Source organism: Ctenocephalides felis, unplaced genomic scaffold (assembly GCF_003426905.1).
Source record: "Ctenocephalides felis isolate EL2017-DRISC unplaced genomic scaffold, ASM342690v1 CF-g0.4_SCAFFOLD_01170, whole genome shotgun sequence".
Taxonomy (NCBI): domain Eukaryota; kingdom Metazoa; phylum Arthropoda; class Insecta; order Siphonaptera; family Pulicidae; genus Ctenocephalides; species Ctenocephalides felis.
The window spans coordinates 84,992,467-85,064,555 of NW_020537324.1; the positions used below are offsets into that span (position 1 = coordinate 84,992,467).

Consider the following 72,089-nt stretch of genomic DNA (forward strand, 5'->3'; position numbering starts at 1 on the left):
TCGAAATTATTCATCGTTGATGAAATATTTTAATTTTCATTCATCCTTGAACCACTCCAGTCCAGTGGTTTCCAAGGTAAGAGTCGCAAAATGATAGAGAGTATTACATGAATTATTATTTGAAATTCATGTACTGATGATGAGACGAGCAATATATTTGAAAAGTTGTAATATTAATTGTAGTAATCATGGTTTGTAAAATATGTTAATTTACATTCATCCTTGTTTAATAGTCCACTGGTTCTCAAAGTGGGAGTCGCAAAATATTCAATATTCAAGAACAATAAGCAAATCAAATTTTTGGCAATAACATTTATTTGCTTTTGGGGAAGTTAAAAATCAAATTATATATAAAAAAGAATATATTCAAGATATACTTTGTAGAAATTATTCTTGTTTATCTATGTAATATATATGGAGTTAAGTTAAGTAATTTAAAATATATCAAAATCATTGAATTAATTAAAATAATGAGATTATCAAATGATAAATAAAATCAATCAATCAAATTATTGATTAAATAGGTTATAAATTAAAAAAATGAATTAAAAAGAATACATTCAACAAATAAGGATCCTTATTTATATTATATTTCGAAATGGTAGAAATTAAATGAATCAAATCAGAATGACAAAATCATAATATGTGAAAATCAAAATCGAATAATTTATTTAAAAATGAAATAATCAAGTAAATAAATCGAATCAAGCAATCAAATTAATAAAATCGGTTAATTAAATTAAAAATAAAAAAATAAAAATTATAATAGATAATAAAATAATGGATTAAATAAATAATGGCAAAAAAAATAATAAAATAAAGATATATTAAATAAATACGACAAGTCGATGGATAAAATCTCTAAAATCAAGAAATTAATTAACTAATTCAAATCCTTTGAATAAATCAGTGATTGAGACAATATTGCATCATGCATCAATTTGAACAAAAAATACAAATATATTTAAAAAAAAATCCTTATGACAAATAATAAATTTGCTAAAATGGCAGCCACCATTTTGCACATGTCTTTCGCCCTTTCAAGAAATGATTTATTATCATCCATATGACTATTACTAGACACGACCTCATGTCCTTACATTATTTTATAGTTAAATTTATTAATAATACGAAAGCGATATTATTAAAACATCATTTCAATACTACGGTATTTGCAATACCATATGTTTAATCTAGTATTATATGACACTAGACAAGACATCAAAAATGGGCCCTCATAATATAAGTTAAAATGCATATTACTACAGAGACTGACCTTGCAGGATTGATTAAACAGCTTAAACACGTGGAAACCATTGTTTTTGTTTAATTGCACTTATTAACACCCTTTATTAGATTACAATTAGTCTTGTTCTAAGAAAACGTGGTTTAAAGTAAAGTAAAGCAAGTAAGGTTAGAACTAGAACACTTTGTACAATATGGCATCCTTATGCAAGGAACACATGTCACGTGACAGAAAGTACAAAATTAATTAATGCCGATAATTTAGCAAATTTACAGTTTGATTAAACACAATTAATTAACGGTAATTAGTTTAAATTAACGATTATAAATTAAAAAGAGTTTAAAACAAAACCGTGACACCGTGCTGTCACTAGTTGCCGTAGAAACTCATTGTGTGTTTTGTGAAGTAGGTTTCAATTGACAACTAGGAAGGCTGGCCAATCGTAGAATACAATTTTACATCTGATTAGAATCTTATTATTTGATAAAAATATATGATAAAGTGATAATTAGTTTATACATTTAATACTAAAGCGATTGTATAATGAAGATTTGTGGCAAATAAAGGTTTTTATGATTAAAAACGCTTTGTAAAATGTACACTCATTTACTTCTTATGTTGGTTAACTTGTCTGCGCAATTTAGTTTGACAGTTCGGTGTTTGGCAGATAGTCAATAAACAAAACATATAAAAATGAATAATTAATTAAATACATATATACAGAATAGTTTTAGACAACTGCCGATATAAATATATAGCATTTACAGATATGCCGGAAAAAACAAACGTGAAACAAAGAAAAAAAGAACCCAAAAAAGATGATAATGTTACTTCTGAAGAAGATGAATCAAAATTGAACAAAAGAAATTTGTAGGTAAATCGAAATACAATTACCTTATATCACTAAATTTTATATCCTTTACCCCTTGCAGAAAATTCGGTCCTTTACCCTCATTTCGCAACCAAAGAACATGGACGAGAATAGTCTTATTCATTGGTTTATTCACAGTTCTACATTTTTACAAAGGCTCAAACAATGAAAAACCACTAGCCAAACAAAACGAGTTCTTTCACAAACGTGGAAACACTGTTGAATGTTCAGAATCATATTCCAAAGAAGCAAATAAATTTAAAACTTGCACTCCGTTCAAATGTGGCCGCTTTGTAACTGACAGTTTAATCACATTAACAGAAGCAGGATTGTTGAACGAGTTAGCTAAAAAAGGTTTGGCTGCTGGAGGCTCAAATGGGGGAGCTTCTGTAGTTGATTTCCACAGCGGTGTCTTATCAGTTGGAGATAAATTTGTTAATTTGTACAGAACTGGTGTTGTGAAAGTTACAAAACATGACATGGATTTTCTACAGGTAATAATGGATTGTTGTTTGTTTGTTTCATAGGTTTTAAATGTAAATTTTATATTAATAGATGATTGAAAGTAAGTTGAAACATGCTGTAGCAGAAACATTCCAAATAGAATCTGATGCTTTATATTTAACATATCCTACGTTATTTTCTGAACTTACAAACAAGGAACCTGCTACAATACATGATGAATATTGGCATCCACATATCGACATGGTAAAGTCTAAATATTTGTTTATTACTCAGAACATGTACAAATATTTTTATTCCTATTTCAGGTGACTTATGATAGTTTCTTTTATACCACCTTGCTCTATTTAACAGACTTTGATCAAGATTTTAAAGGTGGTAGATTTGTATTCATGGACAAAAAGGCTAATTACACGGTCGAGCCCCGCAAAGGAAGAGTTCTTATGTTTACATCAGGCTCAGAGAATGAGCATTTTGTTGAAAAGGTTACTGAAGGCAAACGATATGCCTTAACGGTTGCATTTACTTGTGATCCTAGTAAAAAAATTAAAAATAGAGAAATTAAAGGACCAGTTAATGTAGGAAAATAATAATAATATATTGGTCAAGTGTGGAATTAAAAAAAAGCATTACATAAAGTATTAGAGAGGATGGTTATGGGTCTTTTTTATCCTGACACATTCCACATACTAAATAAAAAACATTTATAATTTATATTTGATTTTTTAATTAAATAACTACGTCACTAGATAACAAAATATGGATGCAGTGGTAAACCATATAATGCGATGTATACAATGTAGATATTAATATATTTAAATGTACACATAACTCTTTATACCAGATCTAACAAATTCATATCATTGTAAAACAGAAGTGTATAAAAATAAAAAAATAATATCAAAAACTAAATTTCTGTGAGTAATTTCTCTAAGGTCCCAAAAATTATATATTTACAAAAGATTAAATGCATACGGAATGCAAATAGTATAACTAAATAATATTTGGTGATTACTTTTCAAAGATTTCAGCTTTTTTTTTGTTATGTTTAAACGTATGCTAATAATCTTGATAAAATATAATTATTTAGAAATACTTACTTAGATTTATAACATTAGTGTTTTCTTAGTGTTCATTAGGTGCCTTGTAGATATATTTACAAAAAATAAGTTTGTGCTATATAGACTCTTATATAAAATGTACTTCTACACAGCTTGTACTATATTCGCAATTTTATCGACAGATTCTCCAGAAAGGATTGTTCTATGATCACCTGTAGCTGTGTGTATTGACACTGTGCTCTTACATAACTGAAATAAAACATCATAATAAAAAAATGCCACATCACTTCAATATAAAATTCAATATATCACTTACCGATTGCAATCCGTAATCATCACTAATCTTTGCATAGTTCTCACTGGCTCTAACTAACGTGACACTGCCTTCAACTTTGCATTGTGTTTTATAAGCATCGGCAGCCCTCAACTTCTTATAGAATGAAGTGGCTGCTTGAGCTAATTGTTTTTCAGCAAATCCAGTGCGACTGGCCAACAGACTTGTACATCTTGCTAAACGTTCCTCCCAACTAGGAAGGGTTTCTAATTCTTGAGCAGTCTGAGATAAAAGAAAAAGGAAAATTATAATCTTTGAATATTAAATTGTACTAAAATAATTTGATGTTGGTACGTACTTTAACGTAATCCAAATTGCTAAAGACTAGAGAGAAGTATGCTAAGGCGTGAGCTTCATCACTGGCGGCTCCTGTGGGTCCTTGTCTGGCTTTATAGGCACCAGTGTATGAACTTACGTAAGTGGGTGATCCATCCAATAAAACTAGGGATACTTTTTGTTTCTCCTATAAAAAGCGAAAGAATTAAATAAAATATCATACAATAATACAATAATATTGTCATGGGCGTTAAATATTTAAACAACGTTTTTTATTACCTTTTCAAGTTGTAGGGCCATTTCGAAAGCCACGCAGGCACCAAATGAGTATCCACACAAAGCGTAAGGTCCATCTTTTTGTACTTCTTTCAGTTTGGTTACATAAAATTTAGCTAAATCTTGGATAGAATCTAAAGGAGCTTCTTGTGTACATTGAAGACCGTACACAGGCCTGTTCAATCTGGAAGCTAAGGGTTCTAAGGGTGCTACAACTCCTTCAATCGCATGAACCTGATAAATAAACACATGATATAGTAATGGGTAATTCGTAATTCCGTAACTTTCATAATTTTTATAATTTACTTACTAAGAACAAAGGTTTCTTATCACTCTTGTCATCCTTTGATGTCAACCTCAACAATACTTTTTCTGGCATGAGTTCGTTACTGGCAAAGCTGACTTGTTTGTCTTCGCTGGTGACTGCACCATTGGTCGTTGCAGAAGTATCGCCACCACCTGCACCTAATTCTTTCAGTTTACCAAAGGTGAGTGATCTGATTTCTTGGGCATTCAGTACTAAGTCGTAATTTCTTTCTAAAGTTTGTTTAATTTCAGCTCCCATCAGCGAGTCCATACCAAGATCAGAGAGGGTAGCAGAGGCCTGTGTATTTTTGGTGTCCTTAAGACCTGGGGTAAAAGAATCAAACCATTACAACACTATCATTAATATAAATTTGCAGAAAACGTTACCTAATATATTTGCAACTGCATCAACTAAACTAACACCTCCTGCACCAGCACCAGCGTCTGCTTTCCTCTTATCAGCTAATACCATGGAGGCCAAGACAGGGTGAGGTTGTTGCAAAAGAACATCCAGGGCTTCCAAACAGGACCTCATTCTTTGTGGCAAGGTACCTCCTACATTGGTTTCGTTACCACCTCCCATTGATTCTATGACTAGACCGGCGTCACCGATAGCGCCCCATTGAATTGCAGTACCTAAATAAAAATTAAAACACATATTATAACAATCAGTACCCAGAGTATAGCTATAATTGCTTTATAACTATTATTACCTGGTAAACCGGCTGCTTGTCTGGCTTCACAGATCCTTTCCATTGCAGAGTTTGCTAAACCGTAGTTGACCTGACCAACATTACCTCTTCCACAACTGACACTGGAGAACACGACAAAGTGGTCCAACAGTGGACACAATGCTCTGGTTGCTTTATCTAAATTCTTGGTACCGGTAACCTTAGGTTTGCAAACAGCCTTAAAGTCAGCCTCTGATTGATTGTCCATAGTCTGATCTCTCAATACTGCTGCTAAATTATAAACTGCACCAACTGGTCCTAGACTGTTTGCTTCAGTCATCAATTTTTCAGCACCTAATTGGAAAAGACAAGATGTAATTGATAAAGGTCTAATGCAAGTTAAATCATCAAAGAATTGAATAATAATTTTTACCATTGGGTTCGGTGACATCAGTAGTGGACACCAGAACTTTAACACCCTTGTCCATCCACCTTCTGACAGCCAATTCTTGGTATCCAGAACGGATTCCACTTCTAGATGTTAATACTAAACGTTTGGCACCACGAGTTACAAGCCAATGGGCCAATTCTAAACCAAAACCTCCAAGACCACCTTTGTTGTAAATAACAGGATTAGAAAAGTAAAACAAGACATATTAGGGTAGTAATTAGGAATTATTTTGGACGTACCGACTAAAACATAGGTTTTGTCTGGGTGCATGTATGTTCTTGGTATAGCGTTTATGAGTTTCATGGGTGGTTTGCTGACTTTTGCTTTTTCTTCGTCTCTGATCTTCAATACAACTTTACCAATGTGTTTTCCAGAAGCCATAAACCTAAAATTAACAAAAATATAATAAATATACACTATTCAATCATTTTATTCATTAAATAATTTAAAAAATAACTTTTGTATTACAATATTTTATTTTTATGACTATTATTACCTGAAGGCTTGTTCAGCTTGTGTCTCTGAGAACACACTTGTCGGCAAAGGTCTGACTGCACCACTCTTGATACCTTCTGTGACCAATCTGGTAACTTCTTGGCATGTCTCCAAATCACCTTCCATAATAGAATCGAGCAAAATACCATGGAAAGTAACATTGCGCAAGAACACAGACATACCCTGGAGAAATTGGTTTTAATAAAAGTTGCAATTGACTGGCTAGTTTGTGGATGTAAGTGATACTTACTAATGGGTTATTGTTGGACAAATCGTATTTTCCAATTTCCAAAAACCTTCCATTGATAGCTAAACATCTCACTGATGCTTGCAATTTTTCTTCAGCCAATGAGTTCAATACAATATCCACACCTGAAACATTAAACACAACAAATTGTTACCACATTTTAACACAACCAGAATGAAAGCACCTTTTTATTTAATAATATTACCTTTTCCTTGTGTTTGTTTCATGACCATTTGTTCAAAACTGGTGTCTCTGGAGTTGCCGATGTGGTCATCCCTCAATCCAGGGAATCTCTTCAGCAAGAACTGGCGTTTCTCGGGTGATCCAACAGTTGTGAAGACTTCACAACCAGCGTGTAGGGCTACTGAGATTGCAGATTGGCCAACACCACCGGATCCGGCGTGAACTAGAACTTTGTCACCAGATTTCATGCGTCCACGCATCACCAGGGCGTAATAAACCTAAATATAAAGGATACAGGAATTTAAAATCCAAAGCATTAGCAAGAAATTAAGGTATTTTGAGTTATCTTACTGTTGAGTATACGCAGGGGATTGTGGAGGCTTCTTCCATGGTCCAGTTATCAGGAATGTCCCACATAAGAGCCTTTTGTGCTAAACAGGTAGTTGCCAAACTTTTAGCAGGCACCATAGCCATAACACGGTTGCCTCGTGAGTCTCTTCCGGAGAACTCAAGACCCAAGACACATTCCTACAAAAAATCAATGACACAAGTTATACCAAATATTTTTTCTTGTTGCTTCATAAAATTACCTGTCCAGCCAAGTCTCCTGGAAGCGCATCTGGGGGCAACTTGCCACTGCACAACATAACATCACGGAAATTGATTGGAGCATAGTATACAGTACACAAATCCAAACCGGACTGAGTATCATGCCTAGACAAAAAAACAAACAAATCCGTTAATGCATCAGTTGTATAAAACATTTTAAATATATATTCAACTCATACTTGTAGTAAGAAAGTGGTCCTTCTATCCATCTCAAACTGGCCAAATCTCCCTTCGTAACAGCATTGATATAAGCATGTTCCACTTGCAAAGATGCTTCGTCTGGTCTTGAGTCCAATTTCAAATGTCTCATGCAACCCCATTGCTTGGTCTTGTAAACATTCATTACTAAATCTTTACGAAGTTGATTCTTGTAAGCGTTTGAAGTCACTGAGAACTTTTCCAATGATGGGTCTTGTATGAAGTAACATCTTACATTTTTGCCACCTGAGAAAAAGATTCATTAAATAATATAGAATATTATATTGTAATTTTAGTAAATATATGTGTCCATTTCCCCTACCGGCTTCTTGTCTAATACAATTCATCATTCCAACCATTCCAGTGGTTTCTTCACCGTGGCATACAACGTACACAGTCAAACCTTCAGCCTCGCTCTTAGCCAAAGCTTCCTTCAAGGGCTCGACATAATCAAAATGATTTTCAGACACGTTGATGACTACAAAGTTCTTTGGCAATTCAAGCAAAGGTTTCCTCAATAGAGCGTAAACTCTATTGGTGGTCCTTTGGACAGAAACCAGTTCTAAACCTAAACTTTCATAAACTTGTCTGCATTCTGGTTTTTCGAAATTGACAGCTGTTTCTTCAAGAAGGACGAATCCTTCAGGTTTCAAGGAGTCGTAGAGGTTGCGAAGAACATTTTTGGCGGACGAATGGGTAAGTACGCCACTGCCAAGAGCTAGATGGGCATTTTCTCCAAGCTGGGGTAAAAGACTCATTAATATATATCTGTATCTGTTACTAATTATCTTTCTATATTATTATCTACTCACTGTGCCTGTTGTAGCATCCTTTTCGACAGTCTTAACACCCAAGGGTTCCAAAACACTGGTAAATGCTTCAACGTTCTGTTTAACAGCCACGATAGCTTCAACAGTCAACAATGGTTCTGATTCCAAAATATTCTGCACATCCTGTGTCAATAATCCTTCGACAGATTTGTCCAAAGCTGCTTCAACCAATTTCAACTTAATGGCATTCTTGCTGTTCTCCAATACGAGTTGGGAATTTACAGTGAGCGCTTGCAATCTGGACTTGTCTTCATTTTCAGCTAGAGAACTCTTGTTTTCGTAAGGAACAAATAAGTATCTTTCTAGTTTTGGTGGATTTTGAGCTTGCTGTCTGCGAGGGGCCAAAGAGGCTTTTAAACCGCGCATCTCGACACCGCCGCTCTTGAGGATATTTTCTTCGTTGTACATGTATACTGGGATACCTGAGAAACAGAAACAATACATACATATACTTCAATCCCAAAGCAACTCCTTCTAGTACAATTCATAACAGTCTACTTACCATTCTCTCCATATTTCTCGACAAATTCCAAATGTTTCTTGGGATCGATAACAGCTCTTTGTAATCTTGTGGGCAAGTACAATTCCCTGACATCCTTGCCCAAAATACTGAACTGGAGCATAGTGTCCATGAAACTGACCCAGTTATCGGACCATTCCAAAAGACCAGATTTGGCTTTACCATCGGCACTCTTAATACCTGGGAAACAAAAGAAATGAGTGATAAACCTGATCACAAGGTATGCACAAGGAGATGTCCATAGATCGTTTATCCTTACCTCTGAATAGGCCATCGTAATCATATCCACGAAGTCTAAGTTCCTTATAAACGTCTTGAGTAGTTAAATCTCTGACACCAGTTGGCTTTTCTGGTTCCTTCAACCAGTTCACTTGTTCCTTTTCCACATTTTCAGGTGCTCTGATTTTTCCAGAGACTGCCAAAGAACCTCCTTCACTAATTTCGAATTCGCCGGAGGCTTCAAAAATGTTCACCAAGAATTTAATGGAACCTTCTTTTGGCACAATGGTGGCTCTGTGAAATTGGACCTCTTCTAGGATGACTGGACATTGTTCCAAGGACTCGTTGCGGAGTTTGGCAAAAGTCTTCCATACTAGAGTCTAAAAGGAAAGGAAAAATTATTAGTCAGAAATCACATTGCTTATACATTTGATAAAACAGTTTCTTTTTTTAAATACTTGCCATATAACCAGTGGCTGGGAATAAAACTCTTCCATCAATATTATGTCCAAAGATGTACTGGTCTTCTTCTTTGCTCAGGTTGACATCGATAACATTTTCACCTGATTGTCCTCCTGAAAAAAAAACAAATAAATATCAATAAACTGAACTGATTGAATTATGACTAACTGAATATGAATAATTTTGTACCTTTTCCACCAAAATAGGGCACTGTCCATTCAGTACTGTGATCCCATTTTACTTTCGAAGCTAGCATAGGAGTACCTTGACTGACTGGATATTTAACTTTGGGGTAAAGATTAGCCAATAAAGGCTGTCCACCAGCTGCATATAATCTAAAAACCAGTATGCATTAGAAAAGATATCAAGCAGTAATAAAATCAATCATCTATTACTCACTTTCCCAAGCTCTGTAAAACATGCGAGCAATTATCTTGATGTCCTCTCTTCATCATGCCAACATTTGTGACTGATTTGGCTAAAGATCTCTTCAAAATAGCTTGCAATAAGGCATGAGGAGCAATTTCTATAACAATAGCATTCTCTGGTACGTGAGAGACTGCTTCATGGAACAACACAGGCGACAGAAGGTTGTTGACATGATAGTCAGCAGAACTCATCTTAGCTGTAAAAAATAGCATCGATTAATACGCAAGTTGGTTGCAAAATAATGTTACAAAGTTATTATCTCTGACCTAATGGTGTGTTCCATCGTTCCTCAGGAATACTGGAACTCAACCAGCGTGAACTTCTGGGTTTAGGGTCAGTCAAAATTTTGTCTAAGCTTTGTTTAAGCATGGGACCTGCTGCTTGGATGTATTTGGAATGGAAAGCTACACCAGAACTTTTAACACCTTTAGCGAATACACCTTCGTCTGTTAGTTGTTGGACGAATTTGGCAATAGAATCAACTGGTCCAGAAATCTAAAACACCAAAAGCATATAAATCAGATCATGTGCAGTAATATCATGATAAAAAGTGAAATTGTTACTGACTGTCACGGAGTCTTCAGCATTATGGCAAGCAGGTACAATGTCCTGAGGACATTTCTTGCGACACTCTTCCCAGGTCAAGCCAACGGCAGCCATGGCTCCAGGGGGTAACTTGGACTCTAAAATAGCACGACCACGCCAGTAGGCCGCCAAAACAGTTTGTTCACGTGTAAATGTACCATCAGCATAAGCACAACCTATAAAAGAATATAGTTATTAATACGCGCAAGTATAAACATTGGGTGCATTACTACAACCTACCTAATTCTCCTACAGAGTGTCCTACGATACCATCAGGTTCAACTCCAACAGTTTTCAAGACATCAACAAGAGCCACTTGTACAGCAGCAATTGACACAAATGAGTTGAGAACGTTTTCAAATCTATAAACAATAAAATGTTTAGAAATCAAAAACATCATGCATTATTTATTTTCACTTACTTGCTTTCATCGGTAGTGGTGATAACATCAAGCAAATCAACTCCGTAAGGTTTGAGTGCATCTGCACACTTTTGAATTCCATTTCTGAATGGTTCCAATTTCATTAAAGCAGCTGCCATTCCTGGCCATTGAGAACCCATACCGGAGAAAACGTACCAAATTGGACGCTTTTCGTTACTTTCTAATTCCTGGATTTCAATGAATGGTTCAGCTCCTTGTTCGGTTGGAAGCACTACAAATCCTCTATGAGCGTGTCCAGGGATATTTGTAGAATGCACTTCGTGTAACAGTGCTGACAGTTCCAAATCTTCAGGATGAGTTTGTACTTCGTGTAAAAGGGTTTCAACTGCTTCACGGGTTCTTCCAGATACAGCAACAAGTCTAAAAAAATAGACATAAAATTAAGTAAAATATTAAACTAGCTGTAAGTGGAATTCTGTCTTAAGGCAATTAGGGCATCGTGCCTTAAGGCAAATTGCTGGAACTTCCCGTACCAAAAACTATTATTTTTTTTAAAAACGATTAACATTTTTGAAAAAATTTTACTTCGAAAAAAAATAGATTTTTGAGAAACTATAAAATTGACAAAAAATTACTTTTTTTAGAAAAAACATTTTTTTTATTTGAAAAAAAAAAAATTTTTTGGAAAAATTTTTTTTTTGAAAACAAAAAAATTTTTTTAAAAAAAAATGTTTTCTTCATTTTGACATATTTTGGAAATTTTGAACTTTTTTTCAAAGCAATCGCACTGCTTGAACTGCATAGAGACGAAATATCGAAGCGCGCAAGTGCCGCGCCGCCGTCTAACGCATAAGCATTGGTACGAAACCCATAGAAATGTAAAAAAAAATTATACTTATTGTTAAAATTTCTATAAAATATCTGATAATTTGATGTGCATATGTCTAATGTTCATTTTTGACCGCCAAATGGCTCATTTTTTTACTTTTTCCTCCATATCTCCAAAGTCGTTGGACCTGCCTTTCCAAAAATTTAAACAGTTGTTCATTTAGTCAATACAAATAAAATGTTTTTTGAATTATTCAAATCGGACGCTCCGTTCTCTTTAAAACTGAGTTACCGTTTTCGGCACTTTTTGCCCCGTATCTTCGGAACGGCTAGACCTGCCTTCGCCAAAAACTAATCAGCACGTCTCCTTATCAATACGAATCGAATGTTTTTTGAATTATTCAAATCGGTTGATCCGTGTTCCCGAAAACGTCGACGAAAATTTGTATCCGCACATACATACACACACGTACATACACACACACACACACACACACACACATACATCCATTTTTTCTAAGGTATGCCAAAATGTTCAGAAACCTCTGAAACGTAAAGATATATAAAAATTTTCATTTTCGATTTTTTTGCGATTACTATAACTTACCCTACGGGAAGTTAAATATAACAAAATAACAATAATAGAAATAGTGAGATAATAATAATAATAATAATAATGTTAGCGTTTACAAATTTATAAGATCATTGGGAATTTTTCGTTTTAGTCTTGTTAGGCGCGCTTCTGAGAATACTTTGTGTGCCAAGTAATTTGGGTGTTCGTCTATTCTTCTAATAATAATAATAAATATGATTCATACCTGGGTACTTCAGTTTTAGCAGCTTGACTCAAAGCCATTTGTTTGGTTTTTGGATTTGATTTGAGAATAACATGAGCGTTTGCTCCTCCAAAACCAAATGAGTTGACACCTACATATCCACCAGTCCATGGAGTATTTTTATCTACAACCTTTAAACATAACAATCAATAACCAATGGCTTTTAATACACCAACAATCTCATGCATCAATTCAATACCTTTAATCGACCATCAAACAATCCAGGCAGATCAGGATTGGGTTCATTGAAATGCAAATTTGCAGGAATTACTCCAGCTTCCATGGCAATGAGGACTTTGGCAATAGAACAGAGACCAGAAGCAGGTTCACTGTGTCCCATGTTGGATTTTACGGATCCAATTAAAAGTGGAGTCTTTCTTTCGGCAGGGCAGAAGAAATCAGCAATAGAGTTGACTTCTTGTGGGTCACCAGCCTAAAGGATAATAAACATTATTAACCACAACAGTCGTACACACAACACATTTATGTAATCAAATCTTGTGTACCTTAGTTCCTGTACCATGGGCTTCTACATATACAACATCACTAGCACGTACACCACATTCTTTGTAAGTCTCTCTGATTAATCTATTTTGCATGGCTCCTGAAGGGAATGTGATACCGGTGTCTTTGAAACCATCAGTGTTAGTCCTGGCGTTGACCAGAGTAGCATAGGATCTTTTAGCAACTGAAGCTTTTTGCAAGTAAATCACTACAGCAGCTTCACTACGGACATAACCACTACCAGTGGCATCAAAGGCTTTGCATTTACCTGTATAAAAGAAACAATTTCTATAATAAAAGACTGTAGGTGCAACCCGATGGATTAATTATCTCGAATCCTGACCTTCTGCACTCAACATGCTAAGTCTCAAGAACTGTAAAGACAACGATGGCTTAAGATTCAAGTTGACTCCACAAACTACTGCAGCATCACAGTCACCTCTTCGCATAGACACCAAAGCCTGGTGCAAAGCGAATAAAGAACTCGAGCAAGCAGTGTCTACTGCATAACTAGGTCCTGAAAGTAAATAAACCAAATAAATAGAATCACTTAATTGTAAGATACTAAATAAATGAACCACAAATATTTTACCTCTGAAGTCAAATGTGTAAGAAATACGATTAGGGAACATAGCCTTGGCGCAACCAGTCAGACCATAACCATTTATAAGATCAGGATCTTGTGACCAATATTGTTCAGCTTCTGATGAAGACATTCCAACAAAAACTCCTGTACGTGATCCACGTACTGTGGCTGGATTTACTCCTAAGAAAAAAATAATAATCTTTCTTATATATAAAAATGAATCGCAAAATGTGTTGGTAAGCGCATAACTCAACAACGCCTGAACCAATTTGGCCAATTATTTTTTTAAAATGTTCGCTGAAGTCCAAGGATGGTTCTTACGGCGAGAAAAAATCGAATAATTGCCGGAAAAACCCTAAAATCAGCCCTTTTCTTTTTTACATTCAAACGTTTTCTAACTAAAACGTAAAATCAATTTGAGCTTTATTGCAATTATATAAAGTTCATATTAAATTACAAGCACTCACTGTATACTCTTCCTAAACGATTATTCGGATTTTGATAAATCTTTCTGAAATTTGTTAAAGAAATTTCTAGGATGTATGTGATTATAAAGTACTGGGATGTATGTGCAATATTGTAGAAATAAATGGAAAAAATAGCAAAAAACGACATGCTATTGTTTGCATTGAAAACAAATGAAAACTATCATCTGCCAAAAATTTCAATTTACTTATGAACCTAGACAATATTAGAATATGTATAATAAATTTATGATTATGAATAAGAAAAATGAAATGTCTACATTATTATTGCTAAAAAGCAGCTGAGATGTGCCAGAAATTAAAATATTATGAAATTAAGTATTAATCAGAGCCGGTCCTACCTTTAATGCGTTGCATGTGAAAAATACGAGCGCACGCCTTAGGGGGCGCCAACACAAGATTCGGATATTAAATTTTCAATATAGTTTTTTTCAATATATAATTTCTTTGCATCTTTTACTAATCTTTCCACGACATTTTTAAAATTCGTAAAAATTTCACTTTATTTATTTCACAAATGGGAAAATAAAGATGAATACATACAATTCGGCCCTCACGATATCGATTAGGAAAAGTTTAAATTACAATTTTAGATATCTTAAATAATAAAAAATAATCCAACATGAAGTACCAGTGTTATGTTATGATTATGGTTATGTTACACCGTTTAAAAGACTTCAATTTCCAAAATAGTGTGGGAATTGAGACTCATAATTTTATTTAAAGCAGTTCTACATTTAACATCGCTCATATTATATATGTATATGCATTTTGGTGTGAAGAGTAATTTAAAAAACAATAATTATTATTTTTAGGTAAACGACAAATATTAGTATATTATATTAAAAATTGTAGACATGGGTACAGGACAACGTCTGTCGGGTCATCTAGTTTTGTAATAAAATTCAATCCAAAATATCAGAAGGTGAAGATAAAAATTTTACCTGCATCGACAATTGCTTCGTGGGTCAATTCTAATAACATTCTCATTTGAGGATCCATACAATCAGCTTGTTTAGCATGGACACCGAAGAATGAACAATCGAACTTGGACATATCACCTAATTTACCCATACGTGCTGGTAGACCATACAATCCTAGGAAAAAAACAATTGTTACTCCGAGCTCATTTTAGGAATTTAAGTAACCTATTACCTTTGGGCCATCTCCTTTCATCATCTGTAACCAAATCAACTCCATCGAACAAAGCTTGACGGAATTCTTCAACACTGTCACATTCTGGGAATTTACCAGACAACCCTGTGATTACAACTTCTTCGTCCAATCCATCGTGGTGATACCCGTTTGTGTGATGACCATTTGTACTGCAAGGATAAAACCAATGTAAAATCTCTGTCCAAAATTGTACAAATATTTATTAACTTCCCGAAGGAGAAGTTTATGTTTTCATCAAAAAATCCGGTTCGCTAATTTTATGTTTTCTCGACGTTTCAAGCCATTCTGAATCGAATGAAACCAAATTTGGACAAAGTATGTGTTTCTGTGTGTGTGTGTGTGTGTGTGTGCGTGTGCACCAACAGATTTTTTGCCGTAAATCGCTGTTTTCTCAAAAACGGCTGAACCGATTTTAGAAATTTAAAAGCCATTCGATGTATTTCGGTGAGGACTATCGTTTGTCAGTTTTGTGTGACGATCTGCCAAGCCGTTTCTTTGCAATTTGAAAAAAAGTGTTAAACATTTCGTCCACATTTAAGCTCATCCTACCGTACCGATTCTAAAAAATCAAAAACTGTTCGAAAGATATTAGTTGGGAATTGTACTGATTAATTTTAGGTGAAAATCTACGGAGCCGTTTTCTTGTAATTAACTGTTGAAAAAAAATTTAAGACAATTTTCATGGAACTTTTTCTGGCGATATACAACATGGTGTTATAGAACTTACTGTAATATTACGGCCTTACGACAAATAGTTTAATTTTAAAAATTCGTCAAACTTTGCTAAAATTATTATCGTTTTTTTAAAGTAGGATTGGTGAAGTATATTATTTACACTTTTTTTTTGATTAAGTCGATTATTTACACATATCGGGAAGTTCATGTAACTTGCCTCAAGGCTAAATACCAAACCAACTAGTTTATTTATTAATTCATTTATTTAATATCTATCCTACTTACCCATTATGTTCGGTGTGATGTCCATTGACAACTCCTCCAGTGGCAGAAGGCATTTTGTGACAAGTCGACGTCAGCTTCTCTTCGCAACCAGTTTTGAATTTGAATTGGGCGCCGTTCTGTCGGCGTCCGTCAACTGTTAAATTAAATTCTCCACCGGAATCAAATTGTCCAGATTTGTCAACGATTTGGTCAGACTGATCTGTCGTCGTTTGTTCAGTTTCTGGTTTAAATCTGTCTTTGTTGAATTTTTGGGAACGTCTCCTCTTGCGCGGCGTTTTGGCTGCTGGCTGGACGACTTTTTAAATCTGACCCTGGTGGAATGTACTAATCTGGGGAAAAGGAAAAGATAATAGAAATAATAGAACTCTAAGAACAATTCCTATAAAATGTTAAGGATGTCAGAAATCTTCAAAATGTCGAGAAATGCAAAAATTTTCATTTTTGATTTTCGGCCCATTACTATAACTAAATATTCTGGAAAAATAGTGTTTTTCCAGAAATGTTGGTAAAGAAAATTGATTGGTTTTTAACTAAATTATCTGATACAAGGGAAAATTTTTCTGATATTATATGGGTATTAATATATGACCTGATATTTTTATTTTATTACTAATATTACTTATTACTATACATATCAAAGGGCGGATTCATTAATCACTTGAGGTGTTTATGGAGAGGGAGGGTTTGACAAAAAATCACGAAATATTACGTGGGGGAGGAGGGGTATAGTAAGATACCAGTTGCATTTGTTTTTTACCCAATTTTTTTTTTAAAAAAATCCTAACATTTTTAAAAAAATTTAAAAAGATACAATTTTTCCTTGCAACTAAAACGGACAGTGCATTCAAATTGTTTTTTTATTATAAAATATAAATGTTGTAGCATTTAAATCAATTTCACAAATCAAATAAAAATACCAAAAAGACAACAAAATTTTAAACATAATAAGTAAACTTATTTTTATTGGTATTTTTATTCCTTTCTAAAATTATAATTATATATTATTAATGCTTTGGCATTAATTATTCAGGAATTATTAAAGAATTCTTTGGGACTTTCTAAAAGTTTTGGGCAATAAATGATTAAATAAAAATGTAGCTTACAAATAAGACTAAGGTTTATAAAAAAATTTAAATCACTTATAATTATTGTTTTGAACTAAAGTATTTTATTTTAGAGTTCGATTTAGAATTTTTGCATTTTTTCTAGAGACATTGTTCCACATAACAATTTTAGTTTCTATATTGTTATTTTGCATTATAAGAATTTTATTTATAGCACTTATTTTAAAATAAATATTTAAACTTATTTGTATTTTTTCTTAAGAATTAATAGATATAATATAATAAAAGTAAACCCATTACTAAAAACAATATTTTTATCCTCACAAAACTCTAAAATTATTCTATGGAAATCATTTCTAAGTTTGGGTGGAGATTGCTCTGTAAATAATTATTTATATTATAATTCTTCGTTATTAAAATAAACTGGGGGTTAGTTATTAAAATTAAAAAAAAATCATGTATATACACTTTAATAATAATTATTAATTTTTATTCTCAATTGTGTGGATGTACTCTAACAAAATCTCATTAGATTTTATTTATCTATTATTCGATTATTTAAAATGTATTACAAAATTGTAGATCTATGTTTGTTTATCAGTTTTGTGCAAAAATCTAATGAAATTTTTGATCTCAGCTATTTATTTATTTAATCTTTAAATTATATTAGTCGTATGATGACATTCGCGTGTATCTCAAATCAAAAACAAGATTACGCAAATCAAATTTAATCGTAATGAGATGAAATTTGCTTATTTTCTGCAATTTATAAATATTATATATATAATATAAATGCATATATACAAAATATTGCTAAACTATTTATAATATGCATCATTAGAGTTTTGGAAGTAAATAAATTAACTAAGGAGAAAGTTGGTTTCTTGAGAGAAACTAATTTTGCAAATTTTTATTTAAAATTTAAATTTAATAATATTAATTTTTTTAAAAATATTCATCAAAATCTTGCTCAAAACAAAATGTATTTGTCTCACCATTATTATTATTTTAGATTAAATTTGCCATGTCAACAAATTAAATACTGAAATAATAACCATATAAATTCTTACATTAATCGTAAATTTTCTTCTTTATGTAATCAATATTAATAATATTTTAATTATTATATCATGTATAATATATCATAATCTATGTGAAATATTTTGAATTATTAATTCAATGTTAATTACTTAATTTGTAATCAAAAATAAAATTTGGTTTATGTGAAAATCTTCTAAAATACTAAACAAACAATAATAAATAATAGTAATAAAAATACTTATTATACTTTTTAGCGACATTTTTACAAATGTTTTAAAAAAAATTGATAATACTAAATATTTAGTAATGAAATACTTACTAAGTAGATAAAGAAATGTTCTTATTTTTTAATGGCAATGAAATTTATTTAACAGCAACTCAAATGTAAAGTAAATATTTATTATTAAAAATATTTAATTAACAACAAATTTATTACCGTTCTTTATTTTTGTGTAAGTCTAACTCCAAAATGTATTATGTAATTTTTCTCATTTGTGATTCAGTTCGCGTTTTATTCGTTTTTTGGTGGCATTGACATTGCCATTCAGATATTATGAATAATATTACAAACACACATTATAATTGGATATATATGTATATATATATATATATATATATATATATAAATGTATATAATTTCTATTCATATCATTCGCAATTTAGAAAAAAACAGAACTTATAATTAAATAATAATATAGCACCATGCCTTTGATGTATAAATATCCTGAATATTTCAAATAACTTTTTTGTCCATTTATAATTATATTTATGGCACATCTATTTTCAAAATGTTGTAATACAAAAATTATGAACTAAAAGTTTTCATCATTAAAAATACAATTCCAATCTGCTTGATTTTTTTAAATATATTAAAATTATTAACTAAATTAGTAAAAATTGTTAGAGTATTTTTCTATTATGTTTGTTCTCAGTTTCATTAAGGAAAAATTAAAAATATAAACTTGAAATTATTTATTTGATAATAAATTTTTTTTTTCTGTAACGAATTTTTGTGTAATATTATATAATAATGTTTTATATACATAAAGTTTTTGTGATATTAATAAATTTTGTCATTAATAATTGCACAAAAATTATCTGTGTACGAATGGAAGATATAAAATGTTTTGATTATATTTATTTAATTTTAATACAAATAATTTCAAGTTCATATTTTTAATTTTTTCATGATAAAAGTGAGATCAAATGTAAATTTATAAAAAAATACTCTGAAAAAATAAAACGACAGAAGATTTATTCTAAAAATCTAACAGAATTAAGTAGTATTTTCAATGATAAAAATGTTAAATATTTACTATTTTTGTTGTAATTTTTAATTATTATTAACTTCCTGTAGGGTAGTTATAATAATGGACCGAAAATCGAAAATGAAAATTTTTGCATTTCTCGACGTTTTCAAGGTTTCTGAACATTTTGGCATACTTCAGAAAAAATGGAGCATTTTCCACTTTTGTGAAAACTATTGAAAAATGTGAAAATGCCGTCGAGCTAAGCACAGTATAAGTGAAAATGTCGCACAGAATTATTTGCAAATGCGTTTAGACCGTGACTATGCGGGAGCACTTTTTCAATTTTGTGTAAATTAATTAATTAGCAACTATTTTTTTTTTAAATTGAATTCGAAATGAAATGACGATTGTTAATGTTCTGGAGATAAATTGATTTGCTCATTGTCAGATATAACAAGATAGCAAAAATAATGAAAGTTACAGTATTTGTAATAATATATTTAAAAACGTTTAAAATTTCTCGATGACATACACCACTAGTTAAAAATTTTTCTCCTTATTCTAAATAGCGTATGTCAAACATATATATCTTACATGGCTCAAGTAGAACTTCTTATTGTCAGACACATACGACTGACATGGCGATTAATGTGTTAAAACATAATTTGCTTAGAAAATATAATTTCTAAATATCAATGGTCCAAAAAAATCTATCTATATATATATATATATGATATTCAGTTTTCGGGGCAATACATCAATTAAAAAATTTGTATGACTTTAAAATAATTTTATTTTTTCCATACGTTTCGACACATAGTTTTGTGTCATCTTCAGTGGACTATGTAATTGTAATAATCCTAATTATTTCATTAATTATTAATAATCATATTAATTATTTCATTTAGATGTATTTTACAAATTCATAAAATAACTCATTCAAAAAATTTATTAACTTCCCGTAGGGTAAGTTATAGTAATCGCAAAAAAATCGAAAATGAAAATTTTTATATATCTTTACGTTTCAGAGGTTTCTGAACATTTTGGCATACCTTAGAAAAAATGGATGTATGTGTGTGTGTGTGTGTGTGTGTGTGTGTGTGTGTGTGTGTGTGTGTGTGCGTGTGTGTATGTATGTGCGGATACAAATTTTCGTCGACGATTTCGGGAACACGGATCAACCGATTTGAATAATTCAAAAAACATTCGATTTGTATTGATAAGGAGACGTGCTGATTAGTTTTTGGCGAAGGCAGGTCTAGCCGTTTCGGAGATACGGGGCAAAAAGGGACGGAAACGGTAACTCAGTTTTTAAGAGAACGGAGCGTCCGATTTTAATAATTCAAAAAACATTTTACTTGTATTGACAAGATAAAGAATTGATCAAATTTTCATAAAGGCAGGTCTAGCGGTTTCGGAGATCTAACAAAAAAAGTAAAAAAAAATGCCATTTGGCGGTCAAAAATGATCATTAGACATATGCACATCAAATTTTCAGATATTTTATAGAGATTTTAACAATAAGTATAAATTTTGTTTATTTTCCGATGGGTTCCGTATCAATGTTTACCCGTTAGACAGCGACGCCGCTCTTACGCGCTTTATATTTTGTCTCTATGCAGTTAAAGCAGTGCGATTGCTTTGAAAAACAAGTTCAGATCTTCCAAATTATGTCAAAATAAAGAAAACATTTTTTTTTTCAAAAAAAAAAATTTTTTAAAAAATTTTTTTTTAAAAAAAATTTAAAAAAAATTTTTTTTTTCAAAAAAAGTAATTTTTTGTCCAATTTATAGTTTGTCAAAAATCTTATTTTTTCGATGTAAATTTTTTTCAAAAATGTTAATCGTTTTTAAAAAAAATAATTTTTGGTACGGGAAGTTCCAGCAATTTGCCTTAAGGCACGATGCCCTAATTGCCTTAAGACAGAATTCCACTTACAGCTAGTTATTGTTACATTTAAAGTGACAAGAATTGGTTTCATTGTGCATTGTGAACAATTATAATTAGGAAATAATTAGGATTATTACAATTACATAGTCCACTGAAGATGACACAAAACTATGTGTCGAAACGTATGGAAAAAATAAAATTATTTTAAAGTCATACAAATTTTTTAATTGATGTATTGCCCTGAAAACTGAATATCACATATTTCAACAGCAAAATTATATAAAAAATGTAATATATATATATATATATATATATATATATATATATAATTATCTGAATTTCCATAAATTATCATACATTACATAAAATGAATGGTATCGATAAAAAATGTCGGTGGCGGTAACCAAGTCAGAATCGATATATAATTTTATCTCAGAGAGATATATTTCGAATTTTTTGGTAGAAAAAAATGTAAAAAATTCATCGTTGTGTATGTCGAAAGATTTGCCAGTTGCCGAGGTCAAGAACAAAACTCTTTCGCGATAAACAGATAAGAAAATATATAAGGAGATAGTTACAACAAATTACAAACATGTGCTAATAAACCAACCAGATGAGATAACGTCCAGTTGTCAATTGAATTATATATTTTATATATATATATATATATATATATATATACAAATATAAATATATAATTCTACTGCGTGTTATGATACTAACTAAGGTGACTTTTAGTTAGGTACGCATTTGCATCATAAATACGTCAATTTATCATATATAACAGGATTTTTTTTTAATTCAATTTGTTTATACAAGATCAATTTTATACAACATTGAACAATGTCATACATGATCAGTTTAGATAAATTATTATCAGTATTTAAGTTTCTAATAATAAAAATGCATCAAATATAGATAGGTCAACCATTGGGTTGCCTTCTAAAAAGTGACGTTGTTAAGAAGTTTTATAAAAACTGCTCGAAGAACAGTTTAGTTCAGATTCAAAATCATAATAATAATAATAATACTAAATAATACGTTGTAGATTGTTGTTTTATAATGTTATAGTAACTATTGCAAATGATTCAGTTATGTACAAAATTGCCAAAAATATTTTTATAGTCGACAGATAGTTTAAATGTTATAAATTATTTAATGAAGAATTAATACTCGATATTCATACAAATTTCATTTTTTGTAGTCAATTATTTTAGCAATAAATTAAATTAAAATAATATATGTAAATTGGAGCAAATTTGCTCCAAATTAGGTTAAGTGTGCCATGACATTGGTAATAAAGAAACAGAAGAATGTATAGAAAATATCTCATACAATCGATTCTAATAAAATCATCATACAATTACATAGTATTGATTTTAAATTGAAAATACTTTAGTTATTTATGGAATAACTAAAGTAAAATAAATTTCACTATTATAATGGGACAAACCATAGTCTCGAAACGTTTGGAACTTCAAAATGAATTTAATAAATTTTTGCGAAAAGAAGTGCAGATAATATTCTTTCCACTCATAAGATCATCATAAAATTAGTTAGTTTTAACTTTGTATTTGATATAAATAAATTGTACTAAATTATTATAAATCACCTTCACGCTCTGCAAAATCCTTTGTCCTCGAATTAAAATTTATATAAAATTAGCTGATTCTAACAAAAACCACGAAAATCATCTTTGGATTTAATTAGATTAACGTCTTAATTGTAAAATGCATATTATGAAAAACAATATATAGTAAACTATTAAGAAATAAGCAAAATTTTATTTAAAGCTTGTTAAATGATTCATAATAAAAATAATAATAATAATTAACCAGAAAATTTTAGAGATGAGTTTTTAGCACCTTAATATGTCACTTTGAATATATAAAAATAGTGCATTTGGTTTATCATTTATTTAATTTTAATTGTGTTAATTGAGGTTAATTAAAATATATACATTTATATAAGTCAATGTTTGAAATCTGATCAAACTATTAAAAAAAATAATACAAGTAAAATCAAAGATTTATGCAATTTTTTACCAGAATATAAAAAGCTTATGATAAGAAAAATTTACTTTTTATTTATTTATTATTATCTCTGAGATGCAGCTGAATTAAAGAAATCTAGAAAATTGATCAAATTTGTAGTCAGAAAATATTATATCATTTTAAATAAATTGGTTTCAAGATTTAATAACCTATTGACAATGCCTTTTAGGCTCAAAATAACAATAGAATTAACCCAATAATATTTCATTTATAGAATTAAGTCAGTAATATTTGTTCTATCTTATATAGGATATCTATGTTAAATAGATAGTTGTATTTTCACTGATTTAAGGTCTACTGCAGAATATGAGAAGCCCTTATAAAAATCATTATTGTACTATTATCACGCCAATTATTATATGTCTACACAAGACATAAATAAAAAAAATCTAGAATAATGTCCAAATCTCAAGATATATATATATATATATATATATATATATATATATTAGTATATATACTAAATAGAAATGTTTTTGCGTCTATTCTATTCCAATTGGATGCAACATGTGTCTAATAAAAACGAATTGGGAAGTTTTCCCATTGAACAAAATTACCATAACAGGCTTTTTTGTATCGTCTTCATTTTAACGGAAAAAATAGCAAATAATATCGAACAGCAAATAAATTGTTAATCGTCCATGCAAATAAATTCGTCATTGGTATTCATTTCCTACTTGCAGACATTCGAATCGATTAAATAATCGAATTTCTTACGTTTACTGACGTTTGTTTTTAGAATTTTATTAGAAAAGTCGTGAGATAGATGAAATATATTACAATACATTTTAATAATTAAACCACTTCTCATAAGCCTATAATATTTTAAGGGCTTCGTTTTGACTATCAACACTATCACCATGCTAGATGTTAATTATTTAGCAGTTGTAACAAATATAGTAATTAAAAAATAACTATCACCATGCGAAGTTTCAACAAAATCTCAGAAAAGTAAACCTGAGATTTTCCTTGTTAGTTAAATTTAGTAGAGCAGATCTTTTTATTTCATAAAGTTTAATTTTATTAAATTATTTAATATTCATCATTAATTAAATTAATTAAATCATCATACTACGAATATCATTTTAATGTAAATAATATCCTTTGTACCCTTTTTTATTTAAATTTATGTCATTGTTCATTATTATTACTGGATTTTAAATTATTTAACAGTTGTAATAAATATTGTGATTAAAAAAAATAGTTAAAATTAATTGCAAAAAATAGCTGTATGTTATTTGTAATTTCAACAATGTTATATTTTAAAATTAAATATAATTATATTTAAAATGAAACTTTTATTAGTATTTTAAATTTTTATTTTTGTCCTGGTTTGATTTGCTGAATAATGACACAAATCTAGTGTCGAAATAGCGAGCAATTATATTAACTTTTCTTCGAATTTCATATTTTCAAAACTTTTAGGTTTAATTTAAAATCTACATTTTTTATTTTACATTAAAACTTTAATAATAATTACATCTAATAAAAACTTTATTTGCAAGGTAAAACAATGAAAAAATTACATAATATTTTACTTTAATTAAATTATATTTTTATTAATTTAAATAAAAACGTGTATAACTAAGTAAATATATTCATTTACTTAATTAATTAATTAATTCCAATCAATATTGACAGTTCTTTTCATAATTTAATAAGATTGTTGTTCATTGTGATATTTAATATTTAGCTTATTAATTCAAAGAAAATATATATTTCTATTTATATAATTTCTTAGATAATAAAGTAACTAAAAAATTATTAATTAAATCTAACTAAGGTAAAAATTCATCTCAGTTAAAAATTAAATTTGATAAGAGACGTTTAGAAATTCCAAATCGAAACGTAGTTTATATAATTGCTCATTGTTTCTTTCAATTTTTTATTATATATACATTATTAAAATTGTTATTAAATTATATATATATACATTATTTTATTACAATTGCGTCATAGAATTTATAAAGTGCCATATATTTTATAATCAATAATATAAACAATCATTTCATACGGAAGCCACAAATCTATGAAAAAATTTAAAAAATGGGTATGTCCAATATTATGATAGTATATATATATTTAGCACATATATTATACATATGTTGAATATATGTATACATTGGAAATTTGTGATGCGAATTAAATATTCTAAAATTCCCCACACATGGACTTAATGAAGTTAAAATTATAAATAAGCGTTTCCATTTCGTTTGTTTACATCGAAATTTTTTAAACAATTGACGTATTATTTAAATAAAAACGATCATAGACAAAGGTGATGTAAAATATATTGTTAGATCAATACTCTATATAATTTAGTTTAGAAGAAAAACGCTACATACATAATTTAAATCTGATGAAAAAAATTTTTACACGCAAAGCTTTTAGTAAGAGCCCTAGTAGTAATTTTCGTTAAGTTTTTTTTTTGTTTGTTCGATTTTTGAGTATTTCAAGTTGCTCTACAATGTTCTACAATATTATTGTCTATTTAATATTAAACAGATTTGTCAGATTTCCATTTATCTAAAGCAAATATTTCAAAAGTTACAAAAAATTTGATAAATAAGTGCACCTTCGAAGCGTTTTTCTTTAATTTCTGTTTTCAATTATTATTTCAAAGTATACCAAATCACTGTAAAGTCTCAAAATGTTCTATATTATTATAAACTATTTAATTTTATACAACTTTGTCATATATTTCATTTATATAAAATAAAAAGTTTAAAAGATACAGGAGATTTCATGAATAAATACACTTTTATCACACTTGAATTAATTTTCTATTTCAATATTGATTTTCAAATATACCAAGTCGCTGTAGAGTATTACAATACTCTAAAATATTATAAACAATTTAATTTTATACAAATTTGTCAAATATTTTATTTGTTTTAGACAAATACTTTAAAAGTTACAATACATTTTATAAAAAAAACTATTTGCTCCAATACCACATATATTATTACTAAAGTAAATTATATTTAAATAAAAATTCAGAAATTGTGGACGAATATGTAAAATAAATACCAATTGCATATATAAACGTATTATATAATCGAATCGCTCTAAAACTATTATAAAACTATCTTTTTATCATTTTTTTTTTTTAAATTGCAATGTGTTTCAATGAAAAAAAATTAAGTAATTTTGAGAATATAATTTAAATTTTGGCGAATAACCAAATTTTGTCCATTAATAAGTCTTATTAATTTCGATAAATTAAAATAAATAAATTGCGCAGTCTTAACATGATATAATAAATTGATTTCTTATTACCTTTACTAATTTCCAAATTCCCCGAGCAATAGAGCTCCCGACGCACTCACTAACAAATAGGATTAAATATTAAATATAAATAACACTATTAATTAAATTAATAATTAACACTAAATAAACACTAATGTTTGAATAATTCTAGCGAGTGCTAGATCCAAAATGAAACCTGAACTCGTACGATATATTATTATATATTAGAAACGTCCCGAGTAATCATCTCTCTTATCAGTTGAACGAAATTGCGAAAATTTTGATATAGACACGTACAGATAAAATATTCGATTTGTTCATTTTTGGTCCATAGGAAGGATAATTTAGAATATTTTCTTCCAGGCATCAGAAATAAAATAAAATAAAAAAAAAATTGCGGAACCTTATTACTTTTTTTGAAATTTTTATTACGATTTTGGTAAAGTGCTCGCCGAGACCTTTCATTTGATACCCCACATACATTTTTACCATATAAAATCATTTTGACCCAATTTGACCCACTGTACTATTTTGAGTTTATGGTGCATTTATTTACTAAATCCCTTGTAACTTCTACACCACTCGTTCAATATAAATGGTGCATTTAGTGAATTTGTACAAAATTAAATGATCTAAAACATTTTTTAACATCACAATATCCTACAACAACTCTGTATACCTTAAAATCACGATTAAAAACAGAAAAATAAATTGAGCATAAAGTATACTGATTTCCATAGAAATGATGTAATTATTCAAGACTTCCACCATAATGCGTGTAAGAATTCTTGGTATGGAAACTAGTATACTAAGTGCATTTATTTACTAAATTTCTTGTAACTTCTAAACCATTTGTTTGATATGCATGATGTATTAAGCGAATTTTTACAAAATTAAATTATCTAACACATTGTCTAAAATCGCAAGTACCTAGGGCAGCTTGGTATATTTTAAAATCTAAATTAAAAAACACTTCAAGGCTCAGAGCATTTACTTTCTACATCTTCCATGAATCTTAAACCGTTAGATTAATGTGAATGATGTGTGTGAAGTAAACTTATTTAAAATTAAATAATTTATAATATTTTCTAATATTATAAGACCCTACAGCAACTCAGTATATACGTAGTTATATTTTTAAAATTTTATTTAAGAGCTTACTGACAAGAACTTCAGGTTTACCCATAAGGGATTTTGATGAAACTTTGCATAGTGGTAAAGTAAATGGTTAGAACGAAGCCCTTAAAATATTATAGGCCTGTGAAAAGTGGTGTGAATATAAAAATTAATTAAAAGTTCAGAAAAATAGGCTGCTCAATTAAGGTGAAAAAATCTCAATTTTTAGAAGAGTCAACTACTTCAATAAAGAAATTTTCTTTCATATTTGGGTATTTTTATGTATAATTAGATAAACATTTCTAGCTGTCTTTGGTTATAAATAGAGATCGATCGTACGATGTCTTTTTTTATCTCTGGCTTTAGCAAATGCACTCATCAAATGAATTATGTATATTATCAGTCGAATGTTAGATTACCAATAAAATAATCTTATCGGGAATTTATTCAAAAGCATATGTTTTCATTCCGAAACTAAAAACGTGTTGCCATACACTTCGGCACTTACATCAGCCTAATAATAACAAACAGATAATTATAATTATATATTATATATACAGACGTATAAAAAATATTTTTTATGAGTTCTATGAACTGTTGTGATGATTTACTTAACTAACTACGTTTGTTTTTAAATAAAAAGGCAACCCAAATGGTTGCCCCATCTCTAAGAGACTATTGTCACTTAGAAATAATTGCTGTCACTACTACTTGATATCAAACTGCTCGAGATAGGTATCGAACCTGCAACCTCTAATTGAAATCCCATTGCTCTAACCACTAACCCACGGGCCCCATAAACTAATATAAATGTATAATATATTTTTAAATCCCATTGCTCTAACCAACAACCCATGGACAATCCCCATAAATTAATATAAACGTAGAGAATATTTTTGAGTAGAAACATGTTACTATCTATATTTCCAAGTGAAACCAAAAGTATCATTACTGTTTGACATCAAGCTGGCCTGGACAGATATCGAGTCTAGAACTAAGATTGATTCAAATCCCATTGCTCTAACCACTAATCCATGGGCGAGCCCCATAAAATAATATAAATGTGGAAAATATTTTAAGTAGAAACAATATATTGCAACTTATATTTTCAAGAAAAAATCGATGTCGCTCCTGCTTGATTTCAGGCTGGAGATCAAACTTGGGATCCCAAATCCCATAGCTCTAACCACTAACCCCCGTGAGAAATAATATAAACGTAGTGAATATTTTTAAGTAGAAACATGTTGCTATGTATATTTTTAAATAGAACCAAAAGTGTCACTACTGCTTGATTTCAAGCTTCCCCAGACACATATTGACTAAGACTTAAATTGATTCAAATCCCATAGCTTTAACCACTAACCCACGGACAAACTCCATAAAATAATATAATCATATAAAACATTTATAATTAATACATACCCTGTACTATTAATTCCCAATATGATATTTTTTTCTTTACAAACACATTTTGTTTTCACTTTTATATTACTTTATAATATAAATATATTGTTTTTTTCAATAGCGATATTCAAAAATAATAATTATTATACACTTTTACTATTAATCACACTAAACTTCTAATAATATTAATTTTTATCTGAGAACTTTGCAAAATTTTGCAAAAACAATTTGAATGGAGCATTTTTTTAAACCTAAAAAATAATGACCCATTAATAAAAAAAATATTTTATATCAATTATTTTGGGAATCAGACTTTTTAAAAATAAAATTTAATTTATTTGTTTAAATTATTGAAATTTATCACTGTATTGTGAACTGTTTTATTTAAAACATTTTTAATATTGTATATTATTTTAATAATTTTTATTTAAAATAAAAAACGTGTTATTTTTTTCTCAATTTATTTTTAAATTTTTGAAAAAAAATGTGGCTCTAAATATTCTTAACAAAGTTAAACCCCGTTAAGACGATCATAAAAAATACAATTTCTCTACTCTACGGAGGTCTTTTGGCAAACTTTCCCGCTTAAGACGTGTTTTTATCCCCTGAAAATCGTTTTAACGAGATTTTACTGTATTTATAGTTTATAGTTTATAAATCGAAGACATTTCTATAACTTTAAATTTGTCAATGATAAATACAATTTCTTCAATATTGCACCACGCTTTATAAGTTTTCTCGCTTAAGACGCGTTTGGACACAAAAATATCGTCTTAACGGGGTTTTAGTGTAATTATAGTTTTAAATTTGATTTTTATAGTAAATTAATCACCAAGATTTTATACATTTAAAATTTTAAATATTCAAATAAGCAATTTGTTTATCATTTCCAAAATTTTGTATTAAAGTTGATTAAGGTTTAAAATTTATTTTATATTAATTTTTAAAAAAATGTTTTTTTGTATAACAAATTAAATATTTTAATTTAATAAATAAATAATTATTTATATTTTATATATAATTTATAAAATACTATTAATTTTAAATATGCTTTTTAAATTTAATTTTTTGATGATAAAATTATATTAAAATTTTGTATTATATGTGCAATTTTGGTTCCAGATCATAAAAATTACAATTCAAAAAATTTCAAAATTCTTCACCTTATACTTTCAAAACATCACCTTATACTTTATCATTATAAACAAATATTATCAGATACAAAATTTTTATTACTATTATTTTTTATCAATTCGCAAATCTGTCCGCGTTCCGTTTCGCAACTGTTGTTCTTACAATGGCACTTCGGTTCGAAGGCATCGCTAGAAAAAATCATGCGATCCGTTCTCTCTCTCTCTTTCGCACTCGTGCAATTTCCATAGCCGGCGTGCGAAAGAGTCGACACATCGCGCGATTTCGTGCCCGAAGTGGGGGCACGAGATAGAGTAATTTGTTCGCGGAACTAACAAAAGGCAGATGATGATAAAAGACATTGTGATGGTACAAGAATTTTGTTAGATTGATTTATAATAGAAGAAAAAATCTATTTTAATGTACTAGTTTGCTGTATTTTTGACTAAAATCATCGGTTTTAGTATTTGTTGTTACAATTGACACACTTGGGGCAAGTTGAAACAATAACCTTTTCTTCATTTTTTCCGAATTTTCAGGGAAATTTGTCCAATGCTGATAAACTGATTGCAAATCAGGTGCTTAAGTAAAAGGAGTAGCAAACAAAAAATATATGAATAGTTTACTCACTGCAAAGCACACCACATATAAATGTTCCTTAATATTCTTTGCAAGTGCCAACTAAATCTGAAACTAATCTTTAAAATTGAATTGACACATTTAATAAATAATTTTTCGAAGTGAAATGAGTATTTTTCAATTTCGTATCATAAAAAAACTAAAATAAACAAAATTGTTCCTAAAATTAAAAAACAATGTTAAGGGCGGTCAACTTTTGATAAAAATAAACAGTATTTTGAAGTAAATAGAATTTTTATTAATTGTTCTATTAATATTTTTCAATTCCACATGAAAAAAATAAAATAAAGAAAATTGACCCCAAGGGGTCGTTTGTTAATCACGTGACCGAGATTTTTTGAGGATTTTTCGTCCCCTTCCCCCCTTGGTAATACGTAGTGATATTCAAAATTCTATCCCCCACCAAACATCAGGTGAAAAAAATTGTATTTTTTTTGAAAATCAGGTCAAAAATAAATACACGTTTCATAATTTTTTTGTCAACCCCTCTCCCTCCCGTAAAAACCTCATGTGATTAATGAATTGACGCCCCCAAAATTAAAAAAAGTATTAGCTTTGGATAACCCTTGATAAAAATAAATAGTTTTTTTTATTTTTAGCTTTTTTTAAGCTAAAAAATATAAAATGATGTCAATAATATTTAATGACTGAAAGTGGAATGAAAAACGATTGAATTTAATAAAATGGCTATATAAAAAATAGAGGTTGGAAATATAAAAAGTAAAAATCTACGGTTGTCAGTATTTTTTATTGACACAATTTTTAAAAAAGCAAACAAATTCGTCCAAAAATTAAAAAAAAATTAAATTAAATAAAGTTAAATAATTAAATTACTAAAATGGTTACATAAAAAATAAGGGTTGGTGATAGAAAAGTAAAACTCTACGGTTATATGAATTTTTTAATGCCACAATTAAAAAAAAAAAAACAAATTCGTCCAAAAATTAAAAAAAAGGTTAAATAATTAAATTACTAAAATGGCTATATAAAAAATAGGGTTTGATGATAAAAAAGTAAAAATCTACGGTTGTATGTATTTTTTAATGCCACAATTAAGAAAAAAATAAACAAATTCGTCCGAAAATTTAATAAAAAGGTCGACAACCCTTATGAAAAATAGAGAAAAATAGATAATAGCCGATTCTCAAACTTACTGAGAAAAAATCATAAAACATTACATAGGGGAGGGAGGGTTTCTAGTAATATATCACGTGTATTTCTTTTTCACCTCAATTTTGAATAAATTTTAAAAATTTTCAAAAACAAAAATTTTACGATTTTTTCTAGGTACTAAAAATTCACGTAATGTTGTGGGGGGATGCTCAAATAATTAGGAGGCGTTCAAGGGGATTTGACAAAAAATCACGAAATATTACGTCGGGAGAGGGGTTGTAGTAAGATATCACGTGTACTTATTTTTTACCTCAAATAAAAAAAAAATGTAAAATTTTTCAAAAAAAAGTAAAAAATTTTAGAATTATTTCTGTTTAGTAAAAATACACGTGATGTTGTGAGTGGACGGGTGATTTTCAATATCACCATCAGGAATAGGAGAGTTAAAAAATGCTCAAATGATTAGAGGGCATCCGTTAATCACGTGAGGTTTTTAGGGAGAGGGGGGTTTGACAAAAAATCAAAAAATATTATGTGGAGTGAGGGTTATAGTAAGATATCACGTGTATTAATTTTTTACCTCAATTTAAAAAAAAAATTGAAAATTTTTAGGATTTTTTCTTTTTAGTAAAAATACACGTAATGTTGTGGTGGATGGGTGTAATTTTCAATATCACCACGTATCACCAAGGGGCAAAAGGGGTACAAAAATCCTTAGAAATCACTCAAACAATTAATGGATGCCCCCTTAGTGAATATCTTCTCTCAATTTTCATTTAATTCCAGAATGTCCCTTCGGGTTCAGCATTTATGACTATTATTAATAGTTAAATATCAGCTAGATGTATTCTATGAATGTGACATTGAATTTTTAGTACGTCCACTAAACGTTAATTCGATAATGACCCCCATCTCATTGTTGATCTATTTCAGTTCATTAACCGCCATTGAACATTAAATTCGCAATTTGTGCGAATTAGGAATAAAGTACCCAAATAATAGATAAAGGACTCATATTTTAGCAGGGACATATCATTAATTGTTATAAATAATACTAAATCCTGTACTGTAGTGATTTAAATTGCGCATACAACAACTGTGAGGAAGAAGCCATAAAGTTTTCACAAATTAAATTCTGTTCATGTAAGATTTCTTTCAACTCTATCCACCATAATTTGATTAATTGTATTTCATTTATATGGGTTTACTACTATTAAAATGAAACTAATTTGTAAAATGATATGATGATTGAATTGTGACAAGTAAAACTAATAAGATCACTAATTAAGTGCAATACATAATTCTGTGTTATGTGATTCAAATTCTTTATTTATTATTATCTAATTCATAAAATTGCCTGATGCTGATATAATTCTCCTACCGCATGGATACTGGTAAAATCCGATTCGTAAATAAAATGATTAAAACGAATTTGTCAATAGAATTCCACGATGTGAGGTATTACATAAACGAAATTCGTATCTATTGATTTTATTTATACTCTTTTTATGACTCCAGATGAAAAATACTACATACAAACAAATTTGCGACATATGCGGATTTGGGTTTAGAAAAAGTTCAAGGCGCCATTAACAGAAGAGATATAGGAATAAATATTCAACTATTAATTAATTGTAACAAAATGGACATACTTATTTTGATAAGGCATTGATATCCTTTTTGGAAAACGAGGATAAAACATTGCTGAATAGTTTATTTTATCGCAAAACTTATTTTATGTTATAACTTGCACAAATTGTTTCTAAAATTGTTTGACAGATGCTTAAATCCTTTTTGGGCGTAATTTTGAAAAAGGTTGTGCAACGTTTGAAACGGAACCAGTTGGTACCAACATTTATAATGTATTATAATATTATTTCAAATCCGTATTTTTATCTTTTATTTATTTTTCTGCATGCCTTCTATTTTACATTTTACTTTAAATTTCTTCCAATGCATTCACATTTAAAAATTCACTTAGAATAAATTTGTAAGCCAAAATAAATCAAACAATTGACGTGCAATACCAATCATGTAAACGTAAACTAATGAGGTATAATTTAATATGGATTTATTTAAAACGATATTAGAGGTGACGACAAATAAATTAATACTTATGAAACACAATGAATTACTTTAATTTATACAAACACCAAAAGTAAAATTACAAATGGATTGGTTTCTGCCACATTATAGCTGTCAAAAAACAATCCGCCATTTTGAATATGTAATTTTTAAATTGTTTACAGCATTTGCATTATATTCAGTTTTGACTTAAAAATATGTAATGTTTGAATTGTGGATCGTTAATTTAACGCAATATAACATTTTAGCTTCTTACAAAAATGTGTTTCCTAATTACTTTGCTTGATTAATACAATATTTAACTTTGGCGGCCTAGTTTTCAAAAAATGTAAACAAACCCAAAAGTGTTACCAGATAAATGTCTATTTTTTTTTCAAATCAATTCAATTACTAATTAATTCATTTGAACGCTAAAATTAGATTTAATTTAAATAATAGCTCGCACTTGTTTGTTTAGTGTCGTATTAAATATCCAATTTTAATTTCATTAATTGACTGTTGTCATATGAATTGGAAGACAATTGCGAGGCTCCTTCGTAATTAATAATTCATTAAAATGTAATCAATATGAAAATTCTCTCACGAGGTGACGAAATGTATAATTTATGATGTTGAATTAAAACAGCAACAAATTATTTCTAATTTTTCCGATGCATTATCTTAAGAAGATAATAAGTGCTAATTTCATGTTTTCTAACATTATAAGATCCCACAGCAGCAACTTGGTATACTTTTAAACCACTAATAAGTTAATATTTTGATTTCTTAATAGATTATTTAAACAAATTGAAAAATTCGTGCAACTTGCCCTAAGACAAAATGACACCTACAACCAGTTTTAATGCAAATTGTATATTCAAATTAATTTTGACATCTTATTTATAAATAAACTGATTTATTTTTATCTTTTGATAATGGAGCAGTTAGTAACATTCGATGAAAACGATTGATATTATTTCTCAATCTAATTTACTTATCGATATTGAGGAATGATCGATAATATCATCATTAATCCGAGACACAATTTATAATATTAAAATGTATACAGATATAAATAATATATTGGTTTTTATTTTATTACTAGCGCGGTCGCGTGCCGTGCTCATGTCTCTCTTCACCTTTTGATAAGATAACCAATTTAAAGGTCAATAAATACATTCGATCTAATATTCACAATCAGACACAAATAGAAAATGAAATTATGTTTAGAGTACATATATCATATACATATATATCAATTATATTAATCAATCTTTATGCAATAATCATGCACAAAACGTATGATACAGACATGATGATATTATATTTGTATTTAAATCTAATCCGGTTCGAACGACTTCGGCTGGAAATTTTTAGATTTTTTGTAACATTATTTGTTGCTATTAGGCGATACTTGAAATAATTGTTAATTTGTTTGTAATAACTGTATTAGGGTTATGAAATATAAAATGTAATGCCATAAAATTGAAATTTATTGTAATTAATGAGTTTAAAACTTTGGCGTCGAATTAAATTAATTAGCAATTAAAAATTTAAAAACACTCATCTGGAAACACTTCTGTGTTCGTTTACAACTTCATGTATAACAAAACAAGCCAATTGAATGAAATTAATAATACAAATCAAATACAGCATAAACTGATATATTATAATATTGAACAATTATTGTAAATAATTTGAGCACGAGTCATAATATTTGCAATTAAAAAAATTGAAAATTGTGTAAACAATTAAAAAATTGCAAACAAAATGGCTGTTTATTGTTGACAGTTGTAAACTAAAAAATACTTATAAACCAATAAAATCGTAATTTTATATTTTAATGTATGTGTAAATTAATGTATTGCATTATGGTTGCATTGTTTTATATTTCAATTTCTCGCCGTTTCCCATCGATTTGAATAAATCCATGAAATTAAAACTCATTAGTTTATGTGATTGGTATTACACGTCAATTGTTTGATTTATTTTGGCTTACAAATTTATTCTAAGTGAATTGAATGAGGAATGCATTGAAAAGAATTTAATGCAAAATGTAAAATAGAAAACGTGCGAAAAAATAAATAAATTGATTTTGACAATAAGAAAAATTCGTTGTTTTTTTCAATCACCTCTTGCAACACTTTTGATAAGGAAGGATAAAGGAAGTGACAACATGGTGACAACTTCACTTTCCTATTTGCTTGCATTTAATTCAATATTATTATTAATTAATATTAGAAAACATATTCGCTTAATATTCAATGCAAATGAATAAAAACCGAAATTAATACATATTAAACCGAATTAGTTTTAATTCAAAATAATTTTGACGAGAAAAGTTATTAAGAAATATCAGCCGTCATTTTGAATTGTCAAAACAGGTACACTTCATTCAATTGATTAATTTTATAACAGTGCGAAAAATAAGATAAATATAATAAAGATTACTCTCACTTGATATTCAATTTATTGAAATAAATCCGATATCACAGTTTCAATTCAAAATACTTCAACGACTAAAAATTTAAAAAAAATGTCAGCTGCCATTTTTAATTTTGAATACAGAGAATTGATTAATATTAAATGATTAACAAACATTAGGACTAAAAATGTCTAATTAAATTTATTTTTACTTCAAATAATGAAACTCAAATGCAAACAGGGGCGTAAATATCTTATCCTATGGAGCCCTAGAGCTACGGAGGGGCCCATTTAAAAATTGATATATATATATATGTATTATATATGTGTCAATGTCAATACATATTTCTTTCAAACTTTGATAATTCTTAATCTTTTCTAAAAGCTCTCAAAAAACTTTTATAATACATTTTATACACAATTTGAAGAAACCCCAAGTTAAAATTAATAATTGATTTCAAAATAAAATTGAATATAAAAAAATAATAATAATTTCTATGTTTATTTAAATGACAGATATCAGGTGATGCCATTTTTGAAAAACTAAGGAAATTTGATGTCAGTTTATTTAATTTGCACTTTTAATTTGAATTAAATTTATACACAATTATAAAAAGCCCCAAGTTAAAATTAATCATTGATTTCAAAATAAAATTGAATATAAAAAAATAGTAATAATTTTTATTTAAATGACAGATGTCAGGTGATTTTTGAAAAACTAATTAAATTTGATGTCAGTTTGCCGACAAAAATGGTCAAAAGAGCTTACATTTAATTTGAATTTAAAGAATTAAATAAAAGTTTGTGTAATTTATGAGAAAAGTGACATAATTAAATATGATAAATATATATATTTTTGTGAGAATTCTTTACCCTTTCTAAGGGGGCCCGCCCAAACAAATTTCTATAGAGACACCGCCAAGGCCATATAAAATTCGCCAACGTAAAATACTTGAAAAATTTGTCATAAATGACGCATTACAAATCAAACAAAAAAATAGTTACAATAAATAGTAACATTTAAAAAAACTACTTACAATTTTATTTCCTGACGCAACTAACTAGCGATAATAGATATCACAAAAGTCACAAAAATAAAACTAACACTTTATAAAATTTTAAAACACTACAAAATTTCGGTTACACAAACACAATAATACAAATAATAATCTTTATCACACTTTGTAATTTTTACTATTTATTTATTTAACTTTATGTAAATACTGATATGTGCGCACAATATTCGGCACTCTATAAAAACGTACTCACAACAGTTTATTATTATAACGTTTTATTAATTAAAATTAATACTGCCCCGTTTTATCAGTTATTAATAGTTGATAATTAAATGTTATCACAAGTATTTTCTATTGATTTTTATTTATTTATTAATTATTTATCTGACAGTGAAAACTCGAGCGTACGTTAACGTTCAAGGATTTTTGCGGTTATGTTAGGATTCGGCATATTGTTAGAAATAAGGATTGCCAAACGGTGGGAGCGCTCCTTGAAGGAAAAAATAATGGATTATAAAAAATGTGTGTGCGTGAATAATTAATTGAAAATTAGGTGTAAGTGGTAAGAGTTGAAGAGGTTTCTAATAATTTTAGTAAGACAAAATGTTTATGCTTATGAAATTAATAAAGTTTCTATTAAGTTGTTGCACTTGTCATGAAAATGACAGATGATATTTTTTTATAATATTTTCTCATTTGAAAGCCTATTTATGAACTAAAACTTAAATATCAAATTTAAATTAATTAAATTGAATATTAAGTGAATGTGTTCATCAATATATTTATTAAATCTTATTTATCGTGCTGTTATAAAATTAATCAATTTTCTATCGAGTCTTGAAAATTCAAAATGGCAGCTGACATTTTTCTGACTTCACGAAGAATTTTTTTTGCATAAAAAATCCGATTTGCTTATTTTATGTTTTCTCGACGTTTCAAGTAGTTCTGAATCAATTGAGACCAAATTTAGAAAAAGTATGTAAACCGTTTTTTACCTTTCGTCGATGTTTTCTCAAAAAACGGTTGACCCGATTTCAAAAATTTAAAAGTCATTCGATAAGGACTAGCGTTTTGAGAACAGTTGAAAATTTTACCTAATTAGCTGAATCTCAATTATTATTGTATTAGATTAAGTTGATGCAACTTGTTTTAAGGCAAAATGCTACTTACGACTGATTTATTAAATAATTGCACCTGTATTGAAAATTAAAAAATGACAGCTGATATTTTTTTATATCTTTTTCAGGTTAATCACGTTATTATCGGTTTTAATTTAATTACATTGAATATTAAGTTATAGTTGTAAGTGGCATTTTGCCTCAAGTAATTGTGTTATTAATGTGATTAAGACATACACGGTGTATGTCCTAAGATCATGGCCCTATCTTTCAGTAATTAATAATTTTTTGTTACTGAACCACTTTTCGCAAGCCTATAATATTTTACGATATTCTATAATATCATTTTATCACTTTGCAAAGTTTCTTCTACAAACAATTTATCAACGACGAATTTCAAAGCTAAGTTGCTTCAGAAAAAAATGTCAAACGATTCAGAATGACTTGAAACACACAATTAGCAAGCAAATCGGATTTTTTGGTGCGAACACAAACTTCCCATTATTAGTATAATACTGTAAAATATTAATGTATATGTTAATATGTATTTTATTATATATTCACAAAAATTGCTCCCAATAGCAAAAAAATTCTTTAAAAACAATTTTCTTACATACTTCGCTTAAAGTTAATGACAAAATGAATTGTGTTTTTTTACAACAGCGTTGGATTTGTTTAAACTTTCAAGACATTGTTGTAATTATACGAAAGCATTGAATTCCATTCATAAATGTTTCTTTACACTAACAAAAATTTAAAAACAAATACTTTGATAATAAAATTATATATTATACTAGTTAAGAAAATAACACCATGCTTATAAAAACAAAGGTATATCATTTTATCAAATATGAATTTAAACATTTACTATTGAACCACAGTAATCAATATTTATCGTATTAACTGTATTATTACTAATTGATTTTTTTTTTATTATTATTTTTTATTATTTAGAAGTTTGAGTATCAATCGAACAGCTGATCTCGTACGAGTCAGGCCATACGAATCGGACCAATAGAAACGCTCGGAACACATGCGCGCGCAACGATTGGTCGACGCGTGTATGTTCAGGGAAATCGATTTCCACGAGGAAACTGAAAAGCGGAAAAGTACCGAACTGTCAACAGACAAACAAACGTCATCTAATGAAAAATCATAAAATTTATAGATTAATGATGATGTGTAGAGTACTGCAAAAAGGAGCATTTGGATAAAGAAGATAAAAAGAAAATTGTATTTTCAAATTACAAATTCGAGGAGTGAAATAGTATTACCTGATGAGATAATTGTATGAGTAGCAAACAAATCAAATACATATTATAAGAAATCTAATTATAAATTATAAAACAAACGTCATCTAATCAAAAATCATAAATGTCGTAATTAGATGATGGATGCAAAAGAAAGCTTTTGTATATCTCTTAGACCTTAAGAGTAAAAAATAGATACAGTCAGTTATGTGTTTAGAAATTATGTTTTCAAATTATAAATTCGAGGTATGTGTAAATAGTATTGCCTGATGAGATAATTGTATGACTAATAAACGAATTCCTAATATAGAGTATAATCAAATTTTTAGTATAAAACAAGAAATCTTACTATCAAAAGACCAATTTTTCAACTTGCAAGTGCTTTTACCACTATTAATAACTTATGCGAATATTATTTGCTACCACTGAATATTAGAAAATTAAGTAATCGTAAATTTCACAGATTTTTTGTGAAATTTTTAAAAGTCCAAAGCCTTAATCATATTTATGAATGTTAAAAATGTTTCAAACAAAAAACTTTTCTATACAAAATTATTTCGATATGTATTGAATAAATTTTCTACCTTATGGTTTAGGTTAAGTAAAGTATTTGAGAAAAATATGATCTCTACATTTTCTTACCCTAGAATTGCAAATTAAACTTCTTACCTTATATGCATATACATCTGCAAAACAACAGTCTCGATTTATATCTCCAAAATGCCTCTTTCCCTGCTCATGTTACTCTAATAATAAGTAATTTCTGTAAATTCTTCAGAAAATGTCGTCCTAATCTAGTCTTTTGTACTACCGGTACAAAAAAAAATAATATTAACAAATTAAAATATTACAAATGCATCTTACATATGACGAAAATATGCTGATTAAAGAAAATACCAATATATTTTAAACGCCATTCAAATTAATCAGGTTTATCTTTTCTATATTGCATATTTATATTATAGAATTAAACCTCAGGGTAGATTTACGTGCTAGAGTAGTCACGCCCACAAACACGAGGTATTCTAAAATTGTCTAGGGTCACGCCCTTATGGTGTGCAAAAACATTAAAATTGAGGTAATGGCAGAGCTCGACTTTAAATTGTAAGTATAATGTTTCCTTTCAAATTATATTTTATATAATACTCGTATGTAATTTCTCTTCCTTAGTTATTTGCAATTGCAAAAACATCTTGAACTTGAATTAATCATCGTCATAAGAAGATTGAATGAAACAATGTCGGCTTCGTTAACGTTCGAAAGACGACATCAATGCTAATTATCACACAATGACGTGAATTCCTCACATTCAAGTGCTTCAATACAATAATAATACGAAGCATTGTAAATGCTATTTCTTATTATTGAAATTTACAGTTTTGTTCACAAAACAACTCGGCATTAGAAATTCGACAAAAACAGCAAAAGTATAAAATATTTTCAACAAACCAAAAAACTGTATATATATATATATATATACATCTATTTACATATATTTTTAATCTATTAATATATAATTACCTGATGAGAAAAGCAAGTCCCATCAGCTGTGGTACATCCTAGCCAATCCTAGCCTGGTATTTTATCCAAGACGGCAACCCATCGGTTAACCACTTTTCTTTTATTTGCACACTACATACATATTACATATGTAAGTATAATGTTGCAGCTACGCCCAAAAAAGGACATTTTCACTTGAGATTACAATATATATAACCTCAAGTGAAATACTGCTTGATATTGAGCTGATATCGAACACAATCCTTTAAATATAAAGGAGTTTTTTGCTTTTCTCTATTTAGGCAGTTTTTTCCATTTTTTAAAAAAAGTTGTTCTTAAATGAAGGTTTTTTATTAGTTTTTAATTTATTAATTTAATTAACTAAGACAGTACATACTATTAGTTCAAATAATACTTTTAATACTAAGAATCCTATTATATAAAGGACTAGTGGTGTATGGCATCGTGCCTTAATGCAAATTGCTGGAACTTCCCGTACCGTAATGAAACATTCGAGAAATTTTAAACGTTTTCAAATATATTATTACAAATACTGTAACTTTCATTATTTTTGCATTATCTTGTTTGTTATATCTGAGCAAATCAAATGTAAATCATAAATCAATCAATTTATCTCCAGAACAATAACAATCGTCATTTCATTTCAAATTCAATTTCAAAAAAAAAAGTTGCCTAATTTACACAAAATTGAAAAAGTGCTCCCGTGTAGTCACAGTCTAAACGCATTTGCAAATAATTCTGTGCGACATTTTCACTTAGACTGTGCTTAGCCCGGGTAATTTTTTGAATTTTTAATCCAAAATTACAAAAATATTTTATGGAAAATAAAAAAAGATGTAATAATTTTTTATCCTCAAAAGCAATTGTTTTGCCAATACAAGCAGAAAGTTTTTTAGATAATTCAAATTGGACGCTTAGTTCACTCAAAAACTGCAATTTTTTGCACATTTAGCTCTGTAACTCCGTAACGACGGGACCTGTCTTTGCCAAAAACTAATCACCTCTTCTCCCAATCAAATTGAATGTTTTTTAGATCATTCAAGTCCGATACTCCGTTCTTTTAAAAACACGATTTGTATTTTCTGCACTCTTTGCTCCGCATCTCCGTAACGGCTGGACCTGCCTTTGCCAAAAACTAATCAGCACATCTCCCTATCAATAAGGATCGAATGTTTTTTAAACCATTCAAATCGGTTGATCCGTGCGCCCGAAAACGTGGACGAAGAAATGCGCACATACAAAACACACACAAACACACATTCACATATACACACATCCATTTTTTCTGAGGTATGCCCCTTTAAAATGTTCAGAAACCTTCAAAACGTCGAGAAATGCAAAAATTTTCATTTTCGATTTTCGGCCCATTACTATAACTACCCTATCGGAAGTTAAGAAAAGAGATCTTGGAAAATTTGCTGAATTTGTGTGAAAAATAAACGTAATTCTGCCCTTTTAATACGTGATGTTTATCACATTATCAATTATTTGAAAAAAATCTCCAAAGACTGCTGTAATTATAATAAAAAAACCGAAATAGCATTAATTAAACGTTATTTATTGAAAGTAAATGTGTTTTCATTAGACCATCCTGAATACAATATTGCAGAGATAGAAAGATATAGAGGCGCCTATAACATATATATAAATATATACATAACAAATACATATATTTATATGAATGTATTCATGAAAACATATAGGCACATATATAAAAAGTTCACAAATTTAATTACAGAGTATGAGCGCAGAAAAAAATAAGTTAAGCAATAACAATAAATAATCAATATTTTCAAATGAGTAATTATAAAAATAATTATAAACATTAACGTATGTAAGTATCGCACTAGTATCTAATAGTAATATATAAACATATGCGCGTTTCCATGCATGTGACACACACGAACAGAATAATAACGCCCCCCGAAATCAATCAAATCAATCAAAAATCAATGTCCATCGCACAGCGAACAAATCTATCTCTATGGGTTATCGGAGGTGGCGCCCCCCGAGGAATTAGGCGCCGCCGCCGCGCCTCTGGTGGACGGCGTTCGCCATCATGGCGGACATGACTTCCTCGGCCCTCAGCTTGGCCCGGAAGTCGGCCAGCAGTGCCCGGCTGTGGCCGATGGAGCCGGCCAATTCGCTTAGGAGGGCCTCGAAGCGCAGCGCGTAAGCTGAAAGGGATAAAGGACCAATGATTAAGGAATAATGGTGGCCCATAGATGTAATAAGATTGTTAAATCAATATGGATAAAGTATTTTGACAATTGATAACCTATAAATGTAGATTTATGTCATATTGTTATAAAGAAAATTGGGCACACATAAATTGTTTTTACACATATATATTTTTATAGCTTTTACATATATATACCTTCTTTTATAATTTCCTACGAAGTTTGAATTGCGCTCTATCTAAAAGTTAATATTGAGATCTAAAACTTTCAGATAATTGTTTCTTATCAATTTGGAACCATTTAAGCCCTTGGGAGCAAGGAAATTCCATATTAAGGACCACCCTAATATATATATATATATATATATATATATATATATATATATATGTTTAATTTGTTGATATATATGTGTAATTTGAGTTTAATATTCGGGCGTAACATCAATAAAAATAGTATGAGAGTTTTTTTTAAAAGTTTATTTATTTAAAATCCATACGTTTCGGCTAGCATCTTAGCCATCATTCAGTGGTAATCAAATTAACTATAAAAATTGAAACTAAATAATTTATATGTAAGAAAATTTCATGGAAAAACAATAATAATAATAATAATAATAATAATAAAACACAATTTTGTATCCTAATATAGCATATATAGCATAATGGTTTCATATGCTATATTAGGATACAAAATTGTAAGTGTTTTATTATTATTATTATTATTATTGTTTTTCCATGAAATTTTCTTACATATAATTTATTTAGTTTCAATTTTTATAGTTAATTTGATTACCACTGAATGATGGCTAAGATGCTAGCCGAAACGTATGGATTTTAAATAAATAAACTTTTAAAAATAACTCTCATACTATTTTTATTGATGTTACGCCCGAATATTAAACTCAAATTAAATATATATATATATATATATATATATATATATATCTGAATATGTTTTACCATTTTAAATCCTCTTTGTGTAAATAAACATAATTCTGCCCTTTAGTATATAATATTTTTTATAATATCAATTATTTACAAAAAATCTTTCAATTTTTAATTGTGTTCTCTTGTTATAATGTTGTTTTTCTTGTTGTAATTTTTTAAACTTTGCAAAATATTTTTAAGAATTTATCAATGTGCTGAATGATGACACACATACCGTGCCGAAATGTACATAATGAATAGCAATAATTATTTATTGCTTTTTGTTTCAACTTGTGGTTGCAAATGAATATTACAAGAAAAGATATTTCATTAGTAAACAAACAAGTCTTTTGTCAGTATAGACATTAATCTCAATTTACAAGAAAAACGCATGGAAGAATTATTTTTAAAAAAAAAGGTTAAATTGATTATGTTAAGTTAAATTTTTGTAACAATTCTTCCATACGTTTTGATTCCCAATTTGACTCTTCTTTAGTGCATAAAACAACAAAATGTAATACAATTGTAGACAAATTTAATTTAAAATTGAATTGAATTGAATTTACACTAATTAATTTAAAATTTAGTTTAATTATTAAATTGTTTTTTTTTAAATAATTGGTACAGATATTTGTATTTAGGAGACTGTTGGAAAAAGTAGAAAGGAAATTATAAATTAATTTATATAATATAATCTTAGTTTCTAAAAATATAATTAGAGTAAAACCTTGTTTGCTTAAGACGATTTTCAGCATAAAAAGCCACATTATGCCGGTCCCTGTACATTATTTCTAACCCGCATAATACACTTTATTTTCTAACACGTTTTTTAAAACCGCTCCTTGCAAAATCGTCTTAACGGGGTTCTACTGTATACACAATTCTGTATTTTATATAAACATATCAATATGCTTTTTGCAAGTAACATTATAAGGGAGAGTCCATTTATCACTTAATCGATTTTTTTAAGGATTTTTGGATACCCCTCCCTCTTAGTAATACAAGATGATATTCAAAATTAACCCTCCCCCCTCTCCTACTAAATATCACGCGAGAATAATTTGTAAAACTTTTGATTTTTTTTTGAAAATGTTTCGACTTATAAAAAAATACAGGTAAGAAATAAATACACGCGATATCTTAGTATATACCTCCCTCCGCTCACGTGATTTTTTGTCAAATTCCCCTCACCCTAAAAACCTCACGTGGTTAATCTAATCGCGTGATCGATTTTGTAAGGATTTTTTGATCCCCCCACTCTCTTAGTGATACAAAGTGATATGCAAAATTAACGCCCCCCCCTTTGCCCTACTAAATATCGCGTGTATTTTTGTTTTAGGAGAAAAATTTGTAAAATTTTTGTTTTTTTTTTTGAAAATGTTTGGAATTTTTTAAAAAAAATAGAGGTAAAAATTAATAGACGTGATATCTTCTTAGTATACCCCTCCTTCCCCCACGTGATTATACGTAATTTTTTGTCAAATTTTTCTTCCCCCTCATGTGGTTAATGAACGTCCCCTTACAATAAAATATTAGCTTCAATTTTTATTTATCGACTATAAAATCTATTTTTACTTAAGTACTTATAAAATACTTATATAAAATAAATTATCTTATATAGTTTATATATATAGTTTTGAGATCCGTTTATTTGCCTTTGAAAAATTGTTTAAAATTGAAATCTAACAGCCCATTCGTCAAACAAAATTGGCTCTTTATATAAAAAATGAGGTTAAGCAAACTTCACGTACTTTCGTAAGCTAAAAAATGCACAATTTTTGGTTTGAAATATTAATTTTTTAGATTATTTTTAGTATCCCATTTATCGAATTTTTGTATAACTAGTACATTTTATTTTGAATTATGATCTGTTAATTAATCAAAATGTACATTTTATAATTCGTCTCAAAGTGTCAATTATACAAATTGCCTTTAAAATTTCAGATTATATAAATATATAAACAAATCCAACAAATTATTCGACTACTGACTATAATAATGAGTTTAGTAGTAGTATATTGTATAATAATTCGAACTCTAGATTCAATTCTTATCATCAATCAATGAATTAATCAAATAGAAATTCGCCAGATACACACACCTGTCATTCTTCGCTTGCGCCGCAGCCTCCTCTTCACGCTGTCGACGCCGTCGACGTCATCGTCGTCGTCATCGTAATCGTCCATGACGTCACTCGCGCCGACGCCGACGCCATCTATCACACACACATTGATTTCGCGGAAACGAACGAACCGAAACGGAAATTAACGAAAACGGTAACACACACACACACACACTCGGAAAATAGTAACGGATATTGAATTAAAAAAAAAAGTAAATATAACTTAGAATGGGTACTAATAATTAATAAGTATGGCATCGTGCGTTAAGGATAATTGCAGGAATTTTTCGTTTCAATTTTGTTTATAATTGTACAGCCATCTTTTCTTTGGTAAATTTGTGCTTATGGTTAAATCTTTAAAGTTCTTATAACAAATAATCATTTTTAACCACCATCATCTCCGAACCCAAAAGAGTTGCCTGTGCCATCATATAACGCTCTTCAGAACTTCCTGATCCAATTACTTAATAAACTAGTGGTGTATGGCATCGTGCCTTAAGTCAAATTGCTGGAACTTCCCGTATCGTAATGAAATATTCGAGAAATTTTTAACGTTTTCAAATATATTATTACAAATACTGCAACTTTCATTATTTTTGTTATCTTCTTATATCTGATCAAATCAAATGTAAATCATAAAATCGATTTATCTCCAGAATATTAATTAAATTTCAAAAAAAATAGTTGCCTATAATAATTTGCACAAAATTGAAAAAGTGCTCCGGTATAGTCACAGTCTAAACGCATTTGGAAATAATTCTGTTCGACATTTTCACTTACATTGCGCTTAGCTTGTCGGCATTTTCACATTTTTTCAATAGTTTTCACAAAATTGGAAAAGTGCTCCAGTACATAAACAGTCTAAACGCACTTGGCTAAACATTTGTACTAGAGTGGCGCTTAGACTGTGCTTAGCCTGGGTCATTTTTTTCAATTTTTAATTCAAAATTACAAAAATATTTTATGGAAAATAAAAAAAAGAAGTAACAATTTTTTATCCTCAAAAACAATTGTTTTGTCAATACAAGCAGAAAGTTTTTTAGATCATTCAAATCGGACGCTTAGTTCACTCAAAAACTGCCATTTTTTGCACATTTAGCTCCGTATCTTCGAAATGGCGGGACCTGTCTTTGCCAAAAACTAATAAACATTTCTCCCAATCATTACAAATCGAATGTTTTTTAAATCATTCAAATCGGATGCTCTGTTCTCTCAAAAACTCGATTTCTATTTTCTGCACGCTTTGCTCTTTATCTCCGTAACTGCTGGACCTGCCTTTGCCAAAAACTAATCAGCTCATCTCCCTATCAATAGGAATCGAATGCTTTTTTAACCATTCAAATAGGTTGATCCGTGCGCCCGAAAACGTGACTGGAAATTTTTATCCATACATACATACACACACACATCCATTTTTTCTGAGGTATGCCTTAAAATGTTCAGAAACCTTGAAAACGTCGAGAAATGCAAAAATTTTTCATTTTCGATTTTCGGCTCATTACTATAACTACCCTACGGGAAGTTAATAATCATATTCGACCAAGACCTCAGAATATCAATTTGATAAATTAGCTCTTCAGAATTTCCTGGACCAATAATCTGATCAATTGCTTCGTCAGAATTTCCTGGACCAATAATTACCTTATAAATTATCTTCAGAATTTCCTAGGATAATAATCTGATGAATTATCTCTTCAGAATTTCCTTACCAATAATCTGATAAGTCAATTCTTCAGAAATTTTCTTGGCCAATAATCTGATCAATTGCTTCTTTAGAGTCTCCTAGGCCAATAATCTGATAACTTTTTCAGAATTTCCTAGGCGAATAATCTGATAAATTATCTCTACAGAATTTATTTCCCCTTTTTATTAGACAATTTTTACAAAAGTCCAAACAGACAATAAATAAAACTTTAAGCATAAAAATGAAGTCCAAAGTCTTGGAGATTAATGTAGAATACACTTCCTCTTTCTTAGTCGAGTTCTCTGATAAAATAGTTTGGGTAATCCTCGAAGGTGGCTTTTGTATTTTTCCTGAACGATTTACTGTAATCTCATATAATTATCGTTTTCATGAAATGCTTATGGAATATATCATCCATGAATAAATAGTAGTGCAAATGTATTTGGTTTCTTCGATTTACTATGATAAACACCGAACACTGAAACTAATAACAAAGAACTCATTCCTGGAGAAGTGCTTCCTTTTTCTTACAATCTGCATTCCATTGGTTAAAATAACTAAGATTTCTTTTATTCATCGACATCAAGCTGATTTGATACAATCCTACAAATTTTTATTGGAATTTTTAAAAATCCTGAAAATAACAATTTTAACAAAAACAAAATGTTTATGATTCGAATTTTAATTTCTAATTTTACACGATTTATTTTATTTTTATAAGTTATTATTATAACATCACAGAAAAAATCACTAACGATGATTAAACACAATAGACTAGACTAATTTTTTTTACTCAGTAACTATCACATATGTAAGAGGTACTTTTAGAATATTATGAATCTTTATCACAGAATTTTTTCTTCATTATTGTGCAGAAGACTGAAGGACAGTATTTTCCAATTGAGCTTGCCAAAAATATATAAAAATCACAACCACATACAAAACTGGAAACGCAAATATCAAAATTATAGTTTCCAAGACACGATGCTGCCCAAAACTTTTTTTTACCTCTTGAGTAAATACTGGATCTTCTAACACTGTCTTCAATTCTTTTACCTCAGGTACATCATTTATTTCAATATCACCTAATTTATCCACACACCATTGTGGTGCTGGTTGTGAACCACATAACGACTTCAATGCCTCATCGACTGTGCAAGCATCCTTCTTGGTCTTTACAGGTTTGCGAATTACAGATATTGCAACCTTTTGGCACCTAACATTACAATATTCGACTTGAGTGCCATTAGTTTTCTTCATGCAGTAGTTCTTGTCGGTGCTTCGCAGGTTCACTTTGTAATAATCATTACTTTGTGGAGTTTTATTGGATTTTATTGGAGTTTTATGATCATCGACAATAAAGTGTCGTTTCTGGACGTACTTTCTGGTGAAAAATGTCTTTTCTTCTTGTTCTACTCTGACTTCTTTATCAACACTTTGCTTTTCAGTCTTGGCAACCTTTTTAGCATCTTTTAATGTGGTTTTGCGTACAACACAACTTTTGGTGGATTCTTGCACGCTTTTTTTCTCAACCTCATACCTTGAACGTGGAGTATTTTTGGTACCCTTGATAGTATTGATAGATTTAATAGTATTGTTGACATTGGTTTTGGTTGCTCGTGGAGTGTTTTTCTTTTCGACAAAGCTTGCCTTTGAATCTTTCCTTCTAGCGCTCAGCAACTTTTCAGGAACATTTCTTTTGATAAACAATTTCTTAGGTTTAGCCCAATTCCTTCTCATGGACGCACTTGAAATTCGGCGCTCCGGTTTTCTGATACCTGGTTATCACATATTCGTGGAACACTTTCCTTTAATTTATTCTTATAATTTATTTCAGTAGATCCAGAGAATAATATATATTTTAACCCCTTACAGACATTGCAAAATTACAAAATTTTAGGCACCGATTGTGGATAAAATATAATTAATTATGTCGCCATCTAAAGGTGTGCTTTTACAAATAACCAAAATCTGGGGGGCTTTTGACCCGCCATTTTGAGCTTTTAATTTTATTCTTTATTATTATGTAAAATATAGTTGTTGATAATACAGTAGAACTCCAATTATCCGAATTAATGGGGACCGGGACCCATTCGGATAATCAAATATTCGGATAATCGGAGTTTTTTTTAAAAATTGCCATTGGAGAGAAAAAAAGTTACGTTTGATATTGCACTATTTTTATTGAATTAATGAAAGAAACACGATATTTTACACATGTTTAAAATAAATAAATGTACATAAACGAGTTAAAAAAAAAAAATGTACAAGTTTAGAAATAAAAATCATTGTTTTGTAAACATCTCCGTCAAATCAAAACAAACAATGTGCCTACATTGGCTTTGCTGGTGGAAGAATAGTAGCGCACTTAGACTTTTTTTGACAATTTTTTTTCTAAAAGTGATTCGGATAATTGGCGATTCGGATAGTCGGAGTTCGGATAATTGGAGTTCGGATAGTCGGAGTTCGGATAATTGGAGTTCTACTGTATATGGCTAAGACAACATCGACGTTTCAATTGAATTTATTATACAGATTGTTTATATCTATTATACTAATGTTTTTGAAGTCACTTACCATCTTGGTCGTAGTCCACGTCCCTGTTGGCAACAGCATACAGATCAGCACTGAGTGCATGGAACTCGAGCAGACGTTCATTCAGAGCACGATGGTCATCGAGCAATTCCTCTTCGGCCCTCTGCACTCCAGCAACTGCCTCGTGGAAAGACAGCATATCGGCTGACATATCACCTTCCTGGTAAATAATTTATGATACTTCAATATATATGCACCAAATAAATAATATGGATCATATATTTGGTTAAACCAACTCACATTTAATGAACGCAATTGAGCCAAATCGCTTGATCCACCTTGATTCATCATCAACGCATAGTCTTCATCTCGAAGCTGGTCGTCCTCCATAGCATCATTACCTGCACAATAAAAAATAAATCAAATACTGAAAATATGCATTTATAATTTAGCATTAATTATAAGTTCTTACCTTCATCGCCATTAGCTTCTTCATCTTCACCATCAATTGCCATGCGTGATCCTTTACCTAAAAACAGACAATTTTTCAATTCAAAATTCTCGCAACACAACAAACATTTAGTGCAGTAAACGGTTTGTTTTGGATCTGAATTTTTTTACTGTGCTCCGAATTACATGAAATTTTGGAATTAGGTTCATGTTACCCTCAAGTAAAAACAATTCGGGTTTCGCCATCACCCCCCGAGGATTTACATTTTATGCGTTTCGGTGAAATTGTGTTTTATAGTTCTCAACATAAGCTTTAAAATGAGTGCTGTTACAAGTTTTTTGCGTGTAAAATGAGTGAGCTATAATTCAAATAAGAAGCATATACGATATTTTTTTCTTTTAAATCATATGGTTTAATGAGCGACATTTCCACCAGAATTAAAGTAATTCCATTCCATCTGTAATTCACTTTATTATAAACATCTTGATGGATTCTAGCAGATTCACTACTTTAGTAGAAACTATTTTCAGAAAACTCACGATTTTATAAAACCTTTTTTTTCCGATTTTTTAAAAAATCGAACTTATTTTCAATATATCTCAAAAAGAATAAAAGATACGTATAAAAGCATATAGATAAAAATCAAAGGGATCTTTCTGGCTTATTATTGTTTTTTATTATTTTTCTTTCACATAAAAATTGATAGAGTTATGATTGTTTAAAGAGTGCGCGGCTGCGCAATCAGAGTCTCTCTCGAGCCCTTTAACCGTTCGCTGTTTCAACATTAGAGGAGTTACGAAAAAAAAATTATGATGAAACAAGTTGTAGCCCTTTTATTAACCTTTCCAATTGTATATTACAAATTGTGATGGAGTCGAAATTAAAGGAGTTATGACCTGAAAACTAATCGCATTTTGGTCGAATTGTGTCCATATTTCGAGCAATGTGTCAGTAAGCAGTATTTGGTGCCCAAAACTATTGACTTATATTATACAGTAGAACCTCGATTATATACGTACATGCATAAGGAAGTATTAATTTCTTAATAAACATTGATTGTCGTTGATATCTATGTATGTAATTGTTATTTTTAATGAATACACAACATTATTCTTCATACATTCGATTATCCGAATGCCCATCGATAACAATTAGTCCGGTTAATCGAGGCTCTACTGTATATTATATATATATATATATATATATATATATATACGTGTATATATATATATATATATATATATTATATAATTATATATATATATATAATTAATCTATATTGTTGTTTTATATTAGTTAATAAAATTTTCAAATATTGTAGTTGCTGAATGATGACACGCATCTTGTGTCGAAACGTATAAATAAAAGTTTTTATACTTTATACCTTTTTTATTTCGACGAATGGGCTGCTAGTTACTCTGAAATATATATATATATATATATATATATATATATATATATATATATATGCTTATGTGTATTTATAATAAAAACGTAAATTTAAGAGTAGTTTTAAGAGTGGATATGGTAATTATTTTTGAAAAATTTGAATACCATTCATATCATTTTGAATTTCTTAATTATCTTTCAATTTCAAAATAATTTTTTCGAACAATTTTTCATCAAGAGGTTGTTTTCAAGGGTCTAAAAAAGGTTAAACATTTGATAATCAGGATAGAAAACATAAAATATTATTTACTTGATATGTAATTCTTATTATATCATACCGAAATTTAATTTTAAGTGTTTTTTTTTTTTAATTTAGAGGTTGTTTGAAGAGTTTTAGGGTTTTCACGGGGTTGAAAATGATTTTATTGCAAGGTAAATGTATTAAACATATTTTTTAATTATATCCTATAATAATAAAAACGTTTACTAGCGATAAAACGGCTCAATGTCCATTTATTTATTAAGGGGTCGCAAGGTCTCAAGGGGGTGGTGGCGGAACCCGAATTGTTTTCACTTTTGAACTTGAGGTGAAGATGAACCTAATTCCAAAATTTCATGCAATTCAGAGCACAGTAAAAAAAATTCAGAGTTTATAACCTTTTTTCCTCACCGTTTACTGCACTAATTGTTACGGTAGATAATTCATCTTATTACCTTTATTATTAGTGGGTGAGTTTCTAGACATGCCAGTTGGATCCGAGGCAGCAAGTTCCTTCACTCGATCAGCATACCTCAAAGTATTCAGTGAGTGCTCGCAGGAACTCATTCCCGGAGAGATCATAGCAATCATGCAAGTCCTTGATTTGTCTCCGATGAAGGAGTCTCTCAGCACTTGTGTGAGCTTACTCGCCCGGAAAGGCAGATGGGCCCCCCGTTTGCCCAAGGCTCTGAATGGACAATAGCATCATCAATTAGATAATAAATGGATAATATTGTTTTAATTCCACTTTTTATTTATTAATTTTATTTTTATTATTATTAACTTCCCGTAGGGTAGTAATAGTAATGGGCTAAAAATCGAATATGAAAATTTTTGCATTTCTCGGCATCTTGAAGGTTTCTGAACATTTTACTGGCATACCTCAGAAAAAAATGATGTGTGTGTGTGTGTGTTTTGTATGTCAGCATTTTTGGTCCACGTTTTCGGTGGGCAAAAAATGTGAAAATGCCGCCAAGCCAAGCACAGTATAAGTGAAAATGTCGCACAGAATTATTTGCAAATGCGTTTAGACTGTGACTATTGGTAACTACTTTTTTTTTGAAATTGAATTCGAAATGAAATGACGATTGTTAATGCTCTGGAGATAATTTGATTCATTAAATGATTTACATTTGATTTGCTCAGATATAACAAGATAGCAAAAAAAATAATGAAAGTTACGGTATTTGTAATAATATATTTGAAAACGTTTAAAATTTCTCGAATATTTCATTACGGTACGGGAAGTTCCAGCAATTTGCCTTATGGCACGATGTCATACACCACTAGGTTGCTTTTATTTTATATCAAATCATCATACTACGAATATCATTTTAATGTAAATTCTATCCTTTGTACTCTTATTTATTTAAATTTATGTTTTTTATTGTTTATTATTATTACTAGATGTTAAATTATTTAACAGTTGTAATAAATATTGTAATTAAAAAAAAAACTAGTGGGGCGCATGGCATCGTGCCTTAAGGCAAATTGCTGGAACTTCCCGTACCAAAAATTATTTTTTTTAAAAAGATGAACGTTTTTGAAAAAAATTTACTCTGAAAAAATTAGATTTTTTAGAAACTATAAATTTTTGACAAAAACTTACTTTTTTTTAAAAGACTTTTTGAAGAAAAATTTATTTTGAAATATTTTGGAAATTCTGAACTTTTGTCGCCGTCTAACGGATAAACATTGGTACGATTTTTTTACCACCAAATGGGTTTTTTTTTACTTTTTTTTACTGGATCTCCAAAACCGCTAGACCTGCCTTCATAAAAATTTGACCAGTTCTTCATCTTGTTAATACAAGTAAAATGTTTTTCGAATTATTCAAATAGGACGCTCCGTTCTCTTAAAAACTGAGTTACCGTTTTTGGCACTTTTTGCCCCATATCTTCGGAACGGCTAGACCTGCCTTCGCCAAAAACTAATCAGCACGTCTCCTTATCAATACGAATCTAATGTTTTTTGAATTATTCAAATCGCTTCATCCATGTTCCCGAAATCGTCGACGAAAATTTGTATCCGCACACACACACATACACGCACACACAAACACATACGTTTTTATAAGTTATGCCAAAATATTCAGAAACCTTTGAAACGTCGAGAAATGCAAAAATTTTCATTTTCCATTTTTTTGCGATTACTATAACTTGCCCTACGGGAAGTTAAAAAATAAATAGGAACAATAGGTTATCTATAATTTTACTCACCGGATGCACTCTTTGAGTGCCAACAAAGACTTGTTAATCTCTGCACCTTCCATTCTAGTTTGTCGGTTTGCAGAAGAAGTGTCAGCACCTCGTTCGTTACCAGCCAAATCAATCAATGAAAATTTGCCGTGGATTCGATTCAAACCAGGCGACCTCACAATGATCTGGAATACTGCATGCGACCTGGATGAGTTTGTGTTTGCTGAGGTCTGTCCTGATGTCCTGGCATTGTTTCCGTGCTGAATCAACTTCAATACTTCATCGCAATCTTCAACAATCTTTTCGGTCAAACCAACAATTTGAACCTAGATAAAAAAACATGAGTTTGATTGTAGCAACAACCATTTATCAGTGAGTCTATTACTATTACCTGTTGTTTTCCATCTTCCAGCACTCGTAACTTTGCCTTGTCGTTGAGCAAATCAAAAACTTTACCACTGTATATCTCAAAGAACGAGGCACTGACAATTAAACCAAGGGGTCTATATTTGGGCGATCTGAGAGTCTTAAAGACATCCTTAGCTGCCATCGCATAGATACCTTTTTTGCAGTCCTGGGTACGACCATTGAAATCACCACCCATCGTGTGAGTCTTTCCTGTAATAGAAAGAATAAAAAAATTATTTTACTTAGAATTTGTGATAAATGTTATTTTACAACATTTACCTGATCCGGTTTGTCCATAAGCAAAACATGTGGCCATACCACCTTCGAATATTGTTTTAACTAAAGGCTTTGCGGTGTATCTACAAAATAATATTTTGTTTATTATTGATATCGTTAGATTTTGAATGTTAATTTATTCTTACTTGTATACAATTTCATTGCTGCAAGACTCATCGAATGCATAATCGAATCGAAAGTGTTGATTTTCAAGAAATTTCGTCAAGTCGACTTTGCTTTTGGGTTCATGCACAATCATCTGGTCTTTACTAGGCACACTAAATAAAAAAAAACATTGTTATACCATTGACAATATATCCAAAAAAGTATTAATTTCAATCACCTTATCACATCTATTTCCTTCTTATTCGTCTCCTTTCTATTGAGAGGCCTCTTTCGAACACAAACTGTGATCTGGTGGTCTTCGACTGGGTCAGAATCCCTCAAGGGCCTGAACGCTATCGTGTTTTGGTAATGTCTAAAGAGAAAAATAAACAATAATATTGATTAATCGAGTATAATATATATTTGCTTACTTTATCATCGCACTGAATTCCCAGTTGGGATTTCCTGGATCCATGTTCATGAGCGCCTCCTTTTCTTCTTTAAGTTCGGCTTGCCTTTGGCGCCTCTTTTCACGGTTTTCCTTCAACTTTTCTACTTCTTTTACCACATTTGATCTTCTTGAGGCATTACTAGATCCTGGGGAAAAAAATTATATAAGACATATTTAAAAATAATGAAAATTTAAGATGAAAATCCGACGAACGTCGCCAAAACGGTTACTCGCAGATACAAGGATCTTTAAGTCGAATCCTGGTCAAAAATAAATTGATATAGATTTGAAAAATGGTGCTTAAATCATGAGAAAAAAAAGAAAATTGAAAAGACATTGTTATTGGCCAAATGTAATAATTTAAATTAGATAATGTTTTATTACTTTTTTGCTGAATAAAATTAAATAAATATCTTGCATAAATACAGCAAATCCCCGTTAAGACGACGTTTAGTAGTGTAATGTGTGAGATTGTATTAAACATGATCGTCGTAACTTCAATATTATAATATAAATATTTATTCAATATTTAAATAAAATTAAATTACCTCCAATGTTGTTGGCGATTTGTTGTGGCACGTTTGAAGAAGTTTGACTTCGAGCAGGCAACTGGAAATAAAATTTATTTATTCAGTTTTGGTCATTTTTTTATTGAATTAAATAAAATACTAAATTTACAGCATAAGTAGTTTGCTGTAAAAGCTAATAATAATGAGCAATAATTTATATTAAAATATAAGTATAAATATAAATATACAAATTGAAAGGGTGAACTATTTAAAGAAAAATATATAAAAGTTATATATGAGAACAATAATTTGTTGTGCATATGTGTCTAATGATAATTTTTGACCGCCAAATGACATTTTTTTACTTTTTCACTTTTTTTTACTAGATCTTCGAAACCGCTAGACCTGCCTTTATAAAAATTTGATCAGTTCTTCATCTTGTTAATATAAGTAAAATGTTTTTTGAATTATTCAAATTGGACGTTTCGTTCTCTTAAAAACTGAGTTACCGTTTTCGGCACTTTTTGCCCCGTATCTTCGGAACGGCTAGACCTGCCTTCGTCAAAAACTAATCAGCACGTCTCCTTATCAATACGAATCGAATGTTTTTTGAATTATTCAAATTGGTTGATCCGTGTTCCCGAAATCGTCGACGAAAATTCGTATCCGCACACACATACGTACACGCACACACACACATACACACACACACCCACACACACACACACACACACATACATCCATTTTCTCTAAGGTATGCCAAAATATTCAGAAACCTCTGAAACGTAAAGATATATAAAAATTTTCATTTTCGATTTTTTCGCGATTACTATAACTTACCCTACGGGAAGTTAATTATATATTAATATTAATTGATTTATCCACGTGAATATATTGAGGTATATTTTAACAAGTTAATAAAGGGTATGGCTCCATAAAGGGCTTTATGAAATAATAATTATTTTATAAGCATATTTCCATATTATCAATTAATATATAGTAAATTTATTTTTAATATTCAATAAACTTAATAAAAACCAGAGTGCATGTACAAATTAATGGCATTTCAATATATTTACATAAGAGAAATTGCTTCGAGATATGAGCAAGTCAATATAAAAGCGTTACTCCTATGTAGAGATACCACTGTAAGGTGAAACAAAAATATCAGTATCTATTAATTTCGATCATCACCTGTCTATTATGATGTGGAGGCGGCATGTTCTCGCTGAGCTGCTCCAGCTCGGCCTGCTTCGAGTTCTGCACGTTGTTCGCATGGTGGTTGTTGTGCGAAAGGGGGCCACCGCCTGCGCCTCCTGCTCCAGTCTTGCTGCCCGCCCCCAAGCCATTGCTCGAGGGCGGCGGCATAATGTTCGTCGGCCGAGCCCGGTGGGTCTCGCGCTTTATAGCATTACCTGGAAAAAGATAATTGAAATATAAATAATTATTAAAATAATTTAATAATATTAGAAATTTATATTTTTATTCCAGCCGAGGTACCTATAAATACACATTTGTTACATATTTTAAATTTTACTTGTGTTTTATAAAGTACCTAACCCTATATTTTTATTTATTTATCTGAAATGAACTTCCAGAAGAAAAATTAAGAAGAGGTACATTTGTGTGTGTGTGTTTGTTTATATGATTCTATTTTTTGCTGTGGCGTTACCCTTTAACAACCTTCAGTAACAGTTTGTCGTCAAAATCACGTCAAAATAAGTTATTATAATAATAATTAAGTTAATTAACTTCCCGAAGGAGAAGTTTATGTTTTCATCAAAAAATCCGATTCGCTAATTTTATGTTTTCTCGACGTTTCAAGCCATTCTGAATCGAATGAGACCAAATTTGGAAAAAGTATGTGTGTGTGTGTGTGTGTGTGCGTGTGCACCAACAGATTTTTTGCCGTAAATCGCCGTTTTCTCAAAAACGGCTGGACCGATTTTAAAAATTTAAAAGCCATTCGATGTATCTCGATGAGGACTATTGTTTGTCAGTTTTGTGCGACGATCGGCCAAACCGTTTCTTCGTAAATAGCAGAGAAGTGAAAACTCTTTCGTCCACGTTTTAGCCCGCAGTTATAAATCGATTTTGAAAATTCAAAAACCGTTCGAAAGATATTGGTTGGGAATCGTGCTGATTAGTTTTTGGTAAAGATCGGCCGGGCCGTTTTCTTGTAATAAAGTTTTTAAAAAAAAAATTTCGACGATTTTTATGATTATTTTTTTGACGATAGATACCATAGTCTTCTAGATCATACTAAAATATTACGGCCCTACGACAACTGGTTCAGCTTTAAAAATTCGTCAAAGTTTGCAAAAATCAGTATGGTCTTTTTGGCATTTGTCAAAATTAGACTTTTGATCGACGTTTTCTCAAAAACGCCTGAACCGATTTTAGAAATTTAAAAGCCATTTGATGTATTTCGGTGAGGACTATCGTTTGTCAGTTTTGTGCAATGATCTGCCAAGCCGTTTCTTTGTAATTTGAAAAAAAGTGTTGAACTTTTCGTCCACATTTAAGCTCATCCTACCGAACCGAATTTAAAAAATCAAAAACTGTTCGAAAGATATTAGTTGGGAATGATGCTGATTAATTTTAGGTGAAAATCTACCGAGCCGTTTTCTTGTAATTAACTGTTGAAAAAAAGTGTTAAATTTTTGTCCACATTTAAGCTCATCCTACCGAACCGATTTTGAAAAATCAAAAACTGTTCGAAAGATATCATTTGGGAATGATGCTGATTAATTTTAGGTGAAAATCTACCGAGCCGTTTTCTTGTAATTAACTGTTAAAAAAAAATTTAAGCCTTTTTTCATGGAACTTTTTTTGGCGATATAAATCATGGTCTTATAGAACTTACTGTAATATTACGGCCTTACAACAAGTAGTTTAATTTTAAAAATTCGTCAAACTTTGCTAAAATTATTATCGTTTTTTTTAAAGTAGGATTGATGAAGTATATTATTTACACATATTTTTTTTTGATTAAGTCGATTATTTACACGTATCGGGAAGTTCATGTAATTTGCCTCAAGGCTAAATACCAAACCAACTAGTTTTTAATTCAAGTTCTCATAATATATTCTTAAGCTAAAAAGTTAATTTGTGATATATTAAAATAATAATTTTTAATATAATTATAACCATTATCTAAGGTGAAGACAGGAGTCGCAGGAACGTCCAATATTTTGTTCTGTTTTTGAAAAAGTGCATATCGTAGGCAACAGCACACATGTACACAACACATCCCTTTCAGGGTTTTATTAAAACTTTAATAAATATTAATTAACACAATATCAAGCACATGCATTCAATTAATAGGATATAAATAAGAAAATAATATCAAATAGTCCCTGAATCTATTTCAATTCCGATGTTAGTCATTTGGGGCGCAAAATGTGACTAAAAGTAACGACCACACATTGTATGTATGAAGAAGTCAATATCCATGTGCATCGGACGGGGATGTAATCAAGGAATAAATTATTAACTTCCCGTAGGGTAAGTTATAGTAATCGCAAAAAAATCGAAAATGAAAATTTTTATATATCTTTACGTTTCAGAGGTTTATGAACATTTTGGCATACCTTAGAAAAAATGGATGTATGTGTGTGTGTGTGTGTGTGTGTGTGTGTGTGTGTGTATGTACGTGTGTGTATGTATGTGCGGATACAAATTTTCGTCGACGATTTCGGGAACACGGATCAACCGATTTGAATAATTCAAAAAACATTCGATTCGTATTGATAAGGAGATGTGCTGATTAGTTTTTGGCGAAGGCAGGTCTAGCCGTTCCGAAGATACGGGGCAAAAAGTGCCGAAAACGTTTTAAAGAGAACGGAGCGTCCGATTTGAATAATTCAAAAAACATTTCACTTGTATTGACAAGATGAAGAATCGATGAAATTTTCATGAAGGTAGGTCTAGCCGTTTCGGAGATATGGAGGAAAAAGTAAAAAAAATGAGCCATTTGGCGGTCAAAAATGATCATTAGACATATGCACATCAAATTATCAGATATTTTATAGAGATTTTAACAATAAGTATACATTTTTTTACATTTCTATGGGTTCCGTACCAATGCTTATGCGTTAGACGGCGGCGCGGCACTTGCGCGCTTCGATATTTCGTCTCTATGCATTAAAGCAGTACGATTGCTTTGAAAAAAAGTTCAGAATTTCCAAAATATGTCAAAATGAAGAAAACATTTTTTTTCAAAAAATTTTTTCGTTTTCAAAAAAAAAAAATTTTCTCAAAAAAAAATTTTTTTTTTCAAAAAAAAGTAATTTTTTATCATATTTATAGTTTCTCAAAAATCTATTTTTTCCGAAGTAAATTTTTTTCAAAAATGTTAATCGTTTTTTAAAAAAAAAAAATTTTTGGTACGGGAAGTTCCAGCAATTTGCCTTAAGGCACGATGCCCTAATTGCCTTAAGACAGAATTCCACTTACAGCTAGTTTTTAGGAAAAAATAACATAATAAGGTTTAAGGACCATATTCAAAAACCTGATTCTTCACAACATAGATAATAGAAATTTTGAGATTTAAAAAAGTAAAGCAGGGGATAAAATTATAATTATAATCGTCAGGTTCATCACAAGACTATAATAGGGCTTGAAGTAATTTTAGGGCAATAGTGTAAATTTTCTTGGTGGTATCTAATACTGTATCCGTATAAATATGAATATAATAAATAAATATCTTATTAATTTATTTAATCGTTTTATGAGTTTTTTATGAGTTATATGGCTAAATTACACATAATAATAATAAAAAAAATAATGATCACAGAAAGAAATAAAAAAGAAAGAATAATAATAAATAAATAAAAATGAATTACAAATAAAGAAAAATAAATAAATGAAAATCAAAAAAAGAAAAAAAAACATGTTGTAATTGCTCCAATAAGCAATTGACCATGGAAAACAATTATAAAATGAAAATGAATAAAATAAAATCTGCGAAAAATAGTGCAAGTTTACAAAGTCTATTTTAATAATAAATTTGTAAATTGATGGTATACGTTCTCAAAATATAAGATATTAATTTTAATTAAATTTCCTACAGTAAATAATTCAAATCTGTCATATGTTGTAAATATTTGTTTAAATTTCTGTAAGTTTCATAACAATTATATTATTATTAGGCTTAAGATCTTTTTCATTTTATATTGAAATAGATTTTTGTTTTACTGTGAAAAATCTACAATATAAATATATGTAGGTAGTACTGTAAATTATAATTGTAAATAATTGTAATTGTTAAAAATTGTAATAAATTATTTAGTATAAACATCTTGCTGAATCAAAATGCCCCATTTTATAATAAATTTGTTGATTTTATAAAATTTTAATATTTAGTATAATAAAGTGATTAATAGTCATTAATTAATGGTAATAAAACGCTAATAGAAATAATAAACAAGGGAGGAAAAAAAACATTGATTTTGTGGTGCTCTCATACCATGGACATGCCTTCGGGCAGGCTACTATTTTTTATAATTATTACTTAGTACAATGATTCCTATGTTATATTTTATACAATTGACTCGAGGAATCAAATTGGAGCTCCAAACATATAGAAGTCTAAATTTTTTTTTCTTTTTTTGATCCAATTCCACCCTGTTCATCCCTTATTACACCTTAAAGTGCGAGGGCAGGCAAAAGGCACAAAATAAACCATTAATCGGTTATCGACAGCCAAAGTCGAAACAATTCCAGGAACTTATTTCAACATGAAACATTATATACATTACGTTTTCGATATTAGATTAGACCGACAAAAAATGTGTAATCGAAAAATAAACTTGTAGGTAAATTATACGTGTTGCGTCGAGGGTGGAAAGGGAAATTTCCTCCTGGAGAAAGTTGGCAAAAGGTCGTTGACTTGGGGGTAATTATCAAAAATATGGGACAATAAAGTTAAATATTGATAGACATATATAAGGGTGGTCCTTAATATGGATGTTTTCGAATTTCTTTGCTCCCAGGAGCTCAAATGGTTCCAAATTGATAAAATAAAAACCTCTGAAAGTTTTAGCTCTTAATATTAACTTTAAGATAGTCCGCACTCAACTAAAGTTTCTTGGTTCTTATTCCTAAGTAAATACTTATTTTATCATTTTTTTTAGTATTTTTTTTATTTATGATGAAAATATTTTATCGATTAAATTTGTGCCCCTAGGAGCAAGAAAATTCGAAAACATCCATATACCAACGACCACCCTAATATACATATATAAATTTGTGTAAATAAAATATAAATCTTACCTTTATTAGGAACAGGTATGCTCTGTCGTGTTGGATTCTGCAAAACAATTTAAAAAAATATTATTTTCAGTCCAACATTAAATATTTCACATATACGAGTATACATGTATCTAATGACACCTATAAGACACTTATAATTTTTACAAACTACCCTGTATAAATAATAATCAAAAGACAAAACACCAATTAAATAAAATTAAAAGAAACATCAAATTGTGCAAATTTTTGGATATAAATTTTCTAAGCTGAAAAAGCAAAATTAAAGTCAAAATTTAATTTAAAAAGCCAAAATAGCAGTGCATCCTCACACACAAGCACACTAAAAGGAAAGGTGCTAAAAAAATTTAAAAAAATAAAATTATGGTTTGCTGAAATCAAATTAAAAATGTGCTGAAAAAAATTTTAAAAATAAAATTTGATACAACAGTGCTAGAAAATGAATAGAAATAAAATGTATGTACAGTAAATAGGATAGAAATAAAATGTATATAGGTTCTGGAGGAAATGAGACTTGAAGAAAAATTGACAAAAATATTAAGCACTTTTTATGGTAAACTAAAACCACCCTCATAGTAAATAATATTAAGTATTGATTAATAATAAACAAAACAACAGGCATAAATAAATATTTTACCTCAGTCTCTGTTTACCTTAGAACCCACAATAAATTTTTCATTTCTTACTAGGAATTTGGTGTAAAATTCAGGACAATAAGGATTCAGGATCAACTATTTCTATATGTACAATGATTAAACCTAATTTACACAATATTTTAGACATTGTATCATTCCATTTATCTTACCAAATGATTTTTTTTAAGAAATAAAATCTGTTTCTGTACAATAATATTTTACACAACACATCAAGTTCATGTTCCGAGAAGCTTTGACATCGCACATGAGTAAAATCGACCAATTTATGTACTTTCTTATGTATATGTTGAAATCAATAAAGTGTGCATAATTAAATAATGCATGCAGAAAACGTGAAAATGTAGATAAAAGAATCTTGGGAAATAAATTGACTAAAAAAACTATTTGAAAACATAGCCATGTGTAAGGTGTAGAAAGTTTTTAAAAAGTGCAAAATTTCTTTTCACATTTTTTGTTCAAAATTTTTGTAGGCACAGTAAAAATTAGTTACCGATTGAAGTGAAGTGAAGATTTCAACAAATTAAAAACATATTGCATTTTATATAAATGCAATACAATTTGTAATTTACAAATAATTCACAATACTGAATTTCACATTTCACAAAACTTTCAGTAGTCACATAATAATAAATGATAATAAAAATGTAATTTATTGGTCAAAAATTAAAATTAAAAATACGTAGCAAAAAGTATTTTCTAATAAAAATGTATTTTATTATATTTGTTTTGGCGGTTGAAAACAAATCCTGTATGTGAAAAAAATTGTAACAAACTATATGAGGTTTACAAAAAAAATTACTGTTTTAACAATCCACTACAACTTAAAAAAGAAAATATTAAAGAATTAAATAATATTAAAGATATAAGATGCTTGATAAAAAAATATATTAAGGAAAAATTAATCTTCTCTCATGTACGATGTCAATATAGCAAAAGCATTATATGTATTTATTTTACAAATAAATATAACCTTTTTTGTGATAACCAAAGTTAAACTACCAAAATATGTTTATTTGATCCAAAAAATCTTCAGTAATTGTTTATTTTTATTTAATTATTTCCAAGAATGTTTTTTTTAAAGTAAATTGCTGAATGCAAAAGTTGTGCCTCGAAAAAAATAAACATTATGTAATAAATTTAAATTTTGTAAGTTAACGACAAAATATTTGCAATAAATGGCTAATGATTATTTATCTTTGGTGTTTAAATATAGATAAATATGTATGTTGTGTTGAGCTTCCAAAAAAATCCAATAGTAAAAAAAACATTAGTTGTTTTCAATAATAAGTTATCGACGAAGTTTTATTTAAAACCCTTTTTTTCTAAAAAAAAAAATGATTTTCAAAAAACTTTTGTTTCTATTTTAATATCTATATATATATATATTTAAATCCATTCTTTAATAATTTTTATAATATTAGGTTCGTTTTTGTATCTTCTAATAATTTATTTTTTATTTTTTTAGTAATATTTTGGATCCTTTGTTCTTTGACACAACACATACATATCCAAGGCTCATCCATCAGATTGACGAGTTCTTATATATACATACAGGATGTCCCAGAACTCAACGTCAAGCCAAAACAAGGCAATAAACTTATAAAACTTACAAACTGCTTTTAAACAGATCTTTAGAGTTAGAAAACAATTTGAACATTTATTATAATAAAAAATAGCATTTTTCTAGCAGACTTTGATTTTATTAACTCAAAACTAAACTAGGTCAAAATGAGAAATAATTTAAAGATTTATTATAAAAAAAATATAAATAAAAGATTTTTCTAGCAGACTTTGATTTCAATAACCCAAAACTAAACTAGGTCAAGATTATTCATTACTTTCACTAATTTCACTGATTATTTATTTATTTCATCAGAATATGCTGCGGTTATTCATAGAAAACACGTCCAGTATCCATCAGTTATCATTTTACATATAAAAAGCTCTGAGTTATATTTAAAAGCTCAATTTCCAAACCACGTGAGATATTTTTTCCTATTTTTTTTTAGAACAGTTATGGAAAATATTATCACTCTGTTTCTTGACGTTGAATTCTGGGATACCCTATAATAAGTATTTTTGAGATTATGTTTTCTGAAAAAAAATTATTTAAGTGATTTAAGTTTAAATCCGATTTTGATAAATCCAACAATTATGGTGTAAATACTCGGAAGTTTTTCTTCAAACAGAAAACATAACCAAATCATATATAAATATTAGGGTGGTCCTTAATATGGACATTTTCGAATTTCCTTGCTCCCATGAGTTCAAATGGTTCGAAATTGATAAAACACAATTCTCCGAAAGTTTTAGCTCTTAACATTATCTTTTAGATAGTGCGCAATAAAATCAAAGTTTTGTATGAAAATAGCATGAAAAAAAAATCAAAAATTTTGAAGAGCGTCGAATTTTCAATAAAAAATGACACGAATTTTCACTTTTAATTCATTTGTTGCCAAGTTATACCTAAAAAAAATTTTTTTTTAATTTTCAAAATTTTTTCCATGCTATTTCCATACAAAGTTTGATTGAATTGCGCACTATCTAAAAGTTAGTATTAAGAGCTAAAACTTTCAGAGAATGGTTTTTTATCAATTTGGAACCATTTGAGCCCTTGGGAGCAAGGAAATTCAAAAATGTCCATATTAAGGACCACCCTAATATATATTTATATATATTAGGGTGATCCTTAATATGGATATAATAGAATTTCTTTGCTCCGAGGGAATCAAATGCATTTGAGCCCCTGGGAGCAAGAAAATTCGAGAACATCCATATTAAGGACCACCCCAATAAATAAGTATATATATATATATATATATATATATATATATATATATATTAGCCACACAACACAAATAATACACAACATCTATTATCATTCCCACCGCAGTGGCGACTGCGTTGCTCCGTCCAGCTCCACCAAGCCTGATGGTGGTGCCACCAGCGGCAGCTCCCGCCTGCAACTCGTCCTCATCCGCTTCCTCCAAATCCTCATCATCGAGCCCATCATCATCCCCTTCATCAGGCCCTGCGTCGTCGCCATCATCGAAATCGTCGTCATCCTCCTCGCCGCCTTCGACGTCCTCCAAGTCCGACGCCTTCGTCGTAGTGACATTGCAGCAGTCGCCTGCATAGAGGCGCATGTAGTTGGAGGAGGAGCCGTTGTTTCCTCCGCTCATTCGCTGGGTGGCGCCGCCGCTGATGGAGGTCGGCGCGGGCAGGCGGCTGCTGCGGAGCTGGTGCTGCGGCGGCGACTGCTGCTGCCGGTTCGCGTCCTCGGTGGAGGATCCGCTCGAGTCCTTGGTAAGAGGAGATGGTCGAGGGGCGCAAAGAAACAGACACACATACGTCAACGACAAACATTCAGGCGCAGAATTAGGAAAAGACTAGTTTGTTTAGTTTAATTAGGCAAAAAGCATTGGAAGTTTCTAGTAATTAATATTGACCAAGGTGAAAGATGGTCCGGAGCTATTGATGGCATGTTAATGGTAAAGATTTTGTTTTTAGAGACGCAGTAGTTGGCCCGTATATTTCGATATCAAATTCGACACCGATTGGAGAATTCTTAGCACTCCTACAGCCATAGGGGGTGAAATTAAAACAAATTTTGCCCTTTTTGATGTTTTTAGTGTTTAAGGGGCGTCTATTAATCACGTGGGGGAGGGAAGAGTCCAGTAAGATGTAACGTGTATTTATTTTTAACTTCCCATAGGGTTAATTATAGTAATGGGCAAAAATCAAAAGTGAAAATTTTTGCATTTCTCGACGTTTTGAAGGTTTCTGAATATTTTACTGGCATACCTCAGAAAAAATGGATGTGTGTGTGTTTGTATGTGTGTTTTGTAAGTCCGCATTTTTTCGTCCACGTTTTCGGGCGCACGAGTCAACCGATTTGAATGGTTTAAAAAACATTCGATTCCTATTGATAGTGAATTTTGCTGATTAGTTTTGGCAAAGGCAGGTCTAGCAGTTACGGAAATACGGAGCAAATAATGCAGAAAATACAAATCGAGTTTTTGAGAGAACGGAGTATCGGATTTGAATGATCTAAAAACATTCAATTTGTTATGATTGGGAGAAGAGGTGATTAGTTTTTGGCAAAGGCAGGTCCCGTCATTTCAAAGATATAGAGCTAAATGTGCAAAAAATGGCAGTTTTTGAGTGAACTAAGTAACGATTGTTAATGTTCTGGAGATAAATTAATTGATTTATGATTTACATTTGATTTTGATTGCTCAGATTGCTCAGATTTGTAATAATATATATGAAAGCGTTTAAAATTTCTCGAATATTTCATTGCGGTACGGGAAGTACCAGCAATTTGCCTTAAGGCACGATGCCATACACCACTAGTTTAGCTAAATTTTCAAAAAAAATCGAACGTTTTACGATTTTTTCGTTAATTCGAAAAATTTGTTCCGTAACCAAAAATACACGTGATGTTTGATGACAGAATGGGGAGGGGCTAGTTTTAAATATCACGACGTATCACCAAGGGGAGGAGGGGTCCAAAAACACCTAAAAATCGATCACGTGATTAATGGATTAATGGACGCCCCCCCTTAGAGAATATATTGCGCTCAACTTCTACACTCTTTCTTAATTAAATTAATCCAATATTCATTCTAAACTAAATCTGGAATTAAACTAATAATTTTGTTGACAGATTAGTTGGCCCTATCAATTTGATTAAACTTTTACATATGTATATACGAGGAAAGACACCAGCTTGGCCCCAACAAATCAAAATATCATTCTTTTCTTATCAACATTCATTAAAACTCATTTTCTTAAAAATGCTCGATGTGGTATTTGGAAAATATTTGTTGCTCCTTACTCTAAAAGCCTTCCCAGTTCCAAAAATTTCAGAATGTGACAACCATCAAATTATCAAAAAAGCATCAAATTCTAATATTTCTACTCACTGCAAATTCCTCCAAAGGACAAAAATATTTGTCCACAATCGCCGTCATGTTCGACACAAACTGCAGAACCATTTCAAGCAGCAAAAAAAGCCTTCCGACAGAATTTTCAAAAAATATTCCAAAATTTAAAATTACCACTTTGTGCTACTTCTACAAAACAAGCACAAACATTATCAACGATTAAATTTAAATAAAATTCCTTTCGAAAATCAATTCGGAAAAAAGTATTTTGCAAACCGATTCTAAAATTATTTTAATGGTTGTAAAATATGACATATTTATGATCGAACAAAAAACATTTTTGGAAACAAAAGGGGCTGGATTTCAAGGCACTTTGATGGATAAATGGGACTGGTGACAGTCAATTGTCAAAGGAGCATTTGTAAAAACAAATATGTATGCTTGACCCACACTAGAGAAATACTTAGATCGAGTCCTGGTCGAGTAATAATAAATAATAATGGGTAGTAGTTCTGTCCTAGAGAAGGTCTGTGAGCTGAGTTAAACACCAACTCGACTCAGGAAAGAATAGTGTGAAAGGTTTTCCATTGTTATTTCACAGCACAGTGCCCGAAATGAGCTTATTTTTAATTGGATACATATTTTTCATATATATTTGAATAATAATATTTGAAAGTAGAAGGCAAAAGATTATAACTAGCCAACATCTTAGTCCAAGCAAAGTTGTTATCAAAAATAAAGAACCATGTTTAAATAATATAAATAAGACATTGGCCTGTTTGCCCACTGGTCGACCCAGTTAACATCGTCTATGGGGTAAAAAAGACCATGTGATAAATTTTGGAAAAACAGCAAATACATTTCAATGACGAATTAACTCCGAATTTCACTGAACATAGTCAGATGTTTGTTTGGTATGTGTTATTTTTTATTGGAGTGGTATTTGCGTTATAAGTCAAATAAGATCTTTGTGCCCCGCCCTAAGTTTTACTACTAAAAATTGGCATAATTATCAAAATGATTGATTTTTCTAATTTTGCTCACTCATTATGCGCCAATATATTTAAGCAGAATCTGTATTGATAGAATGATTAATGTTGGTATGAATTGCCTATTTTTATACAAAAAATACAGAATCTTTTGTGCCCATAATTACTTTTGCGCCTTACTTTCCATCGGCGTTGCGGTCGCGCGTTTAAATAATTATTTCGATTGATCGATATCGAAAATATTCCCTAGCAACCGATTTTGTACATGTTCAATGCACTAGAGAGGTGCAATGAACTCGAAATGAACAAGAACATTGGATAGAACTTCCTAGAGTGAACGAGTTGTTGAAACCACAAAAGAATTGAGAGCCATTTTTGCACCAAGGAGACCAGCATTCGATTTGTATTGACAATGCGTAGAATACCAATTCTCGGATAAAACAAAAATTTTACGTTACGGGTCTATCTTCGTATGATATGGTAGCAAAAAACAGTCAGCTATCAATGTATTTGCTGGACGATCACAATAATTAACCTACAAAACGCACAGAGGTCAAATAACAATTTTATCATAAGTGCAACTTTCTGATCGTACAGCAAATACATAGGTTTTTGATTGTTAGTGACTACCAACTCATAGTAAGATAGACCCGTAACATAGCATTACCATAACATTACTGTTCTATCCGAGAATTGGCCCCTAAGTTATTGAAAAATCAAAAACATCGAAAGCCATTTTTACACCTTTTATGTAGGTTAAGATCAGCCATTATTCCTAGAAAAGGTATATTATATACCTATTTAAATTGAATAACATTCGATTCGTATTGATATTGCGTAGAATCCTAATTTAGCATAATATTCACACACATTTTTAAATAATTTTTGAGACTACAAGAAAATATTTCAAGTAGTCATAAGAAATTTTCAGTTTTATATAGCAGAAACGACATATGTCTATCTAATGCAGAAATTGTACTGTAAATTTATTAATATTTGAAGACAAAAATGCTATTTTTGTCAAATTAGCACATATCCACAATATGCATACATATTTTAACTGATTTTTGGGTTTCTAAGGAATTATTTCAAGCAATAATAAATTTACAGTTTCATTAGCAGAATCCACATTCATATATGTCTAACGTATACTGAAATTAATATACCATTCAATTTTAATATTATTTAACATCAAATATGAATTTTGTCATATGCAAGAAGAAAACATTTAAATTGGAGAAGGAAATTATTGGAGAAAGGTATGAAATGAATGTTATAAATACGTGCGCAAATAAAAATATACTGATAAAAGAATTTTTTGTAAAAATTATACAAATTATATTGTATTCTTCAGTTAATACTTCTGTCAACCCAGAGAAGTGGTAAAGTAAATTTTCGGCAGAAATGTTTCAAGTGAAATTGCATTTAAGGGGTACAACTAGTGTGAAATTTTCAAAAAATCGAATTTTCAATAAAATTAACATACCAAAATTTTAAATCGACATCTTCAATAGTTTTTGAGTTACAGCCATTTAAAGAGTATATATATAGTATACAGTATAACGAACATTTTATCTTTAAACGCGTTTTTCTCAAAACAGCATTTTCCGAATTTGCTGCAGCAATTACTTAAAAACAAATGAACCGATCACTATCAATTTCTTTTACATGTTCCATATATAGATCTCCAAAAATGAACTATCGATTTTTTGATCGGATCAAAAATCGTATTTTGGCAGTCCGAAAACAACCAAAATTTTGGGTAAAATTCGACTTTTTTTTAAACGCCGCCATTTTGGCAATTTTTGATTTTTTTTCTTTATCGTAGGTCATTTTACAGACAAAATTATCTAGTTTAACGAGAATTTCTTTTTTTTTAAATTTCATCCACGTAGAAGGCCTGAATCACTGCAGCAATAAAGGGCCTTTGAAGATCAACGATAACTTAAAAAATATT

The 72,089-nt window shown here is 29.7% G+C and overlaps 3 protein-coding genes across 3 annotated transcripts in view; 1 reads left to right on the plus strand and 2 right to left on the minus strand.

Annotated features, from left to right (window-relative positions):
• Nucleotides 1–1,890: 1,890 nt before the first annotated feature.
• On the plus strand, nt 1,891–3,322 carry LOC113368220 (2-oxoglutarate and iron-dependent oxygenase domain-containing protein 3-like). The gene is made up of 4 exons (XM_026609784.1): nt 1,891–2,116; nt 2,179–2,611; nt 2,673–2,825; nt 2,888–3,322. The coding sequence occupies exons 1-4, from the start codon at nt 2,016–2,018 to the stop codon at nt 3,167–3,169; spliced, it is 969 nt and encodes a 322-aa protein (XP_026465569.1). The 5' UTR covers nt 1,891–2,015; the 3' UTR covers nt 3,170–3,322.
• Nucleotides 3,323–3,423: 101 nt separating this feature from the next.
• Nucleotides 3,424–27,130, minus strand: LOC113368221 (fatty acid synthase). Its single transcript, XM_026609785.1, has 36 exons — nt 27,067–27,130; nt 16,489–16,817; nt 15,508–15,677; nt 15,297–15,449; nt 13,874–14,047; nt 13,625–13,798; nt 13,284–13,549; nt 12,977–13,210; nt 12,788–12,908; nt 12,207–12,216; nt 11,153–11,533; nt 10,972–11,093; nt 10,714–10,907; nt 10,413–10,641; nt 10,117–10,342; nt 9,907–10,052; nt 9,718–9,827; nt 9,296–9,635; nt 9,019–9,216; nt 8,499–8,938; nt 8,009–8,426; nt 7,668–7,932; nt 7,470–7,593; nt 7,231–7,407; nt 6,902–7,157; nt 6,700–6,821; nt 6,451–6,632; nt 6,194–6,339; nt 5,937–6,116; nt 5,546–5,857; nt 5,220–5,468; nt 4,837–5,156; nt 4,530–4,760; nt 4,273–4,437; nt 3,957–4,196; nt 3,424–3,889 (listed from the first exon to the last, which is right to left on the minus strand). The coding sequence occupies exons 2-36, from the start codon at nt 16,539–16,541 to the stop codon at nt 3,785–3,787; spliced, it is 7,233 nt and encodes a 2,410-aa protein (XP_026465570.1). The 5' UTR covers nt 16,542–16,817; nt 27,067–27,130; the 3' UTR covers nt 3,424–3,784.
• Nucleotides 27,131–43,451: 16,321 nt separating this feature from the next.
• The window catches only part of LOC113366608 (kinesin-like protein Klp10A), a gene marked incomplete at its 5' end in the record, with an annotated part of 34,149 nt that continues 5,511 nt past the window's right edge, over nt 43,452–72,089 (minus strand). The window contains 14 exon segments of the mRNA XM_026608239.1: nt 43,452–44,009; nt 51,322–51,499; nt 51,580–51,680; nt 51,752–51,808; nt 53,834–54,066; nt 55,598–55,902; nt 55,968–56,194; nt 56,264–56,343; nt 56,407–56,538; nt 56,604–56,738; nt 56,797–56,962; nt 57,365–57,425; nt 58,520–58,740; nt 63,602–63,638. Coding sequence (XP_026464024.1) covers nt 43,849–44,009; nt 51,322–51,499; nt 51,580–51,680; nt 51,752–51,808; nt 53,834–54,066; nt 55,598–55,902; nt 55,968–56,194; nt 56,264–56,343; nt 56,407–56,538; nt 56,604–56,738; nt 56,797–56,962; nt 57,365–57,425; nt 58,520–58,740; nt 63,602–63,638 — 2,094 coding nt within the window.

Bases quoted from the DNA above. Each gene is read 5' to 3' on its own strand.
- LOC113368220 (XM_026609784.1), top strand. From the start codon at position 2,016: ATGCCGGAAAAAACAAACGTGAAACAAAGAAAAAAAGAACCCAAAAAA. The intron at 2,117-2,178 runs GTAGGTAAATCG...TACCCCTTGCAG, and splicing joins AAATTGAACAAAAGAAATTT to AAAATTCGGTCCTTTACCCT. The intron at 2,612-2,672 runs GTAATAATGGAT...TTATATTAATAG, and splicing joins ATGACATGGATTTTCTACAG to ATGATTGAAAGTAAGTTGAA.
- LOC113368221 (XM_026609785.1), bottom strand. From the start codon at position 16,541: ATGCCTTCTGCCACTGGAGGAGTTGTCAATGGACATCACACCGAACAT. The intron at 11,094-11,152 runs GTAAGTGAAAAT...TATTGTTTATAG, and splicing joins ACCACTACCGATGAAAGCAA to ATTTGAAAACGTTCTCAACT. The intron at 4,197-4,272 runs GTACGTACCAAC...CTTTTATCTCAG, and splicing joins GCAATTTGGATTACGTTAAA to ACTGCTCAAGAATTAGAAAC.